At 41.9% G+C, this 72,089-nt stretch overlaps 1 protein-coding gene across 2 annotated transcripts; it reads left to right on the plus strand.

Annotated features, from left to right (window-relative positions):
• Positions 1 to 5,209: 5,209 nt before the first annotated feature.
• dyrk3 (dual specificity tyrosine phosphorylation regulated kinase 3) lies at positions 5,210 to 55,574 on the plus strand. Of its 2 annotated transcripts, none has more exons than XM_062054933.1 (6): positions 5,210 to 5,325; positions 25,010 to 25,119; positions 50,219 to 50,424; positions 50,507 to 50,819; positions 53,385 to 53,801; positions 53,873 to 55,574. In XM_062054933.1, exons 1-6 carry the CDS (start codon positions 5,289 to 5,291, stop codon positions 54,602 to 54,604), a joined length of 1,815 nt encoding a protein of 604 aa, XP_061910917.1. In that variant the 5' UTR covers positions 5,210 to 5,288; the 3' UTR covers positions 54,605 to 55,574. The 2 variants fall into 2 exon arrangements, with proteins under 2 accessions (XP_061910917.1, XP_061910909.1); XM_062054925.1 differs by lacking the exon at positions 5,210 to 5,325 and adding an exon at positions 19,578 to 20,393.
• Positions 55,575 to 72,089: the final 16,515 nt, after the last annotated feature.

Below are 72,089 nucleotides of genomic sequence, written 5' to 3' on the forward strand. Positions count from 1 at the left end.
GTTGTTGCCCACTCTCACAGACTGGGGTCTGTCTGTGAGGAAGTCAAGCAGCCAGTTGCAAAGGGGGGTACTGAATCCAAGGGGAGCCAGTTTGCTCACCAAGTGCTGCGGGATGATGGTGTTGAATGCTGAGCTGAAGTCCAGAAACAACGTCCGCACGTGTGTCTTGATTGCTAAAACAAGGCAGGTGTGGGGAGTAGCGCTCAGAGGAAGACATGAAACTGCAACAGGAAAATGCAAACAAAACAGGAAAAGACACTAAAATAGGAGCGCAAGACAAGAACTAAAACACCAAAAAACTCCATATTTGCCATCTGTCATGGTGTGATGTGACAGGTCGTGACAGTACATCTACTTTGAGACAAGAACTGATTTATGCTCGGTTGAGGTTTGAATTCATATCCAACAATTGCGAACACAACTTTTTACCCTCAATATCAGCTAGTTTCATTTTTTTATGTTTTCTGCTGGTGGTGGGCCTCCGCATTTGTCAATTAAAAAAATGTGCCTTAGCTCACAAAGGTTTAGCTCAAAAAGGTTTGAATAAAACTGATTTAAGGCTTAGCTCTTTTATGTAGGATTATCATCAGTTGATTTGCATCATTATTAAATATTACTGTTATTGCATCTACTGCCTTCTCTTTGAAACAGAGGTGTCAAACTCGCTTTCAATGAAAAAGGAGGATTACCTCCAAATTCTTCAGGACAACCTAAAATCATCTGCCCGGAGGTTGAGTCGTGACTGCAGTTGGGTGTTCCAACAGGACAATGACCCCAAACACACGTCAAAAGTGGTAAAGGAATGACTAAATCAGGCTAGAATCAAGGTTTTAGAATGGCCTTCCCAAAGTCCTGACTTAAACATGTGGACAATGCTGAAGAAACAAGTCCATGTCAGAAAACCAACAAATTTAGCTGAACTGCACCAATTTTGTCAAGAGGAGTGGTCAAAAATTCAAGCAGAAACTTGCCAGAAGCTTGTGGATGGCTACCAAAAGCGCCTTATTGCAGTGAAACTTGCCAAGGGACATGTAAGCAAATATTAACATTGCTGTATGTATACTTTTGACCCAGCAGATTTGCTCACATTTTCAGTAGACCCATAATAAATTCATAAAAGAACCAAACTTCATGAATGTTTTTTGTGACCAACAAGTATGTGCTCCAATCACTCTATCACAAAAAAATAAGAGTTGTAGAATTTATTGGAAACTCAAGACAGCCATGACATTATGTTCTTTACAAGTGTATGTAAACTTTTGATCGTGACTGTACATGTATATATATAATACATTAACAATATATTTTTTTACATAAGATGCAAAAAAAACCAAAAACATTTTACTTTAAAAACCGGCAGCTCAGTCAACAGAATTTTACAGTAAATCAGTGAGTTTTTTACAGCATATAAAAAACGTGGATAAATGGAATGGAATGGAGAAACAACACCACTGTTTTTAGCAGTAAAATATAAGCAACAGAGCTGCCAGTTTTTTTTTTTTTTTTTTACTGTAAAATGTTGTTGTTTTAATGTTTTTTTTTTTTTTTTTTTTTAATTTTTTAGTGTGAAAAAAACAATACCAAAGTTGATTTTACGGTAAAAAACTCAGTCTGCGGAAAATGTAACCGTAAAATCTATTGTCAATTTTACAGTCTACAATATGATTGATAATTTGTTTTCAAATCATAGGTCAAGCCAATATTTAAGTACAGTATTTATCTTTATTTTAACTAAAATCATTTTTGGAGTACATGATATAATATTTGGATTTTGAATTTTAAAAAGATATGCAGTTGTATGCAGTACATGATTTTTAACGTCAAAAGGGAAAGAACAAATATATTTAGTAAAAAAAAAAAAAGACCGTATTTTCCGGACTATAAGGCGCACTTAAAATCCTTTTTTTCCCCTCAAAACTCGACGGTGCGCCTTATCACCCGGTGCGCCTAATGTAAGGAATAATTCTAGTTGTGCTTACCGACCCCGAAGCTATTTCATTTGGGACATGGTGTAATGATAAATCTGACCAGTAGATGGCAGTCAAACATAAGAGATACATGTAGACTGCAACATGATGGCAATATGACTCAACACCAACATTTTATATGTTCCATTGAAAATATAGAACATTACACATGGCGCTCAAAAATCTTATCAAAATGTTTTAGTACAACTTTGGTAAGCTATGAAGCCGCACCACTTGATGGATTGTACTGTGCTTCAACATAGTATTATTATGGTGTGTGTATAAGGTAAGACATATTATCTGGTGTTTTGATTCATAATATTATGCAAAAGCAACTTTTCTTACCTTCTGGTACTTGTTGATCTGTATTTGGGATCTGCTTAAGTCCTGAAAAATTGCGTGCGTCCGCCGTATGATAAGCTTCTTCTTTTTCTCTACCTTCTTGTTATGGGACATTCATCCTCCGCTGTTGCCATTTCTAATATAAAGTAGTGTAAAGTTGTTACTTATATCTGTCAGTAAACTCGCCATGGAAGCGCTAAAACATACCGGTATAGTGAGTTTACATTATTCACCCAGTCGGACGTTTTTTCACGGGACTCATTTCCTGTGTTGTTGTTTCCGGATGAGGAGATGCTGCACCGTTATTGATTGAAGTAAAGTCTGAATGTCATTAAAACAGTTAGCGCCATCTTTTGACACTTCTTCCACTCCCGTCCTTGCACGCTACACCGCTACAACAAAGATGACGGGGAGAAGACGCTGTTGAAGGTGAGCCACGTAAATAAGACCGCCCACAAAACGGTGCATCCAGAAGCGACTGTCAGAAAGTGGCTTGAAGATGATCTGTAAAACATTTTGACCAAAAAACTACCATTACATGTTATGTAGACCAGAAGGAAGTGTTTTACATTTAGAAAATAATAATAATATGACCCCTTTAATGAGCCTTATAATCAGGTGCGCCTTATATATGAAAAAAGATCAAAAATAGACCATTCATCGGCAGTGTGCCTTATGGTCCGCAAAATACGGTAAGCATTTTATTAACGTATATTATTTCCAGGCTTTCGCGGGCCACATGTCACGGCCAGGGCACATTCCAATGCACACTCATCTGTGCGCTTTGCTGATTGCACCTCCAAGAGCGCTCCTGCGCGCGCCACTCCGGCAGAGGCTGCGCCGGTGCACAGCTGCAATCAATCACCGGCAATCAGCACACCTGAAGCTGATCATCAGGCCTGCCCTCATAAGCCTGCACAACCTGCTGTCCCGCGCCAGAACGTAGCTACCCGTCCTGTACAGTAAGCCGTACACATGCTCTATGCACTCCTGTTCTCTCTGTGTTTTCTCCTCCGTGTTTCATTGTGCGTTGTCCTGTGTCGTGTCGTTCCTGCAGCAAACCTCCGTTACCCGCGTGACGAGCTGTGTGTCTCGTCTTCCCTGTTGTTCCTCTCTGGTTCCCTGGTCGCCCTGTTTGAAACTCAACCTCCCGCCTGAACACGGACCTTCGACGCCTCACCTTCTCAGTGGCCTTGTGGTTAAAGCGCCCGCCCTGAGCTCGGTAGGTCGTGAGTTTAAACCCCGGCCGCGTCATACCAAAGACTATAAAAATGGGACCCATTACCTCCCTGCTTGGCACTCAGCATCAAGGGTTGGAATTGGGGGTAAAATCACCAAAATGATTCCCGGGCGCGGCGTGTGACAATCATTGGTACTTTTACTTTAACTTTAACTTTTAACTCTATCGCCCTCCGACTTCCTGCCTGCTCACGGATCGTCGAGCCAGCCCCGCCCCTTTTGGACTTGCCTCCCCCGCTCAACACTCCGGTAACACTCAGCAGTTCATTCCTACACATAGTCACACACATATACACCCTTTTGGCTCAGTCACACTCCATACCCTTGTTTATTTAATATTCTTATTTGTTATATATATATATATATATAGCTTAATATAACGGCGCTGCACGGGCAGCACGGTGGAAAAGGGGTCCTGAGTAGTCCTGAGTTCAATCCCGGGCTCGGGATCTTTCTGTGTGGAGTTTGCATGTTCTCCCCGTGACTGCGTGGGTTCTCTCCGGGTACTCCGGCTTCTTCCCACCTCCAAAGACATGCACCTGGGGATAGGTTGATTGGCAACACTAAATGGTCCCTAGTGTGTGAATGTGAGTGTGAATGTTGTCTGTCTATCTGTGTTGGCCCTGTGATGAGGTGGCGACTTGTCCAGGGTGTACCCCGCCTTCCGCCCGAATGCAGCCGAGATAGGCTCCAGCACCCCCTGTGACCCCAAAAGGGACAAGCGGTAGGAAATGGATGGATGCTCCTATATGGACCCCAGGAAGACTAGCAGTCGCCTTGGCATCAGCTAATGGGGATCCGTTCAATAAACAATAAACAATATTTTGCCCCCCTGCGACCCCAAAAGGGACAAGTGGTAGAAAATGGAAGAATGGATAATGGCACTGTTGTCTGTGCCGTCTCCTCCTCCTGTACACACAACACCACATAACATATTGTGGCAGGCCAGTTTTGGCCCCCGGAGCCTTGAGTTTGACACCTGTGCTTTAAAACAATCAGAATTGACCTGCAGTGTGAACATAGCAACTAACACTGACTCAGCGTAACGGGCAAATAGAGCCGTGTGCAAATCTTCATGTAAAAGTCAGGTCGGCTCCGCCCACATTCCGGCCCCCCTTTTTCAAATGGCACTGAAAGCGCACAGGTGTCCTTGTCTGTCACACACCGGAGACCAAATACAGTCCTTCAAAACTATGGTGCCATCCCTCGCTCGTAAAACTCCCAGGGCTGCGGTGCAGAACTGGGCCTGATCCTCACACTTACACCTGGACTTCGGCTGGGAGATCGATTCTGAGGCGTCGTCGCCCACAACCTAAGAATAGGAAGCACGGGGCCACCGTGGAATTGTGTCAATATTCTTATTTACGGCGGTGAATACAGGCAGGCACCTTTTCCTCACCTCCGACTTCGAGCTTAGTTTAGCATCGTCGCCTTCCCAGCATGTGTCGCCGTCTCAGTTTAGACCCGAGCCCTTCTCACGTCCTCCGCACGCCCGTATCGACTTCATCCAGCCTTCCACGCGTCTCCACAGCATCCATCACTTCACACCCGCCCGCCCATTCATCGAATCATCGTTTTCTTTATCAAAGAAAACCTCCTCCCATGATGTCATCCACCGTGTCACAAAGGCACGCCGTGACGGGTGGATGATGAGGTTGCCTGTGATCTCCCAAGCAGAACGACGGTGCCAAGCCCCGGAACACAGGGGCGCTTTCATTTTAGAGGCCAAAATGAAGTAAAATGAGAAGCAAGCAAGGACCCAAAGAGAAGACAAAAGGTAGAAATATAAAGTTAACCTAAAAAAATATGGACAAAAGATGTAGACTAAGGGTCACCACAAAGATGAGAAACGGGTAAACATTGTCTTTTAAATTGATGGATTCACGCCATTACAGTCTATCAGACAGGTCTTGTAGAGACTAGGGTTGTCCCGATACCAATATTTTGGTACCGGTACCAAAATGTATTTCGATACTTTTCGGTACTTTTCTAAATAAAGGGCACCACAAAAAAATAGCATTATTGGCTTTATTTAAACAAAACGGTACATTAAACATATGTTTCTTATTGCAATTTTGTCCTTAAATAAAATAGAGAACATCAAAGCTAAAGTACCAGTTGTGAAATGTGTCCTCTGCATTTGATCCATCCCCATGTTCACCCCCTGGGAGGTGAGGGGAGCAGTGAGCAGCAGCGGTGGCCACGCTCGGGAATCATTTTGGTGATTTAACCCCCAATTCCAACCCTTGATGCTTAGTGCCAAGCAGGGAGGTAATGGGTCCCATTTTTATAGTCTTTGGTATGACTCGACCGGGGTTTGAACTCACTACCTTCCAGTCTCAGGGCGGACACTCTAACCACAATCCCACTGAGCCGGTATAACATACTAGACAACTTGTCTTTTAGTAGTAAGTAAACATCCATCCATCCATCCATTTTCTACCGCTTGTCCCTTTTGGGGTCGCGGGGGGTGCTGGAGCCTCTCCCAGCTGCATTCGGGCGGAAGGCGGGGTACAGCCTGGACAAGTCGCTACCTCATCGCAGGCAAAGGTTCCTAATTAGTCTGCTGACGTATGCAGTAACATATTGTGTCATTTATATTCTATAATTTTGTCAACATTATGAGGGACAAACTGTAAAAATTAATTATTAATCTACTTGTTCATTTACTGTTAATATCTGCTTACTTTCTGTTTTAACATGTTCTATCTACACTTCTGTTAAAATGTAATAATCATTTATTCTTCTGTTGTTTGATACATTACATTAGTTTTGGATAATACCACGCATTTAGGTATTGATCCGATACCAAGTAGTTACAGGATCATACATTGGTCATATTCAAAGTCCTCATGTGTCCAGGGACGTATTTCCTGACTTTATAAACACAATAGGAATTTTTAAAAAAGGAAAAAAGATTTTGTGATGATAAAAAATATCGATGTACAAACCCCGTTTCCATATGAGTTGGGAAATTGTGTTAGATGTAAATATAAACGGAATACAATGATTTGCTGATCATTTTCAACCCGTATTCAGTTGAATATGCTACAAAGACAACATATTTGATGTTCAAACTGATGAAACATTTTTTTTTGCAAATAACCATTAACTTAAGAATTTGATGCCAGCAACACGTGACAAAGAAGTTGGGAAAGGTGGCAATAAATACTGATAAAGTTGAGGAATGCTCATCAAACACTTATTTGGAACATCCCACAGGTGAACAGGCAAATTGGTAACAGGTGGGTGCCATGATTGGGTATAAAAGTAGATTCCATGAAATGCTCAGTCATTCACAAACAAGGATGGGGCGAGGGTCACCACTTTGTCAACAAATGCGTGAGCAAATTGTTGAACAGTTTAAGAAAAACCTTTCTCAACCAGCTATTGCAAGGAATTTAGGGATTTCACCATCTACGGTCCGTAATATCATCAAAGGGTTCAGAGAATCTGGAGAAATCACTGCACGTAAGCAGCTAAGCCCGTGACCTTCCATCCCTCAGGCTGTACTGCATCAACAAGCGACATCAGTGTGTAAAGGATATCACCACATGGGCTCAGGAACACTTCAGAAACCCACTGTCAGTAACTACAGTTGGCCGCTACATCTGTAAGTGCAAGTTAAAACTCTCCTATTCAAGGCGAAAACCGTTTATAAACAACACCCAGAAACGCCGTCGGCTTCGCTGGAGCTCATCTAAGATGGACTTTCCATCGAGGACGTGGAAGACATCTACCTATTTGGAGCTGTGATCGCAGGGCATTTGCTGATTGGGCTGGGCATTGCTCTGGTGTATCGTCAAATTCGGAAGACGATGGCAGCCACTCAAGGGGCCAACAGGCTGTTCAACGCAATGGAAGGATTGGGTCGTGCTGTGGGATCACAGACTGGAGCGATTGCTGATTTGAATCGCAAGGTAGATTCCATCTTGATGATGTTACAGAAAGAATAAATTGGAATTGTCAGAGCCAGCATATAGAGCAGGAATGTCATTGTTTTGACTGCTCGAAGAAAAAACAACATCTTAATCTACGATTTGACTCCCTCGAATGGCCTTGAGGAACAGGCTGTTTGAAAACACTCCCCCGAGGACTCCTCAAAGATGGACGCTTTTGACCTTTCCCTTTTCTTCAAAAGCACCTGGGTCGGACTCTTGAACTCTTGAACTCTTGGGGCCGGCCTCGGCCCATAAAGACAATCCAACATCTCACCCAAGTTAATTGGGCATACATGCACGCACATACCCCTCCCCAAATCAACGCCTTCACCTCTGCTTTATTCCTCCGGGGTTGTGGGGGCTGAGCAGCGCTCAACAGCAGCTGCTGGCCTCCAAGGTCCTGTTGGATGACTCTGTTGCGAGTTGTTGTGATTAAATGTACCTTGTTTATGTGTGCCATGCTATGTGAGGTTTTTTTCCTCGGACTCAGTCTGGACCATTCCTGAGGGTCCAGCCTCAGACTGATATTTTTTTTTACTTCCCCCCTCCCCCAATGTCACCTTTTTCCCACCTTTTTGAGGAGCGCCTAAGTGAGGCTGATCCGTTGGCGGTCCCGTCTTGTCTCCCTGTAACGTATGTCTGCTCTTAGCGGGATTGTGCCGAAAATGTAATTTCAGTTCTTATGTGTCTTGTACATGTAAGAATGGACAATAAAGCTGATTGATTGATTGATACTCTAGCCTTTAAATAGACTCCCTTTTTAGACCAGTTGATCTGCCGTTTCTTTTCTTTTCTTTTCTACTCTGCTCCCAACCCGGGGTGGACCGCTAGCCTGTCCATCAGATGGGGACATCTCTACGCTGCTGACCCGTCTCCACTCGGGATGGTTCCTGCTGGCCCCACTATGGACTGGACTTTCGCTGATGTGTTGGACTTTCACAATATTATGTCAGACCCACTCGACATCCATTGCTTTCGGTCTCCCCTAGAGGGGGGGGGGGGGGGGGGTTACCCACATATGCGGTCCTCTCCAAGGTTTCTCATAGTCATTCACATTGACGTCCCACTGGGGTGAGTTTTCCTTGCCCGTATGTGGGCTCTGTACCGAGGATGTCGTTGTGGCTTGTACAGCCCTTTGAGACACTTGTGATTTAGGGCTATATAAATAAACATTGATTGATTGATTGATTGATATTAGTGCCCAAGACATGGGTAACTTACACATCTGTGAAGGCGCCATTAATGCTGAAAGGTACATACAGGTTTTGGAGCAACATATGTTGCCATCCAAGCAACGTTACCATGGACGCCCCTGCTTATTTCAGCAAGACAATGCCAAGCCACGTGTTACATCAACGTGGCTTCTGTCATGACTCGATCTGTGGCGTGGTTTGCTCTCCCGTGGTGCAAATGAATTGGACCATACGTGGCGTGCAGGTGAGGACATGTTTAATATGTTAACTCAAAAAAAAGGTACAAACAAAAAGCGCTCACAGCGGAGGTAAAAACTTGACTATGACAAAACAAAAGACTTGCACAAGGGCACAAAAACTATTAAACAAAAACTTACTTGGCATGAGAAGATCAGCATGGACTATAGAAAAACGATGATAACATGAGCAGAGCATAAACGTGTGGAGAAGATGAATGTGTGAGGACGCCAGGACGAACAACAGAAACAGACAGATTTAAATAGTGACGTGATCAGTGAAAACAGGTGCGTGACTCGAAACAGGTGCGTGACAAGACAGGTGAAAACTAATGGGTGACCATGGAAACCAAACCAAACAAGGAATTGCAACCAGGAACTAAAAAGAGTCCAAAAAACAAACACATGGCCAAAACAAAAACATGAACAGCCATGACAGAACCCCCCCCTTACGGACAGATCCCAGATGTCCAAAAAACAAAACACAAAACAGGATCAAGAGTCATGGGAGGGCGGGAGGGAGACATGGCGGTGGGTCGCCAGGCCAAGTGGCCCCGAATCCACCGAGGCATAGTCATGTGGCGGCGGCGAGTGAAACGCCGCCACCACAGGCGAGGTGGGCAACCCGGGAAGGGCCACATGCGTGGCCGACGAAGAGGTGGGCGCACTTGGCGTGGCGGACGACCAGGTAGTGGCCACAACCGTGGCAGGCGAGGAGGCAGGCGCGTCGTCGTCATTGCAGGCGTTGAAGCCGTAGATGACGCAAGTGCGGGTGCAGCAGATGAAGCCAGCGGCGAAGCTTGGTCTTGGCCGCTTGGAGGGTCTTGGCTGCTTGGAGGGTCTTGGCGAGGGTCTGGGTCTTGGTCTTGGCGAGGGTGGTCTTAGACTTGGTCTTGGTCTTGGCATGGTTGGTCTTGGACATGGTCTTGGCATGGTTGGTCTTGGACTTGGTCTTGGCGTGGGGGGTCTTGGTCTTGGCTTGGACTTGGGGGGTCTTGGTCTTGGCTTGGACTTGGGGAATCTTGGTCTTGGCTTGGACTTGGGGAATCTTGGTCTTGGCTTGGACTTGGGGGATCTTGGTCTTGGCTTGAGGGGTGGCGTCGTGAAGCTGCGACTGGCGGCACTTGGCGTCGTGAAGCTGCGACTGGCGGCACTTGGCGTCGTGAAGCTGCGACTGGCGGCACTTGGCGTCGAGAAGCTGCGACTGGCGGCACTTGGCGTCGTGAAGCTGCGACTGGCGGCACTTGGCGTCGTGGAGCAGGTAACGGAGCTTGGCGTCGGGGAGCAGGTAACGGAGCTTGGCGTGATGCTACTACTGGCGGCACATGGCGGCGTGGATCTTCGACTTGTGGCACTTGGCGTGAAGCTGCGACTGGTGGCGCTTGGCGTGAAGCTGCGACTGGCGGCACTTGGTGTCGGGGAGCAGGTAACGGAGCTTGGCGTGGTGCTACTACTGGCGGCACTTGGCGGCGTGAAGCTGCGACTGGTGGCGCTTGGCGTGAAGCTGCGACTGGTGGCACTTGGCGTGAAGCTGCGACTGGTGGCGCTTGGCGTGAAGCTGCGACTGGTGGCGCTTGGCGTGAAGCTGCGACTGGTGGCGCTTTGCATGGTGGAGCTTGGCATGGTGGAGCTGCTAGGCATGTTGATAGCCTTGGAGCAGGGCGTGGAGCAGGTGGAGGTGGTCTAGCTGGAGGCTGTGGCTTGGCAGGTCGAAAGACTGGTGGTGGCGGCCGTGCTGGTGGCTGTGGCTTGGCGTGACGAAATTCAGGTGGCGGTGGCCGAGCTGGAGGCTGTGGCTTGGCAGACCGAAGAACGACCCCACCTGAACACTTCCCAGCCCTAGCCCCCCCCTCAAGGAGCGGATCCCAGACGCGCTCCCCGCGGTCTGGAACCGTCTTTTGGGGTGGGTGGAGGGAGGTCAGGAGGAGGGCAAAATCCTCCCCTCTAAATTGTCCAAAATGTCTTTCCTCCCCCCCCACCTGGGCTTTTGTGGGTGAAAAAAAAGAATTGTTTCTTGACTTGGGCGTGACTTGAGTCTAGGGGGGCGGGGCATGAAAACTGGGTGACTGTGATTGACATGCTCTTATTTCTAAAAACATGTTTTGATAGTGCTCTATCTTGGACTTAGAGTCTTTTGCTGGGGGCGGGTGATCAAAAGAAAAAGAATTCAGGAAAAAAAAATCTTGGTCTATGATGTCATCCTGGGGAAATGGGCCGCAGCCTGCCCGGGCAGGCTGCGGCCCATTTCCGCCCGGAGGGGGAGGAGCTTGCGGGAGCTTGCGGGAGCTTGCGGGAGCTTGCGGGAGCTTGCGGGAGCGCAGCGTGCTGTCCGCTCACCTTCCCTGACGTCCTCGGTCTGGAGCGGCGCTTCCGGGACAGGGATGACGTGCCAACGTCCCCGGGCCAAACGGAGCTGATCGGCACCAGTTTGCCGGTCGGACCCCACATGAGATCCCTGCGCTCCATGGGGGAATGGCGAAGTGTCTCGGCTTCCATGGCGCGCAGGACCTCCCACGTTCCTTCGTCCAATCTTGCGGGAGAACTCTTCTGCTGGCGTCCTCTGTCATGACTTGATCTGTGGCGTGGTTTGCTCTCCCGTGTTGCAAATGAATTGGACCATACATGGCGTGCAGGTGAGGACATGTTTAATATGTTAACTCAAAAAAAAGGTACAAACAAAAAGCGCTCACAGCGGAGGTAAAAACTTGACTATGACAAAACAAAAGACTTGCACAAGGGCACAAAAACTATTAAACAAAAACTTACTTGGCATGAGAAGATCAGCATGGACTATAGAAAAACGATGATAACATGAGCACAGCATAAACGTGTGGAGAAGATGAATGTGTGAGGACGCCAGGACGAACAACAGAAACAGACAGATTTAAATAGTGACGTGATCAGGGAAAACAGGTGCGTGACAAGACAGGTGAAAACTAATGGGTGACCATGGAAACCAAACCTAACAAGGAAGTGCAACCAGGAACTAAGAAGAGTCCAAAAAACAAACACATGGCCAAAACAAAAACATGAACAGACATGACAGCTTCATAGTAAAAGAGTGCGGGTACTAGACTGGCCTGCCTGTAGTCCAGACCTGTCTCCCATTGAAAATGTGTGGCGCATTATGAAGCCTAAAATACCACAACGGAGACCCCCGGACTGTTGAACAACTTAAGCTGTACATCAAGCAAGAATGGGAAAGAATTCCACCTGAGAAGCTTAAAAAATGTGTCTCCTCAGTTCCCAAACGTTTACTGAGTGTTGTTAAAAGGAAAGGACATGTAACACAGTGGTGAACATGCCCTTTCCCAACTACTTTGGCACGTGTGGCAGCCATGAAATTCTAAGTTAATTATTATTTGCAAAAAAAAAAAAAAAAGTTTATGAGTTTGAACATCAAATATCTTGTCTTTGTAGTGCATTCAATGGAATATGGGTTGAAAAGAATTTGCAAATCATTGTATTCCGTTTATATTTACATTAGATTAAAGATTAAAGTACCAATGATTGTCACACACACACTAGATGTGGTGAAATTTGTCCTCTGCATTTGTCCCATCCCCTTGGGGAGCAGTGGGCAGCAGCGGCGCCGCGCCCGGGAATCATTTTGGTGATTTAACCCCCAACTCCAACCCTTGTTGCTGAGTGCCAAGCAGGGAGGTTATGGGTCCCATTTTAAACAATTTCCCAACTCGTATGGAAACGGGGTTTGTAATATTAGTACTATCGACTAGATACGGTCTTGTACTTAGTATCATTACAGTGGATGTCAGGTGTAGATCCACCCGTGGCATGTGTTTACATTGAAGAGCGATAGCTTGCTGTTAGCAGTTAGCTATTGTATCCTCCTACGGTGTGTAGTGAAGCATGTTTAGCTATTCCTCGTCCTCCAGTGATAATAATACTTGTAAGAAACGTACTTTGTCGCCATGGAAGTGAGGATTAGTGATTTAGAAGTAGCTAAAACACTGCTGACGGTGGATGGATGTTAACTTCTAGCTAGCTAGCCATGTCTTAAAGCACCTCTTCCTGAGGGCGTTTCAGTGTTATAACTTCACCTTTATCTTTAGTTTTTAGGCCAAAATGCATCCGTTCTCCCTTTTTTGTCTACACACTGTGTCTGCTTGTAAGTACTCTGTAATTGTGCGCTGCCGAACATGCTCCTCTGCTCGTAAAACCAGCAATGCCATGCCGTAAAGAAAAAAAATGGGGAACCGGTACTTTTCAAACAGAGTATAGTACCGTTTTTGATTCATTAGTACCGCAATGCTATACTAGTACCGGTATAACCTACAACCCTAGTAAAGACTGTTCAAGTAATATAAGTATCGTTTTCCTGTGATAAATATAAAAGTTATGGACTTTTAAAACCGGTGAAAATGCACACATTTCTGGTGAACTTCAATACAAAGTTGATGTGGCTCAAGATTTTAAGTGTGGCCTTTTTGTTAAAGTTGTCATAACTTTCTCAATATTTACCCCATTTTAAAAAGGTTGCTAAACAAATAAACTGAAAAAAAGAGGTTTCGCGGTCACAATGTATTTTGAACTTATTAAAATGTATACAATTAGCGTTGAAAGTGACGGGAAGTGTGAGTATACATGGCTGCTCGTACTCCACTCGTGAGTCACAAAACCAACGGACGGGTCCAAAAATCCGGTGTGTGACTCGATCCAATACTCGAGGATTTCTTAGAGGGAGGGGTTGCATTGACCGGATATTTGCCCTATGGCAGTCGTTCTCAAACTTTTTTCAAGTATCACCTTAGAAAACACTCGGCTCTCCAAATAGCACCATAATGAGCAACATTAAAATACAGTAGCGTAGTAGGCCTACATATGAATTAAAAACAAGGCAGAGGTTTTATTTAACAAGTATATTTAATATTTTTGGCCACTGTAACTTTACACACAGTTTGAACAGTAACACTGTATTTGAATATTTAATTAAGTAAACATTTGGCGTACCACTAGTGGTATGCATACAACAGTTTGAGAATCACTGCCTTATGCTAAATTCAAGTAGATTGAGAAAGATTTCCAAACAACAGAGTACCGTTTTTTTGGGACCATAGAACGGACCGAAACATAAGGTGCATTAAAGTGGTCATACAATTAATATTTTTCAAATATTTAAAAGACTTCCTTGTGGTCTACATAACATGTGATGGTGGTTCTTTGATCAAAATGTTGCATAGATGATGTTTTACAGACCATCTCCCAGCCACTTTCTGACCGTTGCTTCAGGATGCGCCGTTTTGTGAGCGGTCTTATATACGTGCCTCCACTTCGACAGCGTCTTCTCCCCGTCTTCTTTGTTGTACCGGTAGTTTTTAGCGCTTCCATAGCGAGTCTACTGACAGATATGAGTTAGAACTGTACGCTACTTTATATTACTAATGGCCACAGCAGAAGATGAATGCCCCTCAAAAAAATAATTAAAAAAATAAAAATAATAAAAATAAAAAAAACGTCCTTTTTATTGTCATTCAAATTTGAACTTTACAGTACAGATAGGAACAACATTTCGTTACATTAGCTCATGGTAGTGCAGGATAAAAAAGCAATAAGGTGCATATATAAATAAATAAATAGGTTACTGTACAGATAAATATATTGCACTTTTTCATATGCATCCACGTTTATGGATGTATGTTATATTGTCTTTTTTATTCCAGCGAGTTAATCCATTTTGGGGGGAGATGAAGGAATAATTATGATGCGTTCAAAAGTCTTACGACCTGAGGGAAGAAGCTGTTACAGAACCTAGAGATTCTCTTTCGGAGGCTGCGGAACCTCTTTCTAGAGTCCAGCAGTGAAAACAGTCCTTGGTGGGGGTGGGAGGAGTCTTTGCAGATTTTCTGAGCCCTGGTCAGGCAGCGGCTTTTTACGATCTCCTGGATAGGAAGAAGAGGAGTCCTGATGATCTTTTCCGCCGTCTTCACCACTCTCTGCAGAGACTTCTAGTCTGAGGCACTGCAGGCTCCAGTCCAGACAGAGATGCAGTTGGTCAGTAGGCTCTCTATAGTGCCTCTGTAGAATGTGGTGAAAATGGGGGGAGGGAGCTGTGCTCTTTTCATCCGACGCAAAAAGTGCATGCGCTGCTGAGCTCTTTTTACAAGAGCTCCGGTGTGTAGTGACCAGGTCATATTGTCAGTTATCTGCACCCCCAGGAACTTGGTGCTGCTTACCATCTCCACTGCTGTGAAGTTGATAAAGAGTGGAGTGTGGCTGGACTGGTGCTTCCTGAAGTCAACGATGATCTCCTTGGTCTTGTCGACGTTCAGGACCAGGTTGTTGGTTCTGCACCAGTCAACCAGATGTTTCACCTCCTCTCTGTAGTCCATGTCGTTGTTGTCACGGATGAGGCCCACTACTGTCGTGTCGTCCGCATACTTCACAATGTGGTTAGTAGTGGACCTGGCGCAGAAGTCATGGGTCATCAACGTGAACAGCAGCGGACTCAGGACGCAGCCCTGGGAGGAGCCGGTGCTCAGGGAGATGGCACTGGAGGTGTTGTTGCCCACTCTCACAGACTGGGGTCTGTCTGTGAGGAAGTCAAGCAGTCATCAAGCGGTGTGGCTTCGTAGCTTACCAAAGTCGTACTAAAACATTTTGACAGATTTATGAGAGCCGTGTGTAATGTTCTATTTTCTCAATGAAACATCAACGTTTTGGAGTTGCTTGCTCGCATCATTTATTGAACAGGCTGCAGTTCACACTTATCGCTTATGTGTGACTGCCATCTACTGGTCCCACTTATCATTACACCATGTACCAAATACAATTATTTCGAGGTCGGTTAGCACAACCAGAATTAATACGTACATTATGCGCAAGGGTTATAAGGCGCACTGTCGATATTTGAGAAAATGAAAGGATTTTAAGTGCGCCTTATGATCTGAAAATTACGGTACATTATAATAGGGATTCCATTTTCGAGCAACAATAAGCACATACAGTATCAGCACATATTTACAACACACAAACGCAGCCATAATTGTGCTGCTCCTTAGTCCAGCTGTGGGGTGGAGGGGGGGTGGGGGTGGAACAGAGTCAACGTCCCAAATGAAAAAGGGACAGGGATTTCAGAGCGTCTTTCACTGCAATGGTCTCACTGGGGTGTTTACAGCCAATGCATGGAGAGCCGGATTGTAGATCAGGATTGTTATGGTTAGGGCAAGCAAACAACATTCCAGTGGTTGGTCCATTCTGGCTCTCAAACTGATCATCATTTTGCCTTGCAGAGTGGAAAGCTTCTCTAAGATGTTATCCAAGATGCGACTGTTCGACTTCAGCTTCGGCCATCCTAGTCAAGGCTGTTGTGTCCTTGGGCAAGACACTTCACCCACCTTGTTCCCAGTGGCGCTCACACTGGTGTACGTAATGATTGTTTGGTGGTGGTGGGAGGGGCCGTAGGCGCAAAGTCTACCCTAGGGCAGTTGCTGCTACTAATGATGCTTACCACCATCAAGTGTGAATGTGGAGTGAATGTATAATGGGTCCTCAGTTCTCTGTGAAGCTCCTTGAGTGTCAAGAAAAGCGCTATATAAATGTGATTATTATTTTTTCATTAATCTCAACAGGACTTTCCTGGATAAATACAGTTAAAAAATAATTTATCGTATTCAAAGGAACACTGTATGTAAGTAGTTGCTCTGTAAGTCGTTTATTTAAGAATTATGATGGATGAAATAATCATTCAATTGGCACTTGATACAGTTCTGTACTGCATATATTACATTTCATAAAATGCCCAAAAAAGGATAGCTGCATATTTTTTCACCCAACACAATTTTTTATGTAAGAAAATTATTTTTTTCTGGTTCTCAGGATGAAATAATAATGGTACACTATATTGCCAAAAGTATTTGGCCACCTGCCTTGACTCACATATGAACTTGAAGTGCCATCCCAATCCTAACCCATAGGGTTCAATATGATGTGGGTCCACCTTTTGCAGCTATTACAGCTTCAACTCTTCTGGGAAGGCTGTCCACAAGGTTGCGGAGTGTGTTTATAGGAATTTTCCACCATTCTTCCAAAAGTGCATTGGTGAGGTCACACACTGATGTTGGTGGAGAAGGCCTGGCTCTCAGTCTCTGTTCTAATTCACCCCAAAGGTGTTTTATTGGGTTCAGGTCCGGACTCTGTGCAGGCCAGTCAAGTTCATCCACACCAGACTCTGTCATCCATGTCTTTATGGCCCTTGCTTTTTGCACTGGTGCACAGTCATGTTGGAAGAGGAAGGGGCCCGCTCCAAACTGTTCCCACAAGGTTGGGAGCATGGAATTGTGGAATTGTCCAAAATGTTTTGGTATCCTGGAGCATTCAAAGTTCCTTTCACTGGAACTAAGGGGCTAAGCCCAACTCCTGAAAAACAACCCCACACCATAATGATGGGTTCTACATGTAAAGCGACTTTGGGTACTTAGAAAAGCGCAATATAAATCCCAGGTATTATTATTATTATTGTTATTATTAATTCCTCCTCCACCAAATTTCACACTCGGCCCAATGCAGTCCAAAATGTACCGTTCTCCTAGCAGCTTCCAAACCCAGACTCATCCATCAGATTGCCAGATGGAAAAGCGTCTCCACTGCTCTAGAGTCCAGTGGCGACATGCTTTACACCACTGCATCCGACGCTTTGCATCAGACTTGGTGACGTATGGCTCAGATGCAGCTGCTCGGCCATGGAAACCCATTCCATGAAGCTCCCTGCATACTGTACGTAGGCTAATTGGAAGGTCACATGAAGTTTGGAGCTTTGTAGCAACTGACTGTGCAGAAAGTCTTTGCACTATGCACTTTAGCATCCGCTCACCCCTCTCTGTCAGTTTACGTGGCCTACCACTTCGTGGCTGAGTTGCTGTTGTTCCCAAACTCTTCCATTTCCTTATAATAAAGCAGACAGTTGACTTTGGAATATTTAGGAGCGAGGAAATTTCACGACTGGATTTGTTGCACAGGTGGCATCCTATGACAGTTCCACGCTGGAAATCACTGAGCTCCTGAGAGAGGCCCATTCTTTCACAAATTTTTGTAGAAACAGTCTCCATGCCTAAGTGCTTGATTTTATACACCTGTGGCTGGGCCAAGTGATTAGGACACCTGATTCTGATCATTTGGATGGGTGGCCAAATACTTTTGGTAATATAGTGCAGTGTTTTTCAACCACTGTGCCGCGGTAATACTCTTCCATATCAGTAGGTGGCAAACGGTAGCTAATTGCTTTGTAGATGTCTGAAACAGCGAGAGGCAGCGTGCAGGTTAAAAGGTGTCTAATGCGTAAACCAAGAATAAACAAAAGGTGAGTGCCCCTAAGAAAAGGCACTGAGGCTTAGGGAAGGCTATGCAGAAGGAAACTAAAACTGAACTGGCTACAAAGTAAACAAAAACAGAATGCTGCATGACAGCAAATACTTATGGTGGAGCAAAGACGGCGTCCACAATGTACATCCGTACATGACATGACAATCAACAATGTCCCCACAAAGAAGGATAAAAACAACTAAAATATTCTTGATCGCTAAAACAAAGTAGATGCGGGAAATATCGCTCAAAGGAAGACATGAAACCGCTACACTACAGGAAAATACCAAAAAAGTAGAAAAAGCCACCAAAATAGGAGCGCAAGACAAGAACTAAAACACTACACACAGGAATACAGCAAAAACCTCCAAATGAGTCACGGCGTAAGATACAGTCTGGCGTGCCGTGGGAGATTATCTAATTTCACCTATTTCGGTTAAAAATATTTTGTGCAAACCAGTAATTATAGTCTGCAAATGATGTGTTGTTGTTGAGTGTCGGTGCTGTCTAGAGCTCGGCAGAGTAACCGTGTAATACTCTTCCATATCAGTAGGTGGCAGCCGGTAGCTAATTGCTTTGTAGATGTCGGAAACAGCGAGAGGCAGCGTGCAGGTTAAAAGGTGTCTAATGCGTAAACCAAGAATAAACAAAAGGTGAGTGCCCCTAAGAAAAGGCACTGAGGCTTAGGGAAGGCTATGCAGAAGGAAACTAAAACTGAACTGGCTACAAAGTAAACAAAAACAGAATGCTGCATGACAGCAAATACTTACTGTGGAGCAAAGACGGCGTCCACAATGTACATCCATACATGACATGACAATCAACAATGTCCCCACAAAGAAGGATAAAAACAACTAAAATATTCTTGATCGCTAAAACAAAGTAGATGCGGGAAATATTGCTCAAAGGAAGACATGAAACTGCTACACTACAGGAAAATACCAAAAAAGTAGAAAAAGCCACCAAAATAGGAGCGCAAGACAAGAACTAAAACACTACACACAGGAATACAGCAAAAACCTCCAAATGAGTCATGGCGTGATGTGACAGGTGGTGACAGTACACCTACTTTGAGACAAGAGCTATAGTGATGCATGCTTGGTTATGGTTTAAAGTCATATCCAACGATTGCGACAATGACTTTTTACTGTCAACTGAGTTTCGTTTTTTAATAATTTCTGCTGGTGGTGTGCCTCCGGATTTTTTCAACGCTAAAAAATGTGCCTTGGCTCAAAAAAGGTTGAAAAACACTGATAGTGTATGTTTTCAAAGCTGGATCACCTGTTTGTGTGGTACAATTAGTCGCCACTAGGAAGCGGTAAACCCTCCTTTCTCAACTGCAGCCCGCTAAGCACCGCCCTGTCCCCGCCCTCCGTCGTCGCTGCCCGTTCACCCCGGGACACTGAAGACGCCCATAGCAACGACCACACTTCGCCGCGTCGAATAAGACACTTGTGCCGCTGAGACGACGGATTAAACACTGCTTCTTCGTGGCGGTGACTACAAGAGCTCCGCGGCAAAAGCGGGGATGCGTCGGCCCGTCTGCGCCGTTAGCATGGGGCGTGAGCACCGCTCGCTAGCTTGTGTTGGATAGCCGCCCCGAAGACGAGCGAAGGACGACGAGAGAGGTCGCGGCCAGTTGGTCGTAGCGTCGCTGTTTGCTGTTAACTACAAAGTCAGCTCGACGGGAATAAAACACGGGAATGGTGCTCTGGGTCGAGTCGCTTTGTAGACAGAAAAAGGCGAGGGGCGCAGGGGCCACACCGGCCAGCAGTAATATTTGGACTTTAACGGTATTTAAGAGAGTCAACAGCTCCCCTGTGGACGATTGTTTTGTGGCTAGCTGGCTAGCTAGCTGAGAGGAAGGACCACCCTGCTAATGTTAGCAGCCTACACGAAACATTCGTTTAAACAAAGCCGAACTAATCACTAGGTTTGTGTATTTAAAAAATTAAAAGCAAAAAATATAATAGTCAAAGCACAACTCAGGGATATTTTGGACTGCGTCAACACTTTAAAAGTGCGGTTAGCTCAGCTGGCCATGTAACTTTTTTTCTACTGTTTCGGGGACTTCTCTTCACTTCGGATGCTGGCATCACAAACTATTTACAAGCATGATGATCATAAGCAGAAAACTAGAGGGCCCTATAGCAACAGGTAACACAACTACTTTGTTAAGTGTATGAGTGTTCTTTTTTGCTGTTGGCAGCAGGTCTTCTTTTGGAAGTGTATCATTAACAAGCATTGAAAGTCATTAAAGGGATATAAAGAAAATTAAGGCCTTAAATGACATTAAAAAGTATTACATACACGTCCTGAGGCATTAAAAATGCATACAATTTTAATTGGCAACAAAACAAACCACCCGATCCAGGTTTTATCCAATTCGGGAAAAACTGCACTTGAAAATGTTCAATATTTATTGAAGTGTCAACAGATGTTGAGTCCAATTTAATTTTTTACGTTTGGATAGTGAAGTTATTGACAGTCTAATTGCAGAGATGAAAAAATCCACAGTAATGTAAAATATGTTTATTGCGTTTGAAAGAGTTACCTGCATTATGTTATTATATATTATGATTAAATTAGCGCTTAATTTGGCTACAGTTAATGTAAACTTTAAACTCTTTCACGTTATCATTGTCAAATGCTTACAGAAGGTTTTCCATAGGTCTTCAAAAAGCATTAAAAGTCATTAGGTGGATTTAGGAAAAATGAAGGCCTTAAATGGCATTAAAAAACATTAAATATGATGTCCAGAGGCATTAAAAAAAGTCATACAATTGCAATTGGCAACAAAAAAGACAACAAAACAAACCACCCTACCCAGTTTATCAAATTGGGAAAAAACTGCACTTCACAATGTTCAAAATGTATTGAAATGCCAACAAATATTGAAAGTCCAATTTGATTTTGATGTTTGTTTGCCTCAGGATAGTTGCGTTTTTGACCATCTAATTACAAAGATTACAAAATCCACAGCAATGTGAAATATGTTTATTGCGTTTGAAGGAGTTATCTGCATTATTTTTATTATATATTATTAAATTAGCGCTTAAGTTTGCCACAGTTTATGTAAACTTTTCCACTCTTCAACATTATAATTTTCAAATGCTTACAACAGGGTTTCCGTAGGTCATCAAAAAGCATTAAAAGTCATGAAGTGGATTTTGCAAAAATGAAGGCCTTAAATGGCATTAAAAAGCATTAAATATGATATCCAGAGGCATTAAAGAAGTCATACAATTGCAATTGGCAACAAAAAAAGACAACAAAAGAAACCACCCTACCCAGTTTATCCAATTGGGAAAAAAACTGCACTTCAAAATGTTCAGTATTTGCTTACATAAGGGTTTCCATAGGTCATCAAAAAGCATTAAAAGTCATTGAGTGGGTTTTGTGAAAATTAAGGTCTTAAATTGCACTAAAAAGCATTAAATATGATGTCCAGAGGCATTAAAAAAGTCGTACAATTGCAATTGTCAACAAAAAAGACAATAAAACAAACCACCCTACCCAGTTTATCCAATTGGTAAAAAACTGCACTTCAAAATGTTCAGTATTTCTTGAAGTACAATTTTGCATTTCCATTTACATAAATATCGTGTGCCAGAAATGGCTTTGTATGGTCATTTATTTTCTTGGCTGTGGGCTCAAATGTCACGTCCTGGCAATTTGTGGACAGGCAGCAGACCTACGTCTAAATTAAGTAGTTATTTCTCAACATGTAAACTTCTCAACATGTGAACGCCAACTTTTATCCCAATGTTTTGGCAGACATTTCAGTACATTCTGCTTTTTGTTATTTTCCTGCTGTTTGGCGATATAATTGCTGTCTTTTCGCACTGACTTTGTGGGTGCTGTGTGTGTGTGAGTGTTGTAAATAGTTTCGATTTACAGTTCGTTTTTGCTGTCACGTGCACCCTGCTGTTAACGTGAGGTCATACTGATATATGTGTTATGATAACATTACAAGGAACTCGAGCCTCGCTTTACTACCCAGAAACACGTTTAATGGCACATATGTGTTTGACCTTTTGTCTTTGTTGTGCATTTGTAACGTTTCACACAACGTTTCATACCATATTCCCACCGACAGTGGCCAAACTCAACTGCAGAGAGTTTCAGGCATTTGGAAAGTTTATATGTGCAACACATTTTTATTATAATCTTTAATAATAGCGTATGTACAGTGCTTCCAGAAAGTATTCACAGCGCTTCACTTTTTCCACATTTGATCTCACAGCTTTATTTCAAAAGTGCAATAAATTTATTTTTGTCCTCAAAATTCTACACACAATACCCCGTAATGACAGCGTGAAAACATTCTTTTTAGAAATGTTTGCAAATGTATTAAAAATAAAGAACGAAGAAGTCACATTTACACAGCCTGTGCCATGAAGCTCAAAAGCGAGCTCAGGTGCATTCTCAGTTGGTTGAACATGATTTGGAAAGGTACACACCTGTCTATATATAAGGTCCCATACTTGACAGTGCATGGCAGAGCACAAACCAAGGTTTGTCAAAGGAATGGTCTGTAGACCTCCGAGACATGATTGTCTTGAATCACAAATCTTGGGAGGGGTACAGAAAAACATCTGATGCCTTGAAGGTCCCAATGAGCGCAGTGGCCTCCATCATCCGTAAATGGAAGAAGTTTGGAACCACTAGCACTCTTTGCAGAGCTGGCCGGCCATCTAAACGGAGCGATCAGGGGAGAAGGACCGTAGTCAGGCAGGTGTCCAAGAACCCGATGGTCACTCTGTCAGAGCTACAGGAACCTTCCAGAAGGACAACCATCTCTGCAGCAATCCACCAATCGGGCCCGTATGGTAGAGTGGCCGCCGGAAACCATTTCTTAGTAAAACGTTTGCCAAAATGCACCTGAAAGACTCTCAGACCATGAGAAACTAAATTCTCTGGTCTGATGAGACAAAGATTGAAGTCTTTGGCGTGAATGTTTGGAGGAAACCAGGTACGGTAGCCAATACCATGATGGTTTTCAGCAGCAGGAACTGGGAGACTAGAGAGGATTGTATTGTAAATATGTTTTTATTTCGGACATGTTAAAAAAATAAACCCAAGGCAAAACAATGGTTGATAAGAGAAAATATGAATAAACAGTATAAATAATAAGACAGAGGGAAACATGAGTGCAGCATGATACAGAGACATCATGGATGAAAACCAACGCTTCCCATTCAACCTGTAGAGGTGCTGCAAAAAGGAATGGTTGAAACTACCCAAAGATAGGTGTGCCAAGCTTGTGGCGTCGTATTCATAAAGACTTGAGGCTGGAATTGCTGCCAAAGGTTGTGAATATTTAAGTACATATGACTTTTTAACACATTTTAAAAAGCTGTAAAAAATACACTTATCACATTATCATTATGAGGCATTGTGTGTAGAATCTTGAGGGCAAAAATGAATTAATTCCATTTTAGAATAAGGCTGTAACATAAAATGTGGAAAAAGTGCATCTGGAAAGTATTCACACCACTTCACTAAGCGGGGATGTTTGTGATACATATAGTATGACTTCTAAATCAAGTTTGGTAGTACTGTAAATTCACAGTAAGGAGCTTGTGAACGTACATCTGGAGTTAGTCCAAAATGGCAAACTTACTGTTCATTTCCCTTTTTGTGCTTCCTGCCACGACAGAAGTGTCCGTGTAATTGTGTTGATTAGTGAAATTGTCTCGTGATCCTGTAACATCAGGCTGATTTTTCTACAAATATTATCTTGGTAGAAGACTCTCTTTGAGGAAATAGGGCATGTTTATTTTCTTTCTTCTCCTGGGAGGTTTGCTATCAAAGCAAAGCCCAGTTCTGTCCTAAACGGGCTGAGACCTCGCCGAGTGATCAGGACTTTGCAGAAGGCTACTTGGGTCTGTGCTTTGCCTGATAAATGCGTGTGGCGATCTAAAGCCTGTGTTTGCTGTGCAGGTCTAATGCGTCAGTATCCAGGCAGCGAGTGTAATCTGTCCCGGAGCAGTTCTGTTGACAAGGGGACACAGGTTGTGACGCACCTGCCCATGCTTCCAACACTCTCATGGGCCAGTCGTAGGGAACACCAGTTGTTTTTCTCGGAGCTAACCAAACATGTCCGCCGGCTATTAGGGCCTCTGTGTTTCAACGCGAGTAGACTATCCTTGAGAAGGGGGGGATCTTAGCCCCAGTGCGCTGGAAAGCTGCCTAACAACTGTTGAGATAAACAGCCTGAGGATGGGCTTTGTCATACGAGAAACCACCTTCCTCTTCTCTCATGCATGCACTCAACTTGTATCATCTCAAATTAAGTGGACGACTTAGTGACCACACACACCTCGCTGTTGAATAGCTACGTTGGCTCTATTTCGGAGCGCACCTGACCTGATACGAGCAGGACGTGACCGGGGCTTGAACGGACAGATGGGTAGACGGAAAGATGCTGTCGTCACACGGGCATCTGTTACCCCCATTAGGCCAATAATACCACTTGCAGCGCTAGCAATCTGCGACCGTAAGCCCTACCTAAGCTGGTCAGGTCGCTGCCCTTGTCTTGGGTACAATGCAGCAGGCACAATGCATTCATTGGACGGATTTTCACAGGAAACTACGGACAGAGCCGTCCTGCTTTTCCAGTTTGTTTTCACAGTTGGGACTTGATTGACAAAGTAATCAATGCTACTTTGCCCACCCCCCCAGAAGATTACGTGATTTATCTTTGGTTGTGCTTCTGATTTATTGCCCTTTGCCACACTGATGTGTTCTGTTCCTCTCTGTCCCCTCAGCGCGTCACGGTGATGGCCTTTATGACTCGTACATGAGGACGGACCACATCCTCAAAGAGGACGCCGACGCAAACAGTCCTTCCGGCCTGCCCCCTATGCCCAAGCACACAGTAAGCAAACATGCAAACACACAAAGCCTACAAAGGCCTATTTCCTTTGCTGTGTAGGGCTGTCTCCAGACATCCTGTTCCTTGGAGAGACACAACCCTCCCCCCACTCCACCCATGTTTCTTTCTTGTCATCTCATTAACTTTACTACTTTCAGCCTTTACTTTTGCATGGCAGTGGGGTTCTTTATCTCTTATCTTCAAGCCGTTCGATGCACTTTTTGTACCACCAGACTTTTCTGTGAGTGATTGCCTCAAAAGGTGTGTACAATCTTGCTGGTTGACCTGATTAGCTGAACAATAATAAGGATCATCCAAAATATTATGTTACGCAGTCAATCGGTCACCATCATAAAACATTTTCACAGTATTGCTAATTTGAATACTATTTTAATATGTGTAAATGTACACGTGTAAAAATTAACCTTAGGCCTTGTTCACACTGCGGGTCAATTCCGATTTTTTTGCCCATATGCGAACTGTATCTGATTTTTTTTCGTGTCAGTGTGAGCAGTGCAATTCCAAATTTTTCATATTCAACCCAGGACTCTTTCATATGTGGAAATAAATCGGATATACAGTACAGGCCAAAAGTTTGGACACACCTCCTCATTCCATGCGTTTTCTTTATTTTCATGACTATTTGCATTGTAGATGATCACTGAAGGCATCAAAACTATGAATGAACACGAGTTGAGTTGAGTTTGAGTTTGAGTTTATTTCGAACATGCAAGCATACAACATGATACATCACAATTTCCAGTTTCTCTTTTCAACATGTTCGAAAAGGAGTAGGAAGAAGCAGAGTTTATTTAATCCTACCCCTTTTCTTTTACATAACAGTTGCTAAACTTTTTTGTTCACTTCCTGTTCTCAATTAATTCACAATGTACTCCATAAGTAATCACAATAAAAATAAAAAGATAAATAATAATTGGTGAAGTAAGTTACATTTCATATGATGAGATAAGTAAGATTATTTTGAGAGTGAAAGAATGGATGAATTAAATAAATTCAGAATGTTTATCATGGTTCTTCTTCTTTGTACTTTGTAAACACTTTAAGTTTGAAGAGTTTCTTGAAGTGGATCATATTAGTACATTGTTTGATTGCTTTGCTTAATCCATTCCATAATTTAATTCCACATACTGATATACTGAAGGTCTTAAGTGTTGTACGTGCGTACAAATGTTTTAAATTACATTTTTCTCTAAGATTATATTTCTCCTCTTTTTTTGAGAAGAATTGTTGTATATTCTTGGGTAGCAGGTTATAGTTTGCTTTGTGTATAATTTTAGCTGTTTGCAAATTCACTATGTTGTGGAATTTCAGTATCTTTGATTCAATAAATAAAGGATTTGTATGTTCTCTATCACCAACATTATGTATTATTCTAACTGATCTTTTTTGTAACACCGTTAATGAATGAAGTGTACTTTTGTAGTTATTTCCCCATATTTCTACACAGTAACTCAGATATGGTAACACTAGTGAGCAGTAGAGAATATGAAGTGATTTTTTGTCTAGAACATGTTTTGCTTTATTCATTATTGACGTGTTTCTTGCTACTTTATGTTGTATATTTTTTACGTGAGATTTCCAGTTCAATTTATCATCAATCATTATACCTAGAAATTTGGTTTCATTTACTCTTTCAATTTCTTTTCCGTCTATTTGTATTTGTGTTTGACTTTCTCTTCTACTGTTACCAAATAGCATTATTTTAGTTTTACTGAGATTCAATGATAGTCTGTTTTTGTCAACCATCTTTTTAGTTTGTTAATTTCTTCTGTTATTATTTGTATTAACTTCTGTGTGTTCTCTCCTGAACAAAACGCTGTTGTATCATCCGCAAATAGTACTAACTTTAAATCTTTTGTAACTTTACAAATGTCATTTTATATAGAGATTGAATAATTTAGGTCCTAGTATTGATCCCTGAGGTACACCACAGGATATATTTAGCGTTGTAGACGTGTGTTCGCCTAGCTTCACGTATTGTTTCCTGTTCGTTAGATAACTTCTTATCCAGTTTAAGACTAACCCTCTGATGCCATATCGTTCTAGTTTTTTGATTAAAATATTGTGATTAATTGTGTCAAATGCTTTAGTTAGATCCATAAAAACTGCTGCTGCACATTTTTTACTGTCTATTGCATTGGTAATTTCCTCTGTAATTTCAATTAAAGCCATTGAAGTTGAAACATTAGCTCTATATCCATATTGGTTCTCTTCGAGTATTCTATTTTTATTTATGAAACTCTCTAATCTGTTATTGAACAGTTTTTCAATGATTTTAGAAAATTGTGGAAGTAAAGAAACAGGTGTATAATTTGTAAATAGATGTTTGTCTCCAGTCTTATAAATTGGTGCAACTTTAGCTATTTTCATTTTGTTAGGAAAAGTACCTGTTTGAAATGATAGGTTACTAATATACATTAATGGTCCTGAGATCTCTTCTATAACCTTTTTTATCGTTTCCATATCAATTCCGTTACAATCAGTTGAAGTCTTAGATTTACATTTTTTCACGATTGTAACTATTTCCTCCTGTGTCACATTACTGAGGAACATGGAGTTGGGATTTCGCTCTATGGTATCATTATAGTCCTCGATTGAAACTGGGTCTGGAATCCTTTCTTCCAATTTTGGTCCAATATTTACAAAATAATTATTGAAGCTTTCAACTACTTCCTTTATGTTGTCATTTTTTTTTATTTCCGTCTAAGAAGTATTGGGGGTAGTCCCTCTTTGTGCCATTTTTGATAATGCTATTAAGGATGCCCCATGTTGCTCATGTTATTTTTGTTCCTATCCAATAATTCACTGTAATATTCTTTTCTACATGATCGTATTATGTCTGTTAACTTGTTTTTATACTTTTTGCACTTAATTTCTGCCTCTGTAGTTTTTTGTGCTATAAATTTCCTATATAGTGTATTCTTCTTCTTACAAGCATTTTTTAATCCTTTTGTCATCCATGGTTGATTATTCTTTCTCTGCTTGTTACTGAGTTGTATCCATGGACAATGTTTGTCATAAAGTATTATGAACTTGTATAAGAAATGTTCATATGCTTCATCAACCTCTTTTTCATTGTACACATTGTCCCAATCTTGCTTTTGTAGCTCAATTTTGAAGGCAAGCATCCTCTTCTCTGTGCACAGTCTTCGAAATGTCCTCTTGTCTTCCATGTTCTTCTTGTAGTTTCCATCATATATTGTAAAAACTGGCAGATGATCACTAACGTCGGTTATAAGTAGACCACTTGTAGTGTTATCAAAATCATTGGTAAAAATATTATCAATAAGCGTGGCACAGTGTGCTGTGATTCTGCTTGGCTTTGTGATTTTAGGATATAGACTGATGCTGTACATTGTATCAATGAAGTCAGACTTTTGCTTGTTGGGGTTCAATAAGTCAATATTAAAGTCACCACATAAGAACATTATTCTTTGACCATTGTCCATGTAAGTTGCTTTGATCCATTCTTCAAATGTTTCTATACTTGACTTAGGTGATCTATATATACAACTAATGAAAATGTTTTTGCTTTTTTCCTGACATATTTCAATGGTTATACATTCTAAGATATTATCTATAGCAAATGACATGTTTTTTACCACTTTGTAGTTCAGGTTCTTCATCACGTACACAGCTACTCCTCCTCCATTTTTGTTGGTTCTGTTGATGTAGTTAAGTTCATATCCTTCCAGATCAAAATCTATTCCTTTTTTTATCATCAATCCATGTTTCTGTGACAGCAATCACTTTGACGGGTTCGTTGATGTGTTCCAAAACGTTCTTAATGTTGTTGTAATTTGCATACAAGCTTCTGCTATTAAAATGAATAATTGACAATTTGTTATCACATTCAATGTTGCTATTATATTGATCATCTGTATAATAACAATTATTACTGATGTGGGAGAAAAAATTTGTATCTGGATCTATATCATTTTCCAAATCCTGGTTTTTGTGATCTTTGTTGCAGAAATTGTTTAGTTCCATATTTTCTTGTTCAACAATCTTTGATGTTGTTTCAATAATCTCTATAAGTGTACGTGGATGCAATCCTGAATGTAAGTCCTCTTGTTTCGTCGTCCCTTGGAACATAGTGGTGTCGATGCTGGGTGTTTGTTTTCTGTCAGAGTCCATTATCATCGTTGTTGTGGAAGCTGTTTCAACTTTAAAAATTGTCCAGGTCCTTGATGTCATGGACAACCATAATTCTTGCTTCTGGACCTCCATTCAGCTTGATGTAGATTTTACAGTTGGCGCTCCAAGTTCCCTGGATTTTTCCCTCCTTTCTCAAGTCGCGTGCTTTCTTGGCAATTCCAGCATTACGTTTTGTGAGATGCTCATTCATGTACACATTTGTTCCCTTCAGCTTCTTTCCCTGTCTCAGCAGTGCCATTTTAGATTTTCTGTTTACGAGTTTCACAAGCACGACTGGAGTGGCGTTGTTGTTTCTTCCGTTCAGTGGGATGCATGTTTCGATGGTATTAATGTCAATTTCAATTTCCTTTGATTGCAGAAAGTTGACCACTTGCTGTTCTGCTGAGACCATATCCATTTCATCAGGTTCACCTTCATTATTCACAGCTTTCGCATAGGATCTTGGTTTAATTCGGTGCCCTGTCACGATGATATCATTCATTCGTTTGTCCTGATCCATTTCATCTATGATATTCCTCAGCATGTTGTTGTCTTCTTGAAGGATCTTCATTTGTTTGCTCATTTCAGTGGCTTCATTATTTCTTCTGTTGTTCTGAGATTGCAGATTTTCTATATTTTGCTGCAGACTTTTCACATCTTGTTGGTGTTCTGCTGTTACTTTTCTCAGATATTCTTTCATTTCTTTCATTTCTTCTTTCATTTCTTCTTTCATTTCTTCTTTCATTTCTTCTTTCATTTCTTCTTTCATTTCGTTAAGTTTTTGTAGTATCGCTTCTTGATTCCCATCATGTCCTGTGTCCAACCTCAAATCTTGTTCCCAGTTGTGTTCTGTGTCAGCTGACCCCGAACGTTTCGGGATTTCAATCTTTCCTTTACCTTTTCGCATCGCGGCAGTCGCTGACGTCAGAGCCTCTTGTATCTTAACGGCAGTTGCTTCTTTGGCGACTTGCGGCACTTTAACTTGTTTTTTCCAACAATTTCGTATCTTGCGCCGTTCAGAGATCAATTTGAGGTGTCACCCTGTCAACTATATATCACTGTGCGACGTCGGGATCACTTTAAAACAGCTGTAAACTCGCCGTAGCTTTTGGTTGCTAGGCAACCGCTTTGAACTGCGGCAAGGCGCCTTTGGCTTGAGGCTAACGGCTCTTCCACTCGCCTTATTTCAGCGTATCAGTGCCTCTCTACTGTCCAAAATCAGATCGAAGATGCCAGGTGACTCTCCTGTGGCTGTGATCGCAAATCAGTGGTCAAAATCTTCAGATTTAACAAAAAACTCCGGTAGCAGAAGCGGAGCCTTTTTCTTTTGCGTCCTTTCTCATTGACAGGAAGTGACGTGTAGTTATGTACTTAACAAAAAAGGGGAAATAACTGAAAACATGTTTTATATTCTAGTTTCTTCAAAATAGTCACCCTTTGCTCTCCTTACTGCTTTGCACACTTTTGCCATTCTCTCAAATGAGCTTCAAGCACACCTGTGAAGTGAAAACCATTTTAGGTGACTGACTACCTCTTGAAGCTCACCAAGAGAATGCCACAAGTGTGCGAAAAAGTACATACATGAAAATAAAGAAAACATATTGAGTGAGAAGGTGTGTCCAAACTTTTGGCCTGTATTGTATATGCGTTGCGTCCTCAATGTGAATGCTCCTTCGCTCAGGTCGCATTCATCTGACCAGAACGTCATCAAAATGCGATAAGCGTCATCATTTATTTGCCAAAATAGACAGTTACAAAATCGTTGAGGAACTCGCATGAAATTTCCAGCACTCCTGTTCCCGACTGCTCGCCCACAGACACGCTCTTCAAGCACACATCGAAGCAAATGATCCCGTAAAACCGCCAGAGCCAAAATACTTGACCTCTTTCTTCTTAAATCTTCTACGCGGGGCGGTATAGCTCGGTTGGTAGAGCGGCTGTGCCAGCAACTTGAGGGTTGCAGGTTCGATCCCCGCTTCCGCCATCCTAGTCACTGCTGTTGTGTCCTTGGGAAAGACACTTTACCCACCTGCTCCCAGTGCCACCCACACTGGTTTAAATGTAACTTAGATATTGGGTTTCACAATGTAAAGCGCTTTGAGTCACTTGAGAAAAAGCGCTATATAGATATAATTCACTTCACTTCACTACGCGCAAGAATTCGGTTCAGAAAATGTTGACTTTTATTCCACAAAATCCTTGAAATTGCCACAAATGCGCCAGACCGAGTCGAGTTGAAGCCATGTTTACTTACGAAAACACTGCAGTGCGTGCGACGTCATGTCCGCAGACAGGTCAGGTTGCATTCACATTAGAAATCGCATTTTGTTGTAATGTGAACGGCCACAGAAAAAGGTCGGATTTGAGAAAAAAAAATCCTAATTCGACATCCCGCCCTGCAGTGTAAACGTAGTCATAGGAACAAAAAAAGAATCAGTCTTTAAAGTGCACTTTTGATCAATTACAACTTTTCTGACTTATAAATGTGACGTCGTCACATCGTGTCATTGTTGGTTTTACGAGCAGAGGAGCATGTTCGCGCGCACACACAGTGTACTTACAAGCAGACACAGAGTGTAGACAGAAAAGGGAGAACAGACGCACTTTGGCTTAAAAACTAACGATAAAAGTGAAGCTATAACACTGAAAAGCCCTCAGGAAGAGGTGCTTTAAGACATGTCTAGCTAGCAGCTAAAGTCCAGCCGCAGTCGGCAGTGTTTTAGCTACTTCTAAATAACTAATCCTCGCCTCCATGGCGACAAAGTAAGTTTCTTACAAGTATCATCCCTGCAGGGCGAGGAATAGCTAAACATGCTTCACTACACACCGTAGCTCACTGGCGTCAACATGTAAACAAATGCCATGGGTGGATCTACACCTGACATCCACTGTAATGATACCAAGTACAGGAGCGTATCTAGTTGATACTACTATGATTACATCGATATTCATATCGTCACAAAATCTGTTTTCCTTTTTTTAAATGTATATTATGTTTATAAACTCAGGAAATATTTCCCTGGACACATGAGGACTTTACATATGACCAATGTATGATCCTGTAACGGCATGGTATCGGATTGATACCGAAATTTGTGGTATCATCCAAAACTAATGTAAAGTATCAAACAACAGAAGAATTAGTGATTATTACATTTGAACAGAAGTCTAGATAGAACATGTTAAAAGAGAAAGTAAGCAGATATTAACAGTAAATAAACAAGTAGATTAATAATTCATTTTCTACCACTTGTCCTTAATAATGTTGACAAAATAATAGAATGATAAATGACACAATATGTTACTGCATATGTCAGCAGCTAAATTAGAAGCCTTTGTTTGCTTACTTACTACTAAAAGACAAGTTGTCGTATGTTCACTAGAGAAAACAAAGAAACATATTTAATGCACCCAAAAATGTTATGTTAAAATAAAGCCAATAATGCAATTTGAACTGGTACCAAAATATTGGTATTGGGACAACACTAGTTTAGTTGTGTGAAACTTTTACACCTACTATTGAAACAAAGTAACAACAAAGTTACTCACCATTATGAAAACGTTCACAGTATTGCTAATTTTAGTATCATTTTAATATGTTTGGATGTGCAAGTGTGAAACTTTTACACCTACTAGTGAAACATAGCAACAACAAAACATTCGGTCTTAACTTTAAAGTGGACCGATGATGAATTTCGGCTTTCCTGATTTATAAATGTTGTTACACTGTTGGATACTCGTGTTAAACAATCCCAAAGCATCAAATCATAAGGTTCATGCAGAGGCTAATTTGATCGGCGAGTGTGCGGCTGTACCTAATATTGTGACTGGGTGAATCTATATAATATTATTTTTGACCGTGTCTGGAAAAAAAATTGCGGTAATGACTTCAAGCTATACATAACAGTGTACATATTCTGAAGATAAATTTAGACACTTTTGGAGAGGGTGTGGCGTGGTTTCGTTTCAATCTGGGGTCGCTTCCAGAATCCTATATCTTGCAGACAGACTCAAAAAACGGGTTATGGAAGTTACATCAAAGCATATCCAATACGTATTATCTAGATCATAAAGAAGTGTTTTCAACTCATCATAGGTAGGGATGATACTCGAAACCGGTTTTCCCGGTTGTTCGATAAGAAAAGAACCGAGTCCTCGGACTCGAATCCCTTTTTGAGAACCGGTACCCGTTATCGAGACCACTATAGTAAAGAAAAAGAGTTGGTTCTTTATTCGAATCACTTGGAACGAATCCCGTCCCGACAAGAAATGCCCCGTGTGACATCACAAGAAATGACATCACGTAGCTCAGTCATTTGTCATGGTGGGGTGCAGCGTGCTGCGGTACGTTCCCGGGACGCAAAACTGACGGCTCCGGACGAAAGCGTGCAGGTAGGAGATGATTTATTTCCTAATAAATCATACACATTACAACAGACAGGAACGAAACAAAAGGAAAGCGTGCCGTTCGCACGAGAAGCTAAAGCAAAAACTTACTTAACACAGGAATACTAGAAGCTAAGGTAACTTAGCACAGGAATCATGAGCTCGAAAACCAGAATGCCAACGTAACTGTTGCAAATGCAAACAATGAAGCCACGACGAGTGACCGGCAAAGGCAGCCTTAAATAGAGTCTCTGATGAGCAACAGGTGCGCGTACAAGGCAGGTAAAAATCATAAATAACCATGGTGACTAAAACAAACCCCCGAAGTGCACAAAACAACTAAGGAAGTCCAAAACTAACAGAACATAACTAAACAAAATATGATCCGACCACATCATAATACATCACAGTTTCATATCATTTCACTTTACAGGAGTAGGAAGAAGTAAAGCTTATTTAATCCTACCCCTTTCCCACTTCATACAAATATATACATCATTTACTGACTTTTTATAATAAAATATCTGTGAATTAGTATATACAACAGTTTTGTAATATGTAATTAATTAATTCAGTCATTATTAATATACTGAGATGAATAATATCTTATTTTCAATAAGGTTGAAAGTATTTCTCATAATTCTTCTTCTTTGTACTTTGTAAGCACTATTCCTTTGAACAACCTCTTAAACTGGATCATATCAGTACAATGTTTAACTTCTTTACTTAATCCATTCCATCATTTAATTCCACATCATTTTAGCTGTTTGCAATTTTACCAAATCATCGAACTTTAATATTTTTGACTCAATAAATAAAGTGTTTGTATGTTCTCTATATCCAACATTATGTATCAGTCTAATAAATTTTTTTGTAACACGGTTACCGAATGTAGCGCACATTTGTAGTTATTTCCCCACATTTCTGCACAATAACTCAGATATGGTAATACTTTAGTAGCGAACAGTAGAGAATGTGAAGTGATTTGTTAAACCAAATATTGTGTTTTTTTCCATATACAACAACCTATCTGGACTCGATAAGAGAATCGATAAGGAATCGGTTCGATAAGAGGATTCGATAATAGGATTCGATAATAGGCTCAAACTCGATAATTTCTTATCAAACATAATCCCTAATCATAGGTCCTCTTTTTAATGGCTAAGGCATATGATGTCACATTCTACTTTTTAACATTACTTGTCGGGCAAATATGAAAGGAAGTTAACCACTGCTGTGAGGAAAATGGAAACAACAAAGCATCTTTCTTCTAAGTGATGCCAAAACGAGAAAACCAAACCGAGATACGCTGAGGTCTTTTGGCACGTACTCGCCTCATTTTTAAGGCTATCCGATTCCTTTGCCCCAAAAAGAAGTCACTGCTTTGAATCTCGTGATGTGATTGGACATTCATCAAGGTCTGTGCAGCTTCGGGCTAAAAATATTGTGCACAAAACCTCAGACATTCCATTTTCGGGTTTTCTCTCTATAGCCAGTAGCTGCCACTTGACTTTTTGTTGGAATGTGCAAAACAATGTCTGGAATTGTTTCTCAAATGTAAGTAGCAGTACTGTTTGTCAAAGTGATGTCTTATGGGCGAGCAAGTATGGCATGAACAATTGTTTTTCTAAAGTGTACATTAAAGACACTCTTTCTGAATCTAGTATCACTACTTTTAATGTATAATGTTTAAAAATTGGGATACTTTGTTTTCAATGGGTACCTCTCTGAATGGCCCCTTTGGCAGAAAATGGACAAAATGGTTTGGGGTAAAGTCTGTAAAGATTTATTGGGCTTGAAAATGTGACCTACAAACAAAATCACTAATCAACTCCCCAGCCCCCACCGCCTCTTGTATTGTGCCATGTAAACCTTCCATCAGTGGGCCTGCACGGAGGTTAGAGTGCGTTGTCTCTTCCAGCGCTGCCATCCCTTTGTGTTTGCGGTCACGCTCGCTGAGGTAATAGCCTCAATTGAATCTAACTGACAGGAGCGTGCGCCCCAGTTCCATTTGTCGGAATGCTCTGAGTGCTCTCGCTGAAGTAGGGTTGTACTTATACCGGTACTCGTGTAGTATTGCGGTCCTAATGAATCAAAAACGGTACTATACTCTAATGTTTGAAAAGTACCAGTTCCCCTTTTTTTTTTTTTTTTTTTTAAAGGGCATGACGGCGCGTTGTCACGTCGTGACATTGCCGGTTTTACGAGCAGAGGAGCATGTTCGGCAGCGCACAATCAGAGTACTTACAAGCAGACACAGTGTGTAGACAGAAAAGGGAGAATGGACGCATTTTGGCTTAAAAACTAACGTTAAAAGTGAAGCTATAACACTGAAACGCCCTCAGGAAGAGGTGCCTTAAGGCATGGCTCGCGAGCTAGCGGCTAACATCCATCCGCAGTCGGCAGTGTTTTAGCTACTTCTAAATCACTAATCCTCGCCTCCATGGCAACAAATAAAGTACGTTTCTTACAAGTATCATCCATGCAGGACGAGGAATAACTAAACATGCTTCACTACACACCGTAGGAGGATACCATAGCTCACCGGCGTCCCCGCTAATGACGCCCTTCCTGAATGTAAACAAATGCCATGGGTGGAACGCCACCTCGCTGGGGGGGAAGGAGCCTGAGCTAGTGCGCGAGGTGGAGAAGTTCCAGCTAGATATAGTCGGACTCACTTCGACGCACAGCAAGGGCTCTGGAACCAGTTCTATCGAGAGGGTCTGGACTCTCTTCCACACTGGCGTTGCACGCAGTGAGAGGCGACGAGCTGGGGTAGCAATTCTTGTTGCCCCCCGGCTCAAAGCCTGCACATGGGAGTTCAACCCAGTGGACGAGAGGGTAGCTTCCCTCCGCCTTCGGGTGGGGGGACGGGTCCTGACTGTTGTTTGTGCTTACGCACCAAACAGCAGTTCAGAGTACCCACCCTTTTTGGATACACTCGCGGGAGTACTGGAAAGTGCTCCCCCGGGTGATTCCCTTGTCCTACTGGAGGACTTCAACGCTCATATTGGCAACGACAGTGAAACCTGGAGGGGCGTGATTGGGAAGAATGGCCGCCCGGATCTGTACTCGGGTGGTGTTTTGTTATTGGACTTTGGTGCTCGTCACAGATTGTCCATAACGAACACCATGTTCAAACATAAGGGTGTCCATAGGTGCACTTGGCACCAGGACACCCTAGGCCACAGTTCCATGATTGATTTTGCAGTTGTGTCATCGGATTTGCGGCCTCATGTTTTGGACACTCGGGTGAAGAGAGGGGCGGAGCTTTCTACCGATCACCACCTGGTGGTGAGTTGGCTGCGATGGTGTGGGAGGATGCCGGACAGACCTGGCAGGCCCAAACGCATTGTGAGGGTCTGCTGGGAACGCGTGGCAGAGTCTCCTGTCAGAGAGAGTTTCAATTCCCACCTCCGGAAGAACTTTGAACATGTCACGAGGGAGGTGCTGGACATTGAGTCCGAGTGGACCATGTTCCGCACCTCTATTGTCGAGGCGGATGATTGGAGCTGTGGCCGCAAGGTAGTTGGTGCCTGTCGTGGCGGTAATTCTAGAACCCGTTGGTGGACACCGGCGGTGAGGGATGCCGTCAAGCTGAAAAAGGAGTCCTATCGGGTTCTTTTGGCTCATAGGACTCCTGAGGCAGCGGACAGGTACCGACAGGTGTGCGGCTTCAGCGGTCGCGGAGGCAAAAACTCTGACATGGGAGGAGTTCGGGGAAGCCATGGAAAACGACTTCCGGACGGCTTCGAAGCGATTCTGGACCACCATCCGCCGCCTCAGGAAGGGGAAGCAGTGCACTGTCAACACCGTGTATGGTGAGGATGGTGTTCTGCTGACCTCGCCTGCAGATGTTGTGGATCGGTGGAGGGAATACTTCGAAGACCTCCTCAATCCCACCAACACGTCTTCCTAAGAGGAAGCAGTGTCTGGGGAATCTGGTGGGCTCTCCTATTTCTGGGACTGAGGTTGCTGAGGTAGTTAAAAAGCTCCTCGTTGGCAAGGCCCCGGGGGTGGATGAGATCCGCCCGGAGTTCCTTAAGGCTCTGGATGCTGTGGGGCTGTCTTGGTTGACAAGACACTGCAGCATCGCGTGGACATCGGGGGCGGTACCTCTGGATTGGTAGACCAGGTTGGTGGTTCCTCACTTTAAGAAGGGGAATCGGAGGGTGTGTTCCAACTATCGTGGGATCACACTCCTCAGCCTATTCAGGTGTACTGGAGAGGAGGCTACGCCGGATAGTCGAACCTCAGATTCAGGAGGAACAGTGTGGTTTTCGTCCTGGTCGTGGAACTGTGGACCAGCTCTATACTCTCGGCAGGGTCCTTGAGGGTGCATAGGAGTTTGCCCAACCAGTCTACATGTGCTTTGTGGACTTGGAGAAGGCATTCGACCGTGTCCCTCGGGAAGTCCTGTGGGGAGTGCTCAGAGTGTGGGGTATCGGACTGTCTGATTGTGGCGGTCCGCTCCCTGTACGATCAGTGTCAGAGCTTGGTCCGCATTGCCGGCAGTAAGTCGGATACATTTCCAGTGAGGGTTGGACTCCGCCAAGGCTGCCCTTTGTCACCGATTCTGTTCATAACTTTTATGGACATAATTTCTAGGCGCAGTCAAGGCGTTGAGGGGTTCCGGTTTGGTGGCTGCAGGATTAGGTCTCTGCTTTTTGCAGATGATGTGGTCCTGATGGCTTCATCTGGCCAGGATCTTCAGCTCTCACTGGATCAGTTCGCAGCCGAGTGTGAAGCGACTGGGATGAGAATCAGCACCTCCAAGTCCGAGTCCATGGTTCTCGCCCGGAAAAGGGTGGAGTGCCATCTCCGGGTTGGGGAGGAGACCCTGCCCCAAGTGGAGGAGTTCAAGTACCTAGGAGTCTTGTTCACGAGTGGGGGAAGAGTGGATTGTGAGATCGACAGGCGGACGCGGTCTTCAGTAATGCGGACGCTGTATCGATCCATTGTGGTGAAGAAGGAGCTGAGCCGGAAGGCAAAGCTCTCAATTTACCGGTCGATCTACGTTCCCATCCTCACCCATGGTCATGAGCTTTGGGTTATGACCGAAAGGACAAGATCTCGGGTACAAGCGGCCGAAATGAGCTTCCTCCGCCGGGTGGCGGGGCTCTCCCTTAGAGATAGGGTGAGAAGCTCTGTCATCCGGGTGGAGCTCAAAGTAAAGCCGCTGCTCCGCCACATCGAAAGGAGCCAGATGAGGTGGTTCGGGCATCTGGTCAAGATGGCACCCGAATGCCTCCCTAGGGAGGTGTTTAGGGCACGTCCAACAGGTAGGAGGCCACGGGGAAGACCCTGGACACGTTGGGAAGACTATGTCTCCCTGCTGGCCTGGGAACGCCTCGGGAGGCCCCCGGGAAGAGCTGGACAAAGTGGCTGGGGAGAGGAAAGTCTGGGCTTCCCTGCTTAGGCTGCTGCCCCCGCGACCCGACCGCGGATAAGCGGAAGAAGATGGATGGGATGGGTGGATCTACACCTAACATCCACTGTAATGATATCAAGTACAACAGCGTATCTAGTCGATACTACTATGATTATATCGTTATTTTTTTATCGTCACAAAATATTTTTTTCTTTTAAAAAAAATTCATATTATGTTTATAAACTCAGGAAATACGTCCCTGGACACATTAGGACTTTGAATATGACCAATTTATGATCCTGTAACTACTTGGTGTCGGATTGATACCTAAATTTGTGGTATCATCCAAAACTAATGTAAAGTATCAAACAACAGAATAATTAGTGATAATTGCATTTTAACAGAAGTGTAGATAGAACATGTTGAAACGGACAATAACCAGATAACAGTAAATGAACAAGTGGATTAATGATCCATTTTTACAGCTTGTCCCTCATAATTTGGACAAAATAGAATATAAATGACGCAATATGTTACTGTATACGTCAGCAGACTAATTAGGAGCCTTTGTTTGCTTTCTTACTACTAAAAGACAAGTTGTCGAGTATGTTTACTATTTTATTTAAAATTCTTCTTCAATTGCAATAATTAACATATGTTTAATGTACTTTAAGATTTTTTATTAAAATAAAGCCAATAATGCAATTTTTTGTGTTGCCCATTATTTAGAAAAGTATCGAAATACATTTTGGTACTGGTACCAAAATATTGGTATCGGGACAACCCTACGCTGAAGTAATAATAACCACATCAGCTGTTGCTGGTCATTGTAAAAAGCCATAGAGAAACTAAAGAATTGAGGATGTTCAAGAGCGCTCATGAACCTTCACTTTTGTTTAGTCCGTGTCTCAGCTTGAAAAAGCAGAGCCAACTCCCCTGAACGACAAGTTTTGTGTGTTTGCCTCGCACGTGAGGAGTTGTGCAACGGGCTGCTTGAGAGTTGGAAAAAGAAAGCATGCTTAGGTGTTTCTCTGACAGCAAAGAGATTAGCTCCTCTCCATCTGTTGCACCATGCTGATTCGCACACAAGGACCACAGTTCTCACCCTCGTTTAACACTCACACTCGCTCCTTTCACCCCCGGTGGGGTCTCTTTTGCTGATGTTTTTTCTGATCAAATCAATAAGCTAACACTGTTGGTGCGCCACATGTCGTTTGATTTTGAGTATTTGTGTCCGCCTGTGGGTGAAGAGGCTCATTATAAATGACACCGGCTGTACAGTTTTTGGGACAACAGCTGCGAGAGGGTGCAGGGTCAGCCATTTGTCTTGTCTGTCATAAATCCAGACCGTATAGTTGGACGTATGGAAACTGACCCACAGTCTGTCGCAGTGTTGGAATGTAGGATCAACCCATGACCGTCAAGCCTTGTCCTAATTACAGCACAGTTATGTCAACACCTTATTTCATCTGTATTTCCTGGTGGTGTGATTGTGTATCTTGTAGACTCCAGTCGTCAAACACGACACCACACCATACCTGTACTCGGTAAGGGAGGTTCAATGAATAGTCTTCCCTCTGTCATTATCATGCAAAGTTCTCACGTGGACGTCCTAAGAACGAGAACGCTGGTATATACGCACCTTACTAACCTATAGAAGTCCCTATGCTCAATTAATGCAGCTTCTATATTTTAAAGATATAATCTAACGTACATCAATATTAGGTTCCTTGTTTCCACAGGTAAGACGGGGCAGAAAGTTTAAAAGATGGAATTCCAAAGGGTTAATCCAACGAAACTTTACTGGCACAAAGAACTGAAACTTATCCAAAGAGTGAGCTGTTGCGGCAACCGTGAACTTCGAAAACACGGAAAATCCCCAGATGTCATTGGAATAACCTGGTCTCAAAGTAGCAGTCGAGTGGAAAAACAAGTTTACTTTATATGCTTAAATGTGTTTCATTGTATCTATTAAACCATTTCCAATTGTGTTTACAATCCGCAAAATATGTGAAAATACCGTCTAAACGTTACAAAATGACACAAAATTTGTCAATTTCCGTAGATTCTACGTCACTGTAGTAACGCTTCTGCACTCTGACCATATTATTAGATCAGTCATACTTTATCATACTTTAAATACACAAAAATGTGAAAGAGATGTGCTGTTTATCATTCACAATCCTTTTGTAAGACAAGCACACAGATGCTTGGCTTTATTTGATTGCATTCTAAATGGTAAATAAATATCTAACAATTGAGTCAACAGATAGTGGGGTCCTCTCATTATACTCTCTAAAAACATCCAGAAAGCGCCAACAATACTCCATTTACATGTCGTGACCTGAATATCAACCAAATATGAGTGATATTGTTACTATAAGCGCTAACGCAGACGACCTATTTTAGCTGCGCATTGATAGCAGTGAGCTAATGCTAGCTTACGCTGTTAGTGTTGACACACTGAGCCAACGGCTGCTTCTGCTTGGTGTCAAACTTGCTAAAAGTAAATTCTAGATTATAATTCATGCATCTCTCACCTGCTAGTAGACAAATGTGGCCATGGACCGACCGGCTGCTCCACTTTTACATCCCCCGAGATGGCGAAAAAGAAGCGAGTTGCGGCAACTTTTTTTACAACCCTTCGTGAGGATTGCCATTGAATCTTCATCTAAACGGAATTATGTGAGCGTCCCGTCGATCGGCAACCCAGCGAGAGTGGAAATATTACAGTAAATGTTTTTTTTATTGTTTAAAGTGGTTAGTTTGGATGTTTAGCACCTACAATGTTAATGCTATTGTGTCACAATAAAGCTGCATCCGTTTAGCACTCGGCTTCTAAAACTTATTGCTCATCCTCCTTGTATTCGGGCTCAAAAATATAAAGTCCTGGATCATAATGTTTCCAAAAGTAATCGGTGTTGGCTCTCACAAAGTCTGCTTGATTAGCATTGTTGTCGATGGGGAAGGGACCTGCAAGATTGATACTATTTTGATCATATCTATTTATTTGTAAATATTAAAAGTCTTTAGGTGTCGTAAATCAGATAAATATGATAATAGCTTCAATTTAGAGGCAACTTGTTTTTCCACTCCTATTGTTACTTTAATAGAACAACAAATGTGGTTGGTTTAGTTGGGAAAACATTTTTGATGAACATGTGCTTTGGTTCCTGGGTTAACTTGCTTGCAAAGAACGAGGCATTCATACGTGTTTTATTGTTTTTTGTGGGGCGGTAAGTTAGGGGGTTCTGGTATGGCCTCGGTAGCCTACCAGGCAGGATCTAGATCTAGTTATGCTGGTTTGTCTTCTTTAAAGGCTCACAGTTTGACTCTCACAGTTCAGGTCGTCACAGCAAGTCAAGAGCATGAATGGTTTTGGCTAAGTTTTTTAATGACTGATACACTTCCTGACTGGGGCTGGGTGTCACTGCTAATTTCCTAAATTGATTTGATTTTGATTCATAAGGTTCTAAATCCGAATAATCATGATTCGATCTGCTTTTAAATTATGAAAATGTCTCAACTCCTGAGTTTTTTTCCGGTTCGCCATAATATTTAGACTAGTGGTTCTCAAACTTTCTTCACCGAGTACCACCTCAGAAAACACTTTGCTATCCAAGTACCACTATAATGACCAACACTAAAATGTAGTAGCGTAGTATGCCTAAGTATCCATCAAGAACAATGCAGATGTTTTTTTAACATGTATATTCAATATTTTTGCCACCGCAGTTTGAACAGTAACACTATATTTGAATATAGGAAAATAAAACACTACTTTAACCAAGTCATTCTTTGATATGCGTGCCACCGTTTGAGAATCACTGCTTTAGACAGTTAAAACTTGAACTGTAAACAAGACTGTCTCAAGTTGCAAAAATGCAGTTTTGGAATAAGGTATTGCAAGTAAACGTGTACATTACATTAAGATAAGTGCAAAATAATAACAACAGTAAATATTTTACCTACTCAGTGGCCTAGTGGTTAGAGTGTCCGCCCTGAGATCGGTAGGTCGTGAGTTCAAACCCCGGCCGAGTCGTACCAAAGACTATAAAAATGGGACCCATTACCTCCCTGCTTGGCACTCAGCATTAAGGGTTGGAATTGGGGGTTAAATCACCAAAAAGGATTCCGGGGCGCGGCCACCGCTGCTGCCCACTGCTCCCCTTACCTCCCAGGGGGTGATCAAGGATGATGGGTCAAATGCAGAGAATAATTTCGCCACACCTAGTGTGTGTGTGACAATCATTGGTACTTTAGCTTTAACCATTTTTCTGGAACTCTTATTTGTCAGCGCAGTCAGACAGGATGCCAAGACGATCTTATTGTGAAGGCCGAAATTGTGCTCTTAGTTACAGCCACCATCCTCTTTTTATAGGGATCGTCTTACCAATATAATAAATGACAACCGTTTCAGTCAGATGTTTACTTTACACGATCACCACGTAGGGGGGTCAACTTTAAGCACCTAAACGAGCCTCTTGAAGCCGGCGAAAGCAGGTGTGGCTCTTTACCATCTAAAGTTGCCATCTTACAGTATCTTCTTGACCTGCGTAGAATCGGGTGGTAATGCGTGTAAGTCCCTCAGTTTCTTGTTTCTCCCCGACGGCTGGTTGATGTAAGCTACCGTTAGCATAAAGGGATACCGCAGCTGTTTCACGTACAAGACTACCAGGGGATGAGGTGGAAGAATCGATACCATGCCCTGTGAATCAATATTGCCAAATTTAAAACATTCTTTTTTTTTTTACCCAGTCCTATTCCTGGCACAACCCGGTCTCGGACTTTAATCCGTGCTCTCTGCCATGAAAGGCAGAAGTTCCATATCCACAAAATTCATCCCTGGCAAGTGTGTCACACAACCACTCCTCTGCTTTCCCAGTCTCCGTACCAGCTGATATTTGATACAGGCCCACGTATCCCCATTTAGCTGCTCAGGATATGCCTGTACATTATTCTTTAATTTTGGACCTCAAGAATCAGCATTCATTTGAGTCTACAAGATTAAATTAGGTCTGAAAACCTTTGACAAGTTGACTTCATATCCATTAGGACCTTTCAAAGTCTAAAATACGATCCACCTTGAAGACGGGAGTATTTTATTTTAAAAGTAAATTGGATACTCTATTTTGTGTTGGAGCATGACTTTCTGTCCCACGCTAGCAGGATTTAGCGAAATTTAACAGATTTGTTGCTGTGTCCGGCAAAAATAGAAGCTCTGCGTGTATTTTGTCCAGGAATGCAGAACGACAACGGCATGTCTGTGACGTTCCATGGGCGGTTGAAATTGACACATTGACAAAAAACGAAAGGAGTCCGCAGTCAGTGGAAATTCAGCGTAACAGCACCAGGGATTCTGTTACTCTCTCATTGGTTGTCAATATTTAGAGCTGATTATGGGGACTACACGGTTTTGTTACTCTCCAGTTGGGAGTGCTTTGCTCAACAGTGCTTTAATAATTCAGTAATCAGTCCCAAGTAATTAAAGACTCAGTTACTGCTGAGCATGAGTTCACCCAGACTCTTCACACGCCAGATGGTTGTGCTTCAACCGCACGTCAGATGTATTTTAGTCAGTGTTTTAAAGAGTACACACTGTACAGGCTTGTGTTGTGGATAGGGTTGTACGGTATACCAGTACTAGTATAGTATCGTGGTACTAATGAATCAAAAAAGGTACTATACTCTGTTTGAAAAGTACCGGTTCCCCCCTATTTTTTTTTTTTTTTTACGGGCGTGACGGCGCGTTGTCACGTCATGACGTTGCTGGTTTTACGAGCAGAGGAGCGTGTTCGGCAGCGCACAATCACAGAGTACTTAACCGTAGACAGAAAAAGGACAACGGACGCATTTTGGCTTAAAAACTAAAGATAAAGGAGAAGTTATAACACTGAAACGCCCTCAGGAAGAGGTGCTTTAAGACATGGCTAACTAGCTAGCAGCTAACATCCATCCGCAGTCTGCCGTGTTTTAGCTACTTCTAAATCACTAATCCTGGCCTCCATGGCGACAAATAAAGTAAGGAAGGAATAGCTAAACATGCTTCACTATACACCGTAGCTCACCGGTGTCACCGCTAATGACGCCGTTCTTGAATGTAAACAAATGCCATCGGTGGATCGACACCTGACATTCACTGTAATGATATCAAGTACAAGAGTGTATTACGTCAATATTTTTTATCACCACAAACTCGTTTTCCTATTTTTTAAAATTCTTATTATGTTTATAAAGTCAGGACATGCGTCCCTGGACACATGAGGACTTTGAATATGACCAATGTATGATCCTGTAACTATTTGGTATCAGATTGATACTTAAATTTGCTAATGCTAATGTCCTCTTTAAAAACGCCATCTCCTCACTACCACCTCTAAACCCATGTCATGCTGATGATCTTGTAAGCAACTTTAATTCCAAAATTGTGAATATCATAGATATCATTGCACCTGTTACAGTTAAAACGATTTTTGGTAAGCAAAAGGTACCCTGGAGAAAATCTGCTGTTGTAACAGCTCAGAGAAGAGAGTGCAGGAAGGCTGAACGAATCTGGCGGAATACAAAACTTCATATTCCCCATGACATCTATAAAGAGAGCCTCCAGGCCTACAATTTAGTCGTGAAAAGTGCTAGAGAAACATTCTTCTCCAGTATCATAAACAGCAACACAAATAAGGCCAAAACCCTATTCGCAACCGTTGACAGACTGACCAAACCCCCAACACAAATACCAGCCGAACTCCATTCCACGCAGAAATGCAATGAGTTTGCATTCTTTTATACTGATAAAATTGAAGGCATCAGATCCCCCATCAATATCTCAAGTAAAAAAGTTGGATCACCAACCCATTTAGGCAAAAGTAACACAGCAATGATGGCAAGCTTTAATGCCATAGACTCTAAAATTCTAGTGGAAACGGTGACAGCTCTAATGTCATCCACCTGCTGCCTTGATGTTTTACCTACCAACTTCTTTAAGAATGTTTTTGACTGCCTATCAACAGACGTATTGCAAATAGTTAATAATTCTATTCAATCGGGCAATTTCCCGAAGGCTTTCAAAACTGCAGTCATCAAACCTCTTCTAAAAAAGCAGAGCCTAGATGCCTCTGTTATCAACAACTACAGAACAATTTCAAGTCTACCATTCATAAGTAAAATAATTGAGAAAGTTGTCCTCCAACAACTAAATCACTTCTTGGCTTCTACTGGCTGCCACAACTTCCGGTCAGGATTTCGACCTCTTCATAGCACAGAGACGGCCCTTCTTAAAGTTATAAATGACATCCGTCTAAACACAGACTCTGGCAAAACTTCAGTATTAATGCTATTGGACCTCAGTGCTGCATTTGACGCTGTCGACCACTCAATACTTTTGGACAGGTTGGAAAACTGGATGGGGATCTCAGGCACAGTTTTAAGTAGGGATGATGTTTGATAAGGAATTATCGAGTTCGAGCCTATTATCGAATCCTCTTATCGAACCGATTCCTTATCGATTCTCTTATCGAGTCCAGATAGGTTGTTGTATATTGAAAAAAACACACAATATTTGGTTTAACAAAAGCTCACTTTTATTATATAATAAATAAATCAAATAAATAAATATTGACTGTTACCCACCTAAAAAAATAAAATAAAATAAATAAATATTGACTGTTGTTACCCAAAGTATATTAAGTGGGATTTTTCAGAGAAACAAATATATATAGTAACACAAAAACAACCTGTCTCTGTGATCACTATAAGTGTATAAATAATAATATAGTGTTAAATAAAATCAGTCCCTTGGGCACAAAACTGAAAATAATACAGCTCTCCAAAAAGTGCACTTCTGCTGCTATTTGACATAACTGTTTGTTATGATGCTTTGACATTTTTGCACTTTATTTCTTTATTGAAAGAACATTCTATGAAGAGAAAAGTTCTTTGCAAATGTAGTTACAATGCTAATAAATGAAAAGTTAAAGCTAAAAAAAGAAATACACTTTATTGAGTTAACATTATTTCTTTATGGGGGAAAAATGTTATGAGCTAGAGAATATAACAACTACACTACCCAGCATGCAACGGGAGTTACGAGCATGCGCGGTAGCCCCGAAAAGTGTTGCATGTTGCCACGCTGTGAAAGTAAACGTCAAGAACTCAGCCAACACGCCTCGTCTGCATTATTTATAATTAGACAGACAACACATCTACAGTGTGATTTTGTTTTGTTTACAAGGAAAGAAAAACATTAGTTAAAAAAGGGAGATATGTTGTAAATATATGTATGTGCTGCGGTTGTTTTAAGAACGTTGCGACAGCTGCCGTAAAGGAGGTGCGTTGCTATGTTTCCGGTTGGTCGTAAAAGTGTTCATGTGTTTTGCCCTGCTAAAATCTCTCAGTAAAGTTATTTGATGGATTATAGCTTTTGTTTTGAACTTTATTACACCTTGGAGCGCTTTTTCCCGTCCATTATTTTCCTGCTTTCGCTATCTAATGACTGAGCTACGTGACGTCATTTATTGTGATGTCCCACGGAGCATTTCTGGTCGGGACGGGATTCGAATAAAGAATCAACTCTTTTCCTTTACTATAGTAGTCTCGATAACGGGTACCGGTTCTCAAAAAGGGATTTGAGTCCGAGGACTCGGTTCTTTTCTTATCAAACAACCGGGAAAACCGGTTTCGAGTATCATCCCTAGTTTTAAGATGGTTCAAGTCATATCTACAAGATAGGAACTATTTTGTTTCCATTGGTGACTTTGTATCAAAACCAACTAGGGATGATGTTTGATAAGGAATTATCGAGTTCTAGCCTATTATCGAATCCTCTTATCGAACCGATTCCTTATCGATTCTCTTATCGAGTCCAGATAGGTTGTTGTATATGGAAAAAAAACACAATATTTGGTTTAACAAAAGCTCACTTTTATTATATAATAAAAAAATAAAATCTAATAAATAAATAAATATTGACTGTTACCCACCTAAAAAAATAAAATAAAATAAATAAATATTGACTGTTGTTACCCAAAGTATATTAAGTGGGATTTTTCAGAGAAACAAATATATACAGTAACACAAAAACAACCTGTCTCTGTGATCACTATAGGTGTATAAATAATAATATAGTGTTAAATAAAATCAGTCCCTTGGGCACAAAACTGAAAATAATACAGCTCTCCAGGTGCGTTGCTATGTTTCCGGTTGGTCGTAAAAGTGTTCGTCATGTGTTTTACCCTGCTAAAATCTCTCAGTAAAGTTATTCGATGGATTATAGCTTTTGTTTTGAACTTTATTACACCTTGGAGCGCTTTTTCCCATCCATTGTTTTCCTGCTTTCGCTATCTGCGCCTAATGACTGAGCTACGTGACGTCATTTATTGTGATGTCCCTCGGAGCATTTCTGGTCGGGACGGGATTCGAATAAAGAATCAACTCTTTTCCTTTACTATATTGGTCTCGATAACGGGTACCGGTTCTCAAAAAGGGATTTGAGTCCGAGGACTCGGTTCTTTTCTTATCAAACAACCGGGAAAACCGGTTTCGAGTATCATCCCTAAAACCAACCAACGTAACGTGTGGAGTCCCCCAAGGTTCAATCTTGGGGCCGACTTTATTTAACATCTATATGCTCCCACTAGGACAAATCATGCAAAATAATAACATTGACCTTCATTGCTATGCCAATGACACCCAAATCTATGTAGCGCTATCACCAAATGACTATCGCCCCATAGATCTTCTGTGCCAGTGCATTGAGCAAGTCAAACACTGGATGTGCCAAAATTTCCTACAACTAAATGAAGATAAAACTGAGATAATTGTTTTTGGTGCTAAAAAAGAAAGGTTTAAAGTCGTCCAACACCTTCAATCACTGTCCCTGAAAACCTCAAATAAAGCCAGAAATCTTGGGGTTATTTTAGATTCTGATTTACATTTCGACAGTCACATGAAATCAGTAACAAAATCGGCCTACTATCACCTCAAAAATGTAAAAAGACTTAGAGGGCTCATGTCAGCTCAAGACTTTGAAAAACTTGTACATGCCTTTATTACCTGTAGGCTAGACTATTGTAATGGTCTCCTTGCAGGTCTTCCCAAAAAAACTGTTCAGAACGCTGCTGCTAGAGTTCTACAAAGACCAAAAAATGTGAGCACAATACACCAATTCTTAAATCCTTACATTGGCTCCCTGTACATCAGAGAATTGATTTCAAAATCTTCCTGCTCACATATAAATCACTACATGGTCTAGGGCCGAAGTATATCACTGATATGCTCCCACTATATAAGCCCTCTAGATCACTTAAGGTCTTCTGAGACCAATCTGTTAGCGGTTCCCAGAGTAAACTCAAATCAAAGGAGAGCATCATTCAGTCACTATGCAACAAATAGCTGGAATAAACTTCCTGAAGATGTCAGACTCTCCCCAACTCTGACTACTTTTAAAACTAGACTGAAGACTTTTATGTTCACCTTAGCTTTCAGCTTAATCTTTTAACTTTTAACGTCCGCACTGTTTTTATTTTTATTGTCTGCATTTTAATTGTGCTTTTATTTTCTTTCATTTCACTTCGTTGTCTGTGAAGCACCATGAGTCTGCCTTGTGTATGAAAAGCGCTATACAAATAAAGTTGCCTTGCCTTGCCTTGCCTTAAATTTGTGGTATCATCCAAAACTAATGTAAAGTATCAAAGAACAGAAGAATAAGGGCTTATTACATTTAACAGAAGTGTAGATAAAACATGTTAAAACAGAAAAAAACATATATACCGGTAAACAGTAAATTAACAAGTAGATTGATAATCCATTTTTACAGCTTGTCCCTCATAATGTTGACAAAATATTATAATATAAATGACACAATAGGTTACTGCATATGTCAGCAGACTAATTAGGAGCCTTTGTTTGTTTACTTACTACTAAAAGACAAGTTGTCTGGTATGTTCACTATTTTATTTAAGGACAAAATTGTTCTTCGATTACAATAATAAACATGTTTAAGCACCTTAAGATTTTTTGTTAAAATAAAGCCAATAATGCCATTTTTTTGTGTTGCTCTTTATTTAGAAAAGTATCGAAATACATTTTGGTACCGGTACCAAAATATTGGTATCAAGACAACCCTAGTCGTGGATATACTGTATACTGTCATTTCTATAACTGTGCGTTTTCTTTCTGATGTTTCTTTTTTAGGCCGTTGGTAACAAGGGTGTGATGAGGGATCAGATAACCGTGCGGGGTGGCCAGCTGAAGGTCAAGTATCTCTACGAAGACTCCCCTAACAATCGCAAGATCAGTGCCATTACCACAGCAACGCCTCAGAACAGTGGGACCAACGGTCAGACGCCCAGCAAACCGTTACCAGTCTTTAGCCTGCCGAAGGATCACAGTGCAGACAGGTGGGAGACACTTCCCATGTTACATTCAACCAAGAACTAAGGCTTGTTCTCATTGCAGTGATTCTCTTCTTATTTGCCACAGCTCTGAATCCAGTAAAGGCTCCAATGAAACCTCCAGCTCTCAAGGGGTTGGGAGTGGAGGGAATGGAGGGAACAGCAGCAAGGTGTGTGGCCCGCTCACACCGGAGCAGGCTGTGAGATTGTACCGGACTCAACTAACCAACCTTGAGCAAACAGAGATCCACTCCTACCCAGATATCTACTTTGTGGGACCCAATGCCAAGAAGAGGCCTGCCGTCGCGGGGGGCAACAACAACGGCGGCTATGACGACGAGCAAGGCGGCTACATCAACGTAGCCCACGACCACCTGGCCTTCCGCTATGAGTTTCTCAAGGTGAGTTCGTAAATCTTCGAGTATTGACACTAAAGTGGAATAATGGATTGTCTTCGTTGTAGCGACCAGACTGCTAACGCTGTACTGGGATGGCAGTCCACAGGAGTCGCTAGTCATTACTCTTGTGTAGCAGCTGATCCCACAAGTGTTCAGTTGGGTTGAGGTGAGGGTTGGGGCACGGAAGAGGATGTACTTTGGACCCAGATTGCCTTGTTTCTCCAATGATCCAGATTGTTACAACAGAGAAATAATCGAACAAATGGAATCGTCTAATCTGTTAAATACCAGTGTAGTACACAGAAGAGGTGTAGACTTGGACTCAAGTCGCAATTTTCATGACTTTGGACCTGACTTGACAGTATCATCAAAGACTTGCCACTCAACTTAGACTTTGACGTCAATGACTCGGGACTTGATTCGGGCTGAAGTCTGTTGACTTTAAAAGACTTGGAGAATTTGGTCCTAGACACGGTTCTTTTGATGAGGATTTGAGTTAATGTAGGGAATTATTGCTCATATAATAATTTGCACATTAGCAGATTCGCCGGAACAACAACCGCGGACAAATGCAAAGGGCGAGCAGCAAGACTGGAGTGACTTTAACATTAGCATTAGCTCTCTACTGACAATTGATTTTATTGATGTCTTTGACATTAGCTGCATGAACGCAACTGAAAACAGGTAAAGAAGTGACTATGCAGCAAGCTTTCTAAATATTCGGTCCAACACAATTTAACACAAAACAAAACTAATTAAAACACACACTAACTACTGCTATACTGTGGGGGAATAATGAACAATAACACGTCATTAAAAAAAACTATATACAGTGGAACTCCCCATAGATACATCAGCACATGAGCAGCCTGCCATGAGGAATATGTGGCGGCCATCCTGGTTAGGGCAACAATCCCTAAATGCAATTCATGTACAATGAAAATAAATCATAACTTTTGTCATTTTTCAACCGACTTTCATGCAGTTTACTTTATTGCCAAGTCAAAACCTCAGTGGCCTAGTGGTTAGAGTGTCCGCCCTGAGATAGGTAGGTTGTGAGTTCAAACCCCGGCCGAGTAATACCAAAGACTATAAAAATGGGACCCATTACCTCCCTGCTTGACACTCAGCATCAAGGGTTGGAATTGGGGGTTAAATCACCAAAAATGATTCCCGGGCGCAGCCATCGCTGCTGCTCACTGCTCCCCTCACCACCCAGGGGGTGATCAAGGGTGATGGTTAAATGCAGAGAATAATTTCGCCACACCTCGTGTGTGTGTGTGACAATCATTGGTACTTTAACTTTAAAATGTGTCTTATTGATGCAAAAACATTTTAATTAATAAAAGATCAAACAATTATTCTTGCTGATGAAAGCTTATTCCCAGCTTAAGGTGGACCAACTTTTCTACATGTTTTTGTGTATTTGGGATCTGCGTAAGTCCCGCATCTTGAAAAGACTGCCAGAAAGCAGCTTAAAGATGGTCTGTAAAACATTATCTCTGCAACATTTTGACCAAAGAACAACCATTACATGTTATGTAGACCCCAAGAAAGTGTTTAAATGTAAAAATACAATCGTGATATGGCCCTTTTTGAGTACCGTATTTTTCGGACTATAAGTCGCAGTTTTTTTCATAGTTTGGCCGGGGGTGCGACTTATACTCAGGAGCAACTTATGTGTGAAATTATTAACACATAACCGTAAAATATCAAATAATATTATTTAGCTCATTCACTTAAGAGACTAGACGTATAAGATTTCATGGGATTTAGCGATTAGGAGTGACAGATTGTTTGGTAAACGTAAAGCATGTTCTATATGTTATAGTTATTTTAATGACTCTTACCATAATATGTTACGTTAACATACCAGGCACGTTCTCAGTTGGTTATTTATGCGTCATATAATGTACACTTATTCAGCCTGTTGTTCACTATTCTTTATTTATTTTAAATTGCCTTTCAAATGTCTATTCTTGGTGTTGGGTTTTATCAAATAAATTTCCCCAAAAAATGCGACTTATACTCCAGTGCGACTTATATATGTTTTTTCCCTTCTTTATTATGCATTTTTGGCAGGTGCGACTTATACTCCGGTGCGACTTATACTCCGAAAAATACGGTACTTCCTGTTGTGAATTAGTGCTATTTACATGCTGGACAGCACATTCTTGCTAAAGTTGTCTTTATGTCGACAATTATGTTCCCCTAGTCCTTTTGTGTGAGTGTACTTACCTGCTGAGCGCCTTATTATTTATGTTAAGTAAGACTTTGCAAACACTCTTGAGGCAAGCATGAACAAAGACAATGTGAGTCATAGAAACCTACTGCCGTTTCATGGTAGTCACCTGTTTAGACAGCAGATATTTTAGTCAATATACATACTTAACAGTGCCTATGACTTGAAAGGACTTTGAAATCTCAAACAGATGACTTGACTTGGGACTTGTGCGTCCTTACTTTTGACTTGAATTGAGACTTGGGGTTAAAGACTCGAGACACTGATTTTCTCCCACCTATGGTATACAGTTTACCAACAATACATTTGGCTTTTGCCGTCCTCAGATTATCGGCAAAGGAAGCTTCGGTCAGGTGGCCAAAGTCTACGACCACAAATTGCAGCAGCACCTGGCCCTGAAGATGGTGCGCAATGAGAAGCGCTTCCACCGACAGGCGCAGGAGGAGATCCGCATCCTGGAGTACCTGCGCAAGCAAGACCGCAACGGCACCATGAACGTGGTGCACATGCTGGAGCACTTCACCTTCCGCAACCACATCTGCATGACCTTCGAGCTGCTCAGCATGAACCTCTACGAGCTCATCAAGCGCAACAAGTTCCAAGGCTTCAGCTTGCCGCTGGTCCGGAAGTTTGCTCACTCCATCCTGCAGTGCCTGGAGTCCCTGAGCCGGCTGCGCATCATCCACTGTGACCTCAAGCCGGAGAACATTCTGCTCAAACAGCAGGGGCGCAGCGGCATCAAGGTGTTTGCACACAGAAAGCGTGCGGCGTTCATCCGGTCGCTCCCACTCACCGCTTTGTCTTCTCCCGCCAGGTGATCGACTTCGGCTCCAGCTGCTTCGAGCACCAACGGGTGTACACCTACATCCAGTCCCGCTTCTACCGAGCGCCCGAGGTGATCTTTGGCGCGCGCTATGGCCTCCCTATCGACATGTGGAGCTTCGGCTGCATCCTGGCCGAGTTGCTGACGGGCTACCCTCTTTTCCCCGGCGAGGACGAGGGCGATCAACTGGCCTGCGTCATGGAGCTGCTGGGCATGCCCCCTCAGAAGGTTCTGGAGCAGGCCAAAAGAGTGAAGACATTTATCAACTCCAAGGGCCACCCGCGCTACTGCGGATCCAACACCCTGCCCACCGGCGCCACCGTGCTGACGGCGTCCCGCTCGCGCCGCGGCAAACTCCGAGGCCCCCCGGCCAGCAAAGAGTGGAGTGCGGCGCTCAAAGGCTGCGAGGACTCCACCTTCACTGACTTCATAAAGAAGTGCTTGGACTGGGACCCCTCGTCCCGTCTGACCCCCAGCCAGGCCCTCCGGCACCCGTGGTTGTACCGCCGGCTGCCCAAACCGCTGCCCGGGGGCGAGAGGAGCCAAGGGCCGCCGGTGAAGCGACTCCCCGAGCACCACAGCACCTCCTTCCCCTCCATCCTCGCCAAGGGGGCTCCTGGCCTGGGCACCGCGGCTCCCAACAACAAACTTAGGAGCAACATGTTGGGAGACTCTGTGGAGGCTATACCTATTCGCACGGTCCTACCCAAACTGGTCTCTTAGAGAGACCTCCTCCTCTGCACTCCTCAGGAGGAGTCACAGGAGAAAGCTTTTCAAATGTTTTTACCGGGCGTTGTCGACACCCCAGTCACAGCCGAACGGGAAGGAAGAGAGAATACAAGAACTCCTTCAAAGTTTTTATACAAAGATTTCCTCGAGTGGCTTGACTTTCTACAGTCGCGGATTTAGATCTTGCTTTGTACAAACGTGAGTGGACAGTTAGCGTTTTTTTTGTTCCCACACGAGTGTTTTTCCCCGTATTTAGTCAGGGCGCACTCGAACGCCTCACTCTTTCCGAAGAGTGAAACTTGAAAAGGGCTACACAACTCCCTAATTAGCTTGGCGGTAGCAGAGAAAAAAACAAAAACCTGACAACATTTCACACACTTTGACGACAGCATCGTTTCGCAATACCTTTCTTCTCGCATCCCCCCCGCTTTCTCCTCGTCCCCGGTGCTTGCATGTCAGCTCAATATGTGACATTGGTGCGGGAGACATGAAGAGCCGGCTATTTTCAGACCTCCTCTGGCGCTACTTGGAGCGACAGAAGGTCGAGGAGGAGGACAGGAGCTCCACTTGTCACGGACCAGTCAAATGTGGCCTGGTTTTTCCAACAGGAAAACGAAAAAGAGCTAAATATGAGCCATTTAGGCAAAAATCGACTTCTACGGTACTGACTGAAGACATGTTTCTCAGGGAAACGCACTCGTTACATCCCTTAATCCTCCATGGTGATTTTTATGGACACTTTGAGTGTCGCAGCTGCACTATCTGACCTACATTCTCTCCCCCGTCCTCCTCCTCTGTCATGTAGGACGGGGAAAATATGAATAATGAATTCATGGTGCTGTCCAGTCACTACACACACACACGTTGTCAGGTGCTGTTGTACGGACCACACCACCCAAATACTTCTCACCCCTTGTTTTCTAAGTAAACATCAGGGATTTCTACTCCTTTTTTTTTTTTTTTTTTAAAGAAAAAAAAGTTGACCACAAGTCATTCCCAACTGTCAAGATTAAAATGCGGAATAAGAAGAAACAAAACAAGTCATGTTGTGGAAGAGTAGCAGGACAGTTCCTGCAAGAGATCAAGGAGGCTGCCGAGTGACAACTAGAAGAGAAATAAAATGTCAAGTATCCAAATTAAGTTGTGGATAGTTTCTTTTTCTAAGGACAATAAAAAGGAAATTATTATTAACTGAAATGTGCCGATTTGGCGTTATTTCATTGCAGTGTGGTTTGGATTTATTCATGAGGCAGAAATGTGCCTAATTAAAACACTATATACTACTATACTGTGGGGGGAATAATGAACAATAACATGTCCATCCATCATCTTCCGCTTATCCGAGGTCGGGTCGCGGGGGCAGCACCCTAAGCAGGGAAGCCCAGACTTTCCTCTCCCCAGCCGCTTCGTCCAGCTCTTCCCGGGGGCCTCCCGAGGCGTTCCCAGACGTAGTCTTCCCCGTGGCCTCCTACCGGTCGGACGTGCCCTAAACACCTCCCTAGGGAGGCGTTCGGGTATCATCCTGACCAGATGCCCGAACCACCTCATCTGGCTCCTCTCGATGTGTAGGAGCAGCGGCTTTACTTTGAGCTCCTCCCGGATGACAGCTTCTCACCCTATCTCTAAAGGAGAGCCCCGCCACCCGGCGGAGGAAGCTCATTTCGGCCGCTTGTACTCATGATCTTGTCCTTTCGGTCATAATCCCAAGCTCATTACCATAGGTGAGGATGGGAACGTAGATCGATCAGTAAATTGAGAGCTTTGCCTTCCGGCTCAGCTCCTTCTTCACCACAACGGATCGATACAGCGTCCGCATTACTGAAGACGCCGCACCGATCCGCCTGTTGATCTCACGATCCACTCTTCCCTCACTCGTGAACAAGACTCCTAGGTACTTGAACTCCTCCACTTGGGGAAGGGTCTCCTCCCCAACCCGGAGATGGCACTCCACCCTTTTCCGGACCAGAACCATGGACTCGGACTTGGAGGTGCTGATTCTCAATAACACGTCATAAAACAAAACTATATACAGTAGAACTCCCCATAGATATGTCCGCGCAGGAGCAGCCTGCCATGATGTGTATGTGGCGGCCATCTTGGTTAGGGCAACAATCCCTAAATGCAATTCATGTACAATGAAAATAAATCATAACTTTGACCTTTCTCCACCGATTTTCACGCAGTTTACTTTATTGCAGAGTAAAAACGTGTCCTATTGATGCAACAAAAAAAATTCAATGAAAATATCACAAAATTATTATTACTGATGAAAGCCCAAATACTTCTCACCCCTTGTTTTTCTAAGTAAAACCATCAGGGATTTCTACTCCATTTTTTTTTATTTTTAAAGAAAATAAAGTTGACCACGAGTCATTCCCAACTGTCAAGATGTCCAATTGAAATGCGGAATGAGAAGAAACAAAACAAGTCATGTTGTGGAAGAGTAGCAGGACAGTCGATGTCAAGTATCCAAATTAGGTTGTGATAGTTACTTTTTCTAAGGACAAATAAAGAAATTATTATTAACAGAAGTGTGCCGATCTGGCGTTATTTCATTGTAGCCTGGCTTGGATTTATTCATCAGGCAGCCATTTTAATTAAAATATGGAAGAGAATGCTCAGACCGGCTAGCACACGTGTCAAACTCAAAGCCCGGGGGCCACGTCCACGCCGCCCCATTCTTTGTGGCCCGCGATTGCCTGGAAAGAATGTGCATCAACTTTATTTAATCTTTATCGATTAATGTAAATACATTTTGACGGAAAAAATGCAAATGTTGCTCTTAACTCGATGTTATTTGATGCAACAAACTACAGCAGGAAAGGGATTTATACGGCCCCGTTCCTGGGTGGATCTCGCATAAGAGGAATAGGATGGGTTAATCATTTTGCAATGCAGTCTGCTGAAAATAAGGCAAAGCTCCACTCAACATAGCAATCGACGCTGCGGCTAAAGTGGATAGCGTGTGCCCGAAATTCGTCACGTTTCATGTGTCAGGTAAACCAAATGGTGCCCCCTCAATTCCGTTCCTACTGTATTTCTTGCCTTTGTGTCATTCAAACTTTTTCCTTTGAAAATTCTACATTAGCTGAAATTAAGTTTGTCACTTTGACTTTTGATTCCAAAGCAGATTTTCCAGTAGTTTGTTGGTAAACAACGATAAAAAAAAATTAAAAAAGGGAAACTAATTTTATCATAACGCGGCCCTCCAAGGATTTTGGTATCTCCGACGTGGCCCACAATGAAAATTAGTTTGAGGCCCTTGGGCTAGCACCTCGCTCGCAGTGTTAATTAGTGATGTGCGGACAGATACTGTCGATGCCTTTTTTTATGCTCTTAAATCGATTCTCAAAACAAAATATAGATCATTTTGATACTTTATTTATTCGAAATGTTAACAGGAACAGTATAAAAAGTAACTTAAGTGTGTGAACAAGGCAATGTGTTAATGTTGAATTGTTTTGTTTGCATGTTCAGTTCACGGTAACAATTACTTGACCAATATTTTCGTCTTAGTTCTCCTATTTTTCCCTGACGAAAATAAGAGGATAACAAATTGAAAAAACAAAAATTTACGTTGACGAAAACGTAACGAAATGTATTAACACTTTCGTCGACGACTAAAAACAAGAGGAAAATGTTGACATAAATGAAATTCAATCAGATTTTATTTCGTCAGTTAGATGGGCGGGACAAGTAGACAATATAACCAATCACAGCTCTTCAACTGCGTAAATATGAAAGATGGGTGGGGCTTAGTTATGAAAAAAGAGCCAATCAGATGCTTTTCCTTGCGGGATGAGGAAGTTGGATTTTTCACTGCCAAAACAATCAAGTTTGGATTTAACAGGTATGTGTGTACGAGGACACATTTCATTTTTGACGCTATATGCTATAAGTTCAATCTTTGTGTATTTACTGCTTCAGGTGTTCTGTCGAATCGAGCTGCTTGGTCAACAACGACGATGAAAACGAAAATGTAGGCTACCATTATTTGTGTCGATGTGAACATCCTCAAGTTGTTATTTGCCAACCCTCCCGATTTTCCCGGGAGACTCCCGAATATCAGTGCCCCTCCCGAAATTCTCCCGGGGCCAACATTCTCCCGAATTTCTCCCGATTTCCACCCGGCCAACAACATTAGGGGCGTGCCTTAAAGGCACTGCCTTTAGCGTCCTCTCTCACCTGAGAAGGAAACTATTATATATAGACTGACCATACGTCCTCTTTTCACCGGACATGTCCTCTTTTGCGTGGCTGTCCGGGCGGAGTTTCTTAAATGCCTCAAATGTCCGGCATTTTGAGTTAGGGTTGCTTGTATTTTCAATGTACGTTCAGGGTTAAGAAGGGGTTAAAAACAGAACAAATTGTGAAGGTGAGCGCACGCAGCAGCATTTGTGAGGGAGGGGCAGAGACAGAGAGCGCAAGGGATTGATTGATTGAAACTTGTATTAGTAGATTGCACAGTACAGTACATATTACGTACAATTGACCACTAAATGGTAACACCCCAATAAGTTTTTCAACGTTAATCAATTCATGGTAAACACACTGCACTTCTGATTGGTGCTTTTATGCATGTGTGTGTGCGTGCGTGTGTGTCTGTGTGAGTGTGTGTGTGTGTGAGTGAGTCTGCAGTGCGTTAATAAATGTCCCCACACGATGTACATTTGACAGTGATTCATAGCAGGGAAGCTAACATCAGCCTACGGTGACAGCCAAAATATCTACCAACGTTACTTACCGCGATGTGCTTCCTCAAATTTGATGTTGAGTTCATGTAAGCCAGTGGTGCCCACACCTTTTCAGCAGGCAAGCTACTTTTTAAATGACCAAGTCGAGGTGATCTACTTCATATATACATATACATACACACACATATCATATATATATATATATATACATACATTTATATATACAGTATATAATTTAATATTTATTTTGCCGTTTTTGTTCACATGTTAAAGGTGTTTTAATGAATATACATGCATTTTTAACATATAGATTCCTTTCTTTCATGAAGACAAGAATATAAGTTGGTGTATTACCTGATTCTGATGACTTGCATTGATTGGAATCAGACAGTAGTGCTGATAACGTCCACGTTTTCAAATGGAGGAGAAAAAAAGTTCCTCCTTTCTGTCTAATACCACATGAAAGTGGTTGGTTTTTGGCATCTTATTTGTCCAGCATCCATACTCGTTTTTATACACTTTACAAGAAATACATTGGCGGCAAACTCCGTAGCTTGCTAGCTTGTTTGCGCTGGCTTTCGGAGACTCTTATTTTGTTAGTGCAGGCGCGATGGAGCGACACTTTTATTGTGAAGACAGGAACTGTGCGGTCAGTCTTTAGGCTTTTGAGAGAGGTACGGTTGAAATTAAAAAGTGTCTTTTTTCCTTCACACTTTTGATTGATTGATTGAAACTTGTATTAGTAGATTGCACAGTACAGTACATATTCCGTACAATTGACCACTAAATGATAACACCCCAATAAGTTTTTCAACTTGTTTAATCGGGGTACACGTGTGAAGGTCATGTGACCGCCTGGCTCTGTTTGATTGGTCCAAAATCACCAGTGACTGCATCTGATTGGTGAAACGCAGGCATGCGATAGATCCTACTTTGAAGGTCTGTCTGACAAACCAAAACAAACAAAGCGTGCATTAACAGATCGATAAAAATGAGTAGCGAGTAGTGAGCTGAATGTAGATAAATGGAGTGGAGTAAAAGTAGCGTTTCTTCTCTATAAATATACTCAAGTAAAAGTAAAAGTATGTTGCATTAAAACTACTCTTAGAAGTACAATTTATCCCAAAAGTTACTCAAGTAGATGTAACGGAGTAAATGTAGCGCGTTACTACCCACCGCTGCTGACAAGTTAGCATCGCTGACAGTGATGTCATCACCGTCATTGTTTACTGAAGCAGAAATGGTGACTGTGCGTTATGATAAACGCGCATGCGTCGCCAGGCTCTGCTTTTTATCGATAGATTTATCAGATTTAATTTTTTATTATCTATAGCAGGGGTGTCAAAAGTGTGCCCCGGAGGCCATTTGCGGCCCAAAGCTAATGTTTTAAAAGCACATTCTAAAAATACTATTAAAATAAACAAAAACATAACAAAAGTGAAATAAAAAAGCTTAAAGGTGAAATGTAATTTAGAAAAAGTTGCAATGTTGACTAATAAAACAAAGCTGTTTTTTTCCTTTCAAACTGTCATTGCTCAAAACATAATATTGGATCAAAATCAATTGTATTATGAATTATTGACCTATCCAAGGTTCCCATTACTTCACATCAAATATTCCACTTTGAAAAATATTTTTGGTGGAAGATTTTGCATATTTTGTGTGTTTTCCATTAAAAACATAGTTTTGTTTGACAAAAAAGGGCGGAAAACAAACAAACAAAAAAACAACATAAAAAAAACTAAAACATTTTGAAATGAGGAATAGCTCTTAAGTTGATGTAGACTCCAAGGATTTAAGCGTTAAATATAAGATGTATGTATGCCCTGGCACACCATTATCATCATTTCATGACCGAAGCAAAACACTTTTTACACTTTTATACTGAAATAAATACACCTACAACCTATTAAATAAAAACATAGAAAAAACTACCAGCAGCGGTAAAGTTTAGATCCTTGAAGGAAAGAAGAAAGTGAATGAATGTTTATAACTGAATACATTTACGCATGTACTGTATACAAATTTGTTTTATTTTTTAAAATGAATTAAAGGCATACTGAAACTCACTACTACCGACCACGCAGTCTGATAGTTTATATATCAATGATGAAATCTTAACATTGCAACGCATGCCAATACGGCCGGGTTAACTTATAAAGTGCAATTTTAAATTTCCCGGGAAACTTCCGGTTGGAAACGTCTATGTATGATGCGTATGCGCGTGACGCCACGACGGCAACGGAAGTATTCGTACCCAATGTGTCACCATACAAACTGCTCTGTTTTCATCGAACAATTCCACAGTATTCTGGACATCTGTGTTGGTGAATCTTTTGCAATTTGTTTAATGAACAATTGAGATTGCAAAGAAGAAAGTTGTAGGTGGGATTGGTGTATTAGTGGCTGGCTGTAGCAGCACAACAAGGAGTACCTACTTGGATAGCAGACGTGCTAGCCGATGTTAGCCACCAACCGCATCTGTGATTGGGTGAAGTCCTTCGTTGCGCCGTCGATCGCTGGAACGCAGGTGAGCACGGGTGTTGATGAGCAGATGAGGGCTGGCTGGCGTAGGTGGAGCGCTAATGTTTTTATCATAGCTCTGTGAAGTCCGGTTACTAAGTTGCTAAGTTAGCTTCAGCGTCGTTAGCAACAGCATTGTTAAGCTTTGCCAGGCTGAGAATTATTAACCGTGTAGTTACATGTCCATGGTTTAATAGTATTGTTGATCTTCTGTCTATCCTTCCAGTCAGGGATTTATTTATTTTGTTTCTATATGCATTTGAGCCCGATGCTATCACGTTAGCTCAGTAGCTAAAGAGCTTCGCTGATGTATTGTCGTGGAGGTAAAAGTCACTGTGAATGTCCATTTCGCGTTCTCGACTCTCATTTTCAAGAAGATATAGTATCCGAGGTGGTTTAAAATACACGTGATCCACAATAGAAAAAGGAGAGTGTGTGGAATCCAATGAGCCAGCTTGTACCTAAGTTACGGTCAGAGCGAAAAAAGATACACCCTGCACTGCCTCTCTAGTTCTTCACTCTAACGTTCCTTATCCACAAATCTTTCATCCTCGCTCAAATTAATGGGGTAATCGTCGCTTTCTCGGTCCGAATCTCTCTCGCTCCATTGTAAACAACGGGGAATTGTGAGGAATCCTTCCTCCTGTGACGTCACGCTACTTCCGGTACAGGCAAGGCTTTTTTTTAATCAGCGACCAAAAGTTGCGAACTTTATCGTCGTTGTTCTATACTAAATCCTTTCAGCAAAAATATGGCAATATCGCGAAATGATCAAGTATGACGCATAGAATGGATCTGCTATCCCTGTTTAAATAAAAACATTTCAGTTTATGACAACCTTTTTCCAAAACACAGTATAGAATGTGAGATATAACAGGATAATGCATACGTTTAAAATTTATTTTCAAAACGCTTACAAAAAAGTGGGACCCCAAAAATTTACTGTGGGACCCCATTTTATGACTTGGAAAATTCCTAGCGCCAACATTGCTGTCAACAGAGGAGAAAAAATACTTTATTTAAATAAATATATTATTTATAAAGCAAGTTCGAGTATCATTGGCAAACTTTCACCTAGTCCCGGCCTTGGCGTGCTGCCCGCCTTGTCACGCATATATGTGTCCTCTTTTTGGGATTTCAGAATATGGCCAGCCTAATTATATATGTCTCCGTTATCCATATGTTTATCTATAACCATAAAGTAGGCAGGCACGGAGCTATTTCTCAGCGTGTGTTTATTCCAGCCGGCACGTTAATACACTGACACACAACATCCAGATTCCCATCATGCATTGCTTCAAAACTACGGCAAGTAGTAATGTCCAAAAACATAACAGAGACGAAGCAGAAGAACGAAGAAGAGACATGGCGACGACGAGTAAGAAGAAGAAGTACGCTTGCAAGTTCCAAAATGATTGTAAAAAATAATTTTAGTTCATCCAGGACAGCTCGAAGGGGAAGGAGTATGCTGCCTGCACATTTCGTAGAGCAGACTTCTCCATTGAACACGGTGGCCGAACGGATATACTCATTCATGAACGGATTATTTATATAATATACAGAATTCGGAGGTCTCAAGGTTGGCAAGTATGTGTCCCGTTAATATACAACGTGGACTTCCTCATTCTGCTTGTGTACAAATTAAATACAATTAAAGAAACATAATTTAAAATTATTACTTGCTTATTCGCAAGTGACAAAGTCTACACCAGCTAAGTCTACAAAAAAAGTCATTTAGATGTGAATATGTGTCGAGGACATTTTTTGGCCGTCGATGCGCATGCTCAGTAGCATTTATCTGAGGAGCTAAAAATGGTGCCGTAATTCCTGACCATAAAATCAGGCTACTTTTGTGTTAACAAAATGCTTTGCAGGTAGTCTAAATAAAGGTGCTTTGAAATATACTTTAAAAAAGGCCTTATATTTTATACTTTATATTTTAGTCCACGAAATGTACTGTAATATTAGCTGACTAAAATGTGTCATTTCATTGACTAAAATCAATTTAGACGACTAAGATTACACTAATATTGAAATACATTATGGCAAAAGACTATGATTAAAAGTAAAATTAACACTGCTCCTGAATTAGGCGTGTAAAATGTTAATGGACGACATGGTGCTTCAAATTAAATTTGTTTGTTTTTAATGTCACGGCAAATTTCCCCCAATGTTCTCCTCGTCCCTGGTGGCACGTAGACATTTGAATGGTAGTACAGAGGTGAATGTATGTTTGTTATTATGTTAAATGTCTTATTCAGCAATGAAAACGATTTATTTTCCACAATTTGTTTTAGTACATAAATCCAAGTATGATTAAAAAAAGTGGAATATACTAGCTTCTCTCTGGTACCTGACGTGTGGACACTTCCTGGATGTGATCAAGGAAGATATTGTTATCATTTGACACCCGTGGGTGCTGTCTTACGAAACAATGTCTCCAACGGTGCTCCCGGGGCACAGATCGGGTTACGGTGTGTGTCCTTTACTTTGTCGTTATGCAACATTAACACGGCGTGAGAAATGCTACGAGATCCAAAAGGCTGCTTTTGCAAATATACTCTGTTTTCGTGCAACAATGTTTATTATTTTGTTTGTGTTGGTGTCAACTTTTATTAGATTGTGGCTGCAAATTGTGATGCAAACTGCAGAGCGTTTAGTAATTATTAGTTAATAACAAACGGTAAGTAACACATAAAACACTACAATTATATTGATTATACCTACATCAAATTGTCAATCCGTCACGTTTCTACATGCATCAGAGCTAAAAACTATTCTACATGGGTGTGGCAAATACAAACAACTTAAAAAGTGCATGATATGCTGCTAATCCTACTACAGTATACATCACTGGTGTCAAACTCAAGGTCCGGGGGCCTGGCCCGCCACATCATCTAATGTGGTCCACAAAAGCCTGGAAATGGTTTTAAGTAAAAACTATTTTCTTGCTCAATGTTTTTGTTCTTTCCATTCTGACATTTAAAAAATGCATGTACTGCATGAAATTGCATATCTTTTAAATGTTAATATTATATAATAATGAATCAAAATATTACTGTGTTATAAAATTCCCATTTTTTTGGTTAAATAAATGACAAATACCTACATTTCTACTTGGTTCATGTTTTAAAAGCACGTTATCCATCAAATTATACGCTGTAAAACTGACAATTGATTTCACTGAAAAATTCTGGCAACTTTTTTTCTTTACCGTTAAATCAACTTTGGTATAGTTTTTCCATATACAGTAATACACTATAAGTGAATTGTATTTATATAGCGCTTTTTCTCTAGTGACTCAAAAGGCTTTTACTTAGTGAAACTAGTCATTATCTACATTTTAGCGAAATTTACACCAGTGAGGGTGACACTGGGAGCAAGGTGGGTAAAGTGTCTTGCCCAAGTACACAACGGCAGTGACTAAGAGGGCAAAAGCTGGATTTGAACCAGGAATCCTCAAGTTGCTGGTCAGCCCACAAAAAAGAAAAGAAAATAATAAATATTATATATATATACACAGTATATATGTGTATGTATGTGTATATATATATATATATATATATATATATATATATATATATATATATATATATATATATATATATATATATATATATATATATATATATATATATATATACAAACCCCGTTTCCATATGAGTTGGGAAATTGTGTTATATGTAAATATAAACGGAATACATTGATTTGCAAATCATTTTCCACCCGTATTCAGTTGAATATGCTACAAAGACAACATATTTGATGTTCAAACTGATAAACACTTTTTTTTTTTGTGCAAATAATCATTTACTTTAGAATTTGATGCTTTCAGCTACTGCCACTGGCTAGCCCTCCTTACGGGCGGTGAAAAGAGGAGCCGAGCACGTAAGCCTCCTCTTGCCGGTACACAGCCTCTCCACCACCAAGACTCCTACAGTGCCTCCTCGCGGCCACACACGGTAACTGGGACCTCACGGTCTCAGGCTAAACTGTAGGGGATCTCGGAGCAGCAGTGGGCCCCAGAGGCGAGGTGTGCGGGCCCACCGGTGTGTGGACACGCCCTGGCATTCGTCAACCACTGCCCCACCTATGGGTCAAATAGTCGTCATCTCCCCTTCCCCCCCACCCGCTGCCTTGTGGTACCTTTGGGAAAAGGAAAGACTATGGGAGTAAACCCAGACAGAAAATCAGGAGTAGAGGCCCTGAGGCGGCTAGGTGTCATTGCTGACCCCCTGCCGGCAGCTCCTGCAGCCAAACCGATGCCAGACGTATTGCCTTGCTTTCCTCTGGGCCACATCGACACGGCTGAGAGGGGGATCTTGATGACTGGGCAACCCAGGATCCCCATATTTTTCTGCCCAGGCATGTGCCACGGAGAGGTCACTCCAGTCTCTCCCCTAAAGGGAGGAAACAACACGGAAGCTGGCAGTCCTAAGCTCCACCCGATTGGCGCCAGCTACGACGGTGGGAGGAAGAACTCCCCCAGGCGCAACCCATCGTCACTACTGACGGACGGATGCCTATGATGATATACAAACCCCGTTTCCATATGAGTTGGAAAATTGTGTTAGATGTAAATATAAATGGAATACAATGATTTGCAAATCCTTTTCAACCCATATTCAGTTGAATGCACTACAAAGACAAGATATTTGATGTTCAAACTCATAAACTTTTTTTTTTTTTTGCAAATAATTAACTTAGAATTTCATGGCTGCAACACGTGCCAAAGTAGTTGGGAAAGGGCATGTTCACCACTGTGTTACATGGCCTTTCCTTTTAACCACACTCAGTAAACATTTGGGAACTTTTAAGCTTCTCAGGTGGAATTCTTTCCGATTCTTGCTTGATGTACAGCTTAAGTTGTTCAACAGTCCGGGGGTCTCCGTTGTGGTATTTTAGGCTTCATAATGCACCACACATTTTCAATGGGAGACAGGTCTGGACTACAGGCAGGCCAGTCTAGTACCCGCACTCTTTTACTATGAAGCCACGTTGATGTAACACGTGGCCTGGCATTGTCTTGCTGAAATAAGCAGGGGCGTCCATGATAACGTTGCTTGGATGGCAACATATGTTGATCCAAAACCTGTATGTACCTTTCAGCATTAATGGCGCCTTCACAGATGTGTAAATTACCCATGTCTTGGGCACTAATACCCCCCCATATCATCACAGATGCTGGCTTTTCAACTTTGCGCCTATAACAATCCGGATGGTTCTTTTCCTCTTTGGTCCGGAGGACACGACATCCACAGTTTCCAAAAACAATTTGAAATGTGGACTCGTCAGACCACAGAACAATTTTCCACTTTGCATCAGTCAGCTCAGGCCCAGCGAAGCCGACGGCGTTTCTGGCTGTTGTTGATAAACGGTTTTCGCTTTGCATAGGAGAGTTTTAACTTGCACTTACAGATGTAGCGACCAACTGTAGTTACTGACAGTGAGTTTCTGAAGTGTTTCTGAGCCCATGTGGTGATATCATTTACACACTGATGTCACTTGTTGTGGCAGTACAGCCTGAGGGATCGAAGGTCACGGGCTTAGCTGCTTACGTGCAGTGATTTCTTCAGATTCTCTGAACCCTTTGATGATATTACGGACCGTAGATGGTGAAATCCCTAAATTCCTTGCAATAGCTGGTTGAGAAAGGTTTTTATTAAACTGTTCAACAATTTGCTCACGCATTTGTTGACAAAGTGGTGACCCTCGCTCCATCCTTGTTTGTGAATGACTGAGCATTTCATGGAATCTACTTTTATACCCAATCATGGCACCCACTTGTTCCCAATTTGCCTGTTCACCTGTGGGATGTTCCAAATAAGTGTTTGATGAGCATTTCTCAACTTTATCAGTATTTATTGCCACCTTTCCCAACTTCTTTGTCACGTGTTGCTGGCATCAAATTCTTAAGTTAATGATTATTTGCAAAAAAAAATGTTTCATCAGTTTGAACATCAAATATGTTGTCTTTGTAGCATATTCAACTGAATATGGGTTGAAAATTATTTGCAAATCATTGTATTCCGTTTATATTTACATCTAACACAATTTCCCAACTCATATGGAAACGGGGTTTGTATTATTGGGCACTCGTCTATATGCGGCTGCATCTTTGTGGCATTTTTGACGTAGCTCTTTGCACAATATTTGCAAATGTACACAGCCTTTACGCCTACATTTGGTTGGGGTGAAATGTCTCCAAACATCAGATGGTGTACGTGGCATTATTCTGTTTGTATTTATTTATTCTTGTAAAACACTAATGCAATGCCACACACACACATAAATAGTCAGCTAAACAATTGGAGTAGTCTTTAAAAATATTTTACTGATGGACAAATGAATAGTAATAGGCTAGATGAATAAATGAACACTCAATCAGCATGCTAAATCAAACTATTACCTACATTCTTGTATGACAATAAAACGGCTAGCAGAACAGAAGGCAGAGGAAACTACACGTTTTGATTTAGTATTTGCTAGTTGAACTTTACAGATCACAAAAAAGGTAAATTAGAATCGCTAACGTTGTTAGCATAAATGAATGGGAATCAACATAGAGAAAATTAGCAGCACGACTAACGGAGCAATATGTTCGGTTCATTATGAGACTGGTGGTACATAAACCTAGCTAGCTAGAGATATTGGCCCCAAAATGATTTAACAAGTACAGGAACAGCTAGCCTAATTGATTGGAAGTCTGCTGGAGTAGTCTACAGTCATACAGTAACAAGCAATTACACCTATATTAAACTTAAATTCCATAGATCAAATATATTTACCCCAGTAATATCATCAAAACTGGATGAAGTCCTTGCGCTCAAATACTAGTGTGGCCTCAATAGCCCTGCTGTAGTGTGTAGCATCCTGGGAATTATCTGGGCATGTGATGGAAGAATGCACAGTGCAGGGTTGAAATTCTACTGAATTTGCATTAAATCAGGTTGTTTTAGCTAATAATCATGCTGCAAGATCTAGCATGCTGCATTCAATGTTTATTCCCATTAATTCCCATGGAAAGTTTCCAACTTTGAATATTTCCGGAATTTTGCAACTCTACTTGTAATAAATGGACATTTGGCATGTAAACTATATTGTCCAATACAGTCTATGATCTTGTCTAACAAAATTAGTATGTTCCTGCAACGAATGCTTAGCGTGCTAGCCCGGTCAATGACACATCAACATACAGGCTAACAGGGAAAATATATGTCTGTTAGCCTGTACGTCGATGTGTAATCGAACTGACAGGGCAAAATATATTTTCGACAAATAAAAGCTATGTGGATATGGGTAGTGTCAGTGCCTATTTCCTTCTCAATATGCTGATACGCTGAGGAAATCAATGTTGTTTTTGACAACCATCTTACATTATGTCTTAGTCTTAGTCTTTTGGACTAAAATGCTTATTAGTTTTAGTCACATTTTAGTCACTTTTATATGTGATAGTTTTAGTCCAGTTTTAGTCGACGAAAACTCAAAAGGGTTTTTAGTCTAGTTTTAGTTGATGAAAAGTCAAGAAGGTTTTAGTCTAGTTTTAACAAATTAATTTAGGTCAATAAGTATTGCAGATTGCTGTTGGGCAGTGTCACACATAAGTTGTGAAAATAGCAGCAGATCTATAAGTTCAACCCATTGTAAGCTTGCAGATCTGCTATTTTCACAAATAATATCAATAAAGAAATGGTTTTAGACATATAAGGTTTCCACCCAACAGCAAATTTCTGATCCAAGGATTGTGTATTACACACAGATAAAGTGGTAACAGTGGAATCAAAGTTCGTTACTCCAAAAAAGCCAAAAAACAAAAACATTCTACTTCAGTAATTGTGGCTTTATTTCTCATAATTTGTTAAAGTACAATGAACATAAACATGCCCAAAATATGAGTGATGGATGAGGAACGCATATGCTCAACTTGGCCCTGTCTGCCAGTGCAATTACAACAGATATCATACAACCCCACTCTCTTTAATTTGTGCAAACCATGTAATAAAATAATCAATTAATTCCTGAGGTACAGTGAGGTAGGTTTTAAGTTATACCAGAGAGTTATACTGTACCAGTGGCGTGCAGTCACTAGAGGCAGGGGAGGCGGGGCCTCACCTGCCATCATGGAAAGAAAAAAAATGTAAAAAGAAAAAAACATTTATTAAATTGTTATATGTATCCAGTGATTATACTAAAGTTATTTTCCATTTAACTTCACCAGTTTTAGATCATTTTTATTTTTATTTTCACATTTGCCGTTCAAATACTGAGAAGAGACGGTGCGGTGATCAGCAGCCAGTTGAGGCACGTCACTGATTTGTGCCTCAACATGGATTGTGCACAATGACTCGGCTAACTGCTGAGCTGCTGTGCAGTGAGACCGTATTGCTATATGAATTATATCAGCTAACTAAACTATGGCATAGTTTAGTTAGCTGAGGTATATAATGTACAGTGTATTTTGTCAAAAACTGTATGTGTGTAACATATTTCTTGTGCTGAGCATTCATAAAACTGCTGCAAAAGATGTACTGGTTGAGGCTCGCAGTAATCCGGCCTCCTGGTGGTAGAGGGCGGTAGTGATCCCAGAGATCATTCCTCGGCCGCAGAAGAAAAAAAAAAAAAAGTTTGCAAGTCAATTAGTGCAGCGATTGTTTATTTCCTCTCGCTTGGACTTTTATTAAAAACATGGAGGATTACATATGTAAAATAAAACCGTTTTCTAAACTGGACTTTCAATCGAAGCAGGAGGTAATAATTAAAGGTAGACCAACGCCGGAGCTAAAAGGTTTGCTTTTGACTTCGGGACAGAAGACCCGTTCTTTTCAAACGGCGTGGTACACACGCAAAGGCTGGCTGTGTGGATGTCCAGCAAGAAAGGTAAGACCATAATAATGTTTTTTTTTATTAAATGTGCTTTTTTGTGTGCTACAGTTGTGTAAAGAATGCTGGTATGAGCTTTTAAACATAACCCGTTAACTGCTGCCAATCACATGGTGAATAAGATACTATTTAGGGTTCATGTGTTTGTAAATCTGACTGTGATGATGCAGTGCCTCACCAGACATTAACCTCACCGCACGCCATTGTACTGTACATACTTGAATGTATGAAACAAACATGTTCTTAAGTTTTTGGAACAAAATAGACCACCCTGTAAATACTGTAAACATATCAAACATGTGATATCAAACATATCAAGTTACGTGCTGACAGAACGTACTCACAAAGAGATAACCACACCGTCACTGAATGTAAACATGGCTAAACATGCTGCTAAAGTAACACACATAATGAATTGACGTTAGCATAACAAAAGCTAACTTTAGCCTGAAGTTAGCAGCCCATTTGCGCCAGGAGTATGTGGAAAACGTACTAATGTATTAGCTTACTATGACATTTATCGATTATGTTAACAGCATTTGTAACTTACCTTCGAAAAAATATCCTTGTGGCGAGCCTTAAGGTGCCGCTTGAGGTTGGTCGTATTTTTTCCGCATATTTTGTGGCCACATTTGTCACCGTCTTCCTTCACAATACACTCTGTTTTATTATCTGCTGGGTTATATTTAAAATACACCCATATGTCGTCTCTACGTTTGCGACCATCGAGCCCCTGTGTTGAAACTGCCGCCGCCATCACGTCCATTGCCTGATGAGTATAACAGTCTGACGTGTTGAGCACGTTGTGCGCTGCACGTCAGTTGGTGGGCGTGACCAGAAATGTCATGCATTTTAAACATCTGACAGATTACCCACTAACATTTTCGTCCGTTCTCGTCTCGTCAACGAAAACTCACACATGTCTCGTCATGTTTTCGTCATCAGAGAGACATGTTTATCAATCAATCAATCAATCAATGTTTATTTATATAGCCTTAAATCACAAAAGTCTCAAAGGGCTGCACAAACCACAACAACATCCTCGGCACAGAGCCCACACAAGGGATGTCGATGTGAATGACTATGAGAAACCTTGGAGAGGACCGCATATGTGGGTAACCCCCCCTCTAAGTACAGTCCCTAGTGGATCCACATAACAGTGAGAGTCTAGTCCATAGTGGGGCCAGCAGGGGACCATCCCGAGCGGAGACAGGTCAGTAGCGCAGAGACGTCCCCAACCGATGCACAGGCGTGCGGTCCACCCCGGGTCCCAACTCTGGACAGCCAGTAACCCATCTATGGTCATCGGAACCGGAATAACCCGGCGAGGGGGCAAAGGAGAAAAGAAAACAGCAGATCAACTGGTCTAAAAAAAGGGGGGT

Source organism: Entelurus aequoreus, linkage group LG01, assembly GCF_033978785.1.
Source record: "Entelurus aequoreus isolate RoL-2023_Sb linkage group LG01, RoL_Eaeq_v1.1, whole genome shotgun sequence".
In the NCBI taxonomy this organism is placed as follows: domain Eukaryota; kingdom Metazoa; phylum Chordata; class Actinopteri; order Syngnathiformes; family Syngnathidae; genus Entelurus; species Entelurus aequoreus.

Coding starts and splice junctions, on each gene's coding strand:
- dyrk3 (XM_062054925.1), top strand. CDS start 20,351: ATGATGATCATAAGCAGAAAACTAGAGGGCCCTATAGCAACAG. Junction 25,120..50,218: donor CCCCTATGCCCAAGCACACA/GTAAGCAAACAT, acceptor TTTCTTTTTTAG/GCCGTTGGTAACAAGGGTGT. Junction 50,425..50,506: donor AAGGATCACAGTGCAGACAG/GTGGGAGACACT, acceptor TATTTGCCACAG/CTCTGAATCCAGTAAAGGCT.